The 72,089-nt window shown below is 35.5% G+C and overlaps 3 protein-coding genes and 4 non-coding genes across 7 annotated transcripts; 3 read left to right on the top strand and 4 right to left on the bottom strand.

Annotated features, from left to right (window-relative positions):
• Positions 1-8,041: 8,041 nt before the first annotated feature.
• On the top strand, positions 8,042-17,071 carry kcnj13 (potassium inwardly rectifying channel subfamily J member 13). The gene is made up of 3 exons (XM_059515058.1): positions 8,042-8,218; positions 13,229-13,742; positions 15,437-17,071. The coding sequence occupies exons 2-3, from the start codon at positions 13,259-13,261 to the stop codon at positions 16,033-16,035; spliced, it is 1,083 nt and encodes a 360-aa protein (XP_059371041.1). The 5' UTR covers positions 8,042-8,218; positions 13,229-13,258; the 3' UTR covers positions 16,036-17,071.
• A 1,407-nt stretch (positions 17,072-18,478) lies between these two features.
• On the bottom strand, positions 18,479-26,356 carry efhd1 (EF-hand domain family, member D1). The gene is made up of 4 exons (XM_059515059.1): positions 26,021-26,356; positions 21,286-21,433; positions 20,017-20,151; positions 18,479-19,098 (listed from the first exon to the last, which is right to left on the bottom strand). Exons 1-4 carry the CDS (start codon positions 26,317-26,319, stop codon positions 18,964-18,966), a joined length of 717 nt encoding a protein of 238 aa, XP_059371042.1. The 5' UTR covers positions 26,320-26,356; the 3' UTR covers positions 18,479-18,963.
• A 2,832-nt stretch (positions 26,357-29,188) lies between these two features.
• Positions 29,189-29,260, top strand: trnap-agg (transfer RNA proline (anticodon AGG)). The gene has a single exon. It is a non-coding gene; the product is annotated as a tRNA-Pro (tRNA).
• A 332-nt stretch (positions 29,261-29,592) lies between these two features.
• trnaw-cca (transfer RNA tryptophan (anticodon CCA)) lies at positions 29,593-29,664 on the bottom strand. The gene has a single exon. It is a non-coding gene; the product is annotated as a tRNA-Trp (tRNA).
• Positions 29,665-29,932: 268 nt separating this feature from the next.
• Positions 29,933-30,004, top strand: trnap-ugg (transfer RNA proline (anticodon UGG)). The gene has a single exon. It is a non-coding gene; the product is annotated as a tRNA-Pro (tRNA).
• Positions 30,005-30,248: 244 nt separating this feature from the next.
• On the bottom strand, positions 30,249-30,322 carry trnai-aau (transfer RNA isoleucine (anticodon AAU)). Its single transcript has one exon. It is a non-coding gene; the product is annotated as a tRNA-Ile (tRNA).
• Positions 30,323-35,690: 5,368 nt separating this feature from the next.
• Positions 35,691-57,019, bottom strand: ngef (neuronal guanine nucleotide exchange factor). Its single transcript, XM_059513920.1, has 15 exons — positions 56,484-57,019; positions 50,780-50,879; positions 49,562-49,765; positions 48,636-48,715; positions 46,011-46,237; positions 45,731-45,891; positions 44,043-44,195; positions 41,082-41,211; positions 40,923-40,997; positions 39,678-39,767; positions 38,487-38,650; positions 37,645-37,803; positions 37,482-37,561; positions 36,532-36,636; positions 35,691-36,238 (listed from the first exon to the last, which is right to left on the bottom strand). The coding sequence occupies exons 1-15, from the start codon at positions 56,695-56,697 to the stop codon at positions 36,021-36,023; spliced, it is 2,160 nt and encodes a 719-aa protein (XP_059369903.1). The 5' UTR covers positions 56,698-57,019; the 3' UTR covers positions 35,691-36,020.
• Positions 57,020-72,089: the final 15,070 nt, after the last annotated feature.

Consider the following 72,089-nt stretch of genomic DNA (forward strand, 5'->3'; position numbering starts at 1 on the left):
TTGCAGTCACACAGAAAATTAAATTAGTTGTGAAGCAGTTGATTCCCTTTGCTCAGTGAATGAATTATGAATATACCTACACAAAACAAATGGCTAGCTATATGTCTGAAAGAAAGACAATTATAACATATTTATTATGTTATAACATATTTTAACAATTATAAAGTATTTTTAAATAAACAAAAGAACAATTTTTTCCCCAAAATAATTATTTATAACCAACCATTTTAGAGAAATAGCGTATAAATAATAACCTTTAGTAGTTAAATGGTAATTGTCATGCTTTTCTCCTAAAAAGTGGTGTTTTGATCTGAAAACATCACCGTTGTGGATTATTTATGGATTATTGTGATGTTTAAATCAGCTGTTTGAAAGAAAAACAATGTCATTTTTAAGGCTAACACAAATAATTGCTTAACAATTATAACATTTGTATTTTGAAAATAATAAAAAAAGTTTTGCACACTGTTTTGATGTGAATACATCATACATTGTTTGTTTAATAAAGTCTGAATATTTTAATGCATCCAGAGTTCAAATCAGATCTAAAACATTTTTATACTCCATTAACTCCATTAAATTCCATTAACCTTCATAGAAATGGATGACGTCTGGTCTGCCGTTTATCAGAGATAGTGAGGAGTAAAGATAAACCTGAGATCTATCTAGAGGCCAGAATACCATAGATGCTCTTGACTTAAGCAACCATCCATGGCACCCTGAGCAACCACAAAGGAACGCACTAAAAACCCATCACACATCAACAACCACATACCAACACTCTTGCATTGTGGCCGTTTTACATGAAAGCAGTGCTCACATTTTCTTGAGAAATGTAAAAAAAAAATATATATATAATATATATATATATATATATATATATATATTGTTTACTTTATAAATTTCTATTGGTTTACATTCCAGTTCTCATCTCTGATCTCTCTTTTGCTATCAGACCATTCGTCGTTTTTTCTTCTTTCCCATTCCTTGCTTCTCTCGCATTCTGTTTTTCCCCCCTCCGTCTCAGTCTTTTCTCGAACTCAGTTGGACAGTGATCCTTCTGTGTTGTGACCTGGATTCACAGTAACAGTAGAACGGAGCTAAGACAAAACCAGCCTCTGTGTGTGTGTGTGTGTGTGTGTGTGTGTGTGTGTGTGTGTGTGTGTGTTTAAACATGTCAACTGACTAGATTTATGTTTTCACTGACTTCGGGAATTTGTAATTGTTCTTGTCAGGCATGTGCATATTGTACATCAGGAAGCAGGCAAATGTTATTCAAATAACATTCACATGTTATACCAATACTTGTATGCAATGTTATTACTGCTCTGCAATGTGTTTTTACACTATTGCACGCTGACCCAGTGTCTGACCACGTTCATAAATCAGATCTCTTGGCTATCTCAACTGTTTCTCCAAGACAGCTATGCAATTAAATTTATTTTAAATAATTGTATTTTAATTTATTCAATTAATTAAATGATATTTTCTCTATAGAAACAGATTACAAGACATCTCAATGTCTCAAACTGTGCTCAGATGTTCTCAGATGAAGTCTGCAGTCAGATAAATATAAAAACAAAAGACACAAAATTTTTCACATTTAATTCTTCCAAGGCTGAACAATCTGAGCTGGTATCTACATTAAGTTTATATCTCTGTATTCTTTCTGTATGTCAACAATTGTCTCATTTGTGGCTGTTTTTATTTCTCCAGAGGAATTTTAATAGAAACATCTGTTAACATAAATAAAATAACCAAAATCTCCATTAAGTCTCCTGAGCTTTGAAAAGCCACTGAGTAAGACTTACACAAGTCCTGCGATGTTTGAAGAGTAATGTGATGAGGAAATGAGTTTGATAAGCCTTATACCTAGTTGCAAACACAGGCTTGTCAAGTCAAGTCAAGTCACCTTCTCTGGGGCTCATTTAGTTGTCCTGGTCTCCACTGATATTCAGGGCTGTAGAGGTCATCTCTAAGTGCTGATCCACCATCTGGACTGGATACGGACTGGATCTGGTGGCTACGGTGACCTTGGAATAATAAAAAAACAGACTAATATTAGTGTAGATGCCATTCTTCTTATGATGTAGCAAGTGCATCGTCTGTTATTGGAAGTGTTCCCAGTTTTGGTTGACCTAATTAATGCAGCCTAACAATCCTTCAATGGATCTGAGCAATAGAAATGTGTAAGTGTGTTATGTGTAAGTCAGGTTAAAGAGATGGGTCTTTAATCTAGATTTATACTGACAGAGTGTGTCTGCCTCCCGAACAGTGTTAGGTAGATTATTCCAGAATTTGTGCACAACTGCCCGCAGTTGATTTTGATATTCCAGGTCTTATCAAATTGCCAGAGTTTTGAGAGCGCAGCGGACATGGAGGACAATAAGAGCTTGCTCAAGTACTGAGGTGCTAAACCATTCAGGGCTTCATAAGTAATTAGTAGGATTTTAAAATCTATACAATGCAGGGAGCCAGTGCAGTGTTGACAGAACCGGGATACTGTGATCATACTTCCTGGTTCTAGTAAGAACTATAGATGCTGCATTTTGGACCAGTTGGAGTTTGTTTATTAAGCGTGCAGAACAACCACCTAATAAAGCATTACAATAATCTAACCTTGAGGTGTGAACGCATAAATGAACATTTCTGGATTTGACATTGAGTGTATAGGTCGCAATTTAGATATATATTTGAGATGGAAAAATGCAGTTTTACAAATGCTAGAAATGTGGCTTTCGAGGGAAAAGTAGAAAAATCGAGTTTACTTTATACATTTCTATTGGTTTACATTACATGTGGCCTAATGGGAGGTTGTGGCCTAGTTGTTAGAGAGTTGGACTTGGACTTGTAACCAAAAGGTTGCAGGTTTGAGTCTTGTACTGGTAGGGTAGGTTGGGGGAGTATATGTACAGCACTTGCTCCCACCTTCAATACCATGACTGAGGTGGCATTGATTGAGCAAGACACTTAACCCCCAACTTCTCCCTGGGTGCTGCAGCAAAAATGGCTGCCCACTTGCTCCAGGTGTGTGTTCATGGTGTCTGTGTGTGCACTTTGAATGGGAAAAGGCAGAGCACTAATTCTGAGTATGGGTCATCATACTTGGCCACATGTCACTTTCACTTACATTTCTCATCTCTGTCTCTCTTTTGCTCTCAGACCACCTGTTGTTTTTTCTAATTCTTTCCCATTCCTTGCTTCACTCGCATTCTGTTATTTTTTTTTTCATTTGTCTCAGTCTTTCTCTATCTCAGTCGGACAGTGATCCTTCTGTGTTGTGACCTGGATTCACAGTAACAGTAGAACTGAGCTAAAACAAAACCAGCCTCTGTGTGTGCGTGCGTTTGTGTGTGTGTGTTTAGACACGTCAACTGACTAGATTTATGTTTTCACTGGCTTCAGGAATTTGTAATTGTTCTTGTCAGGCATATGCATTTTGTAAATCAGAAAGCAGGCAAATATTATTCAAATAACATACACATGTTATACCAATACTTGTCTGCAATGTTATTACTACACTGCAATGCGTTTTCATACTATTGCACGCTGACCCAGTGTCTGACCACAGAAGAGTTCACAAATCAGATCTCTTGGATATCTCAACTGTTTCTCCAAGACAGCTATGCAATTACATTTTTTTTAAGTTTATTTAATTATTTTAATATTTTCATTAATTAAATTATATTTTCTCTAGAAATGAATATGAAGAATATAAAAACAAAAGACACAAAACCTTTCTCATTTTATTCTTCCAAGGCCAAACAATCTGAGCTGTTATCTACATTAAGTTTATATCTTTGTATTCGTTCTGTATGTCAACAATTATCTCATTTGACTGCTATCAAATAGCACACCTAAGTTCCTAACTGATGACGAAGAATTGGCAAAGCAGCCATCAAGTGTTAGTCAGTGTTCTAGGTTATTACATGCAGAGGTTTTAGGTCCGATAATTAACACCTCTGTTATTCAGAATTTAGCAGTAAGAAATTCCTTGTCATCCAGCTTTTTATTTTGACTATGGATTCTGTTAGTTATTCAAATTGGTATGTTTGGAAATATAGAGCTGAGTGTTATCAGCATAACAGTGAAAGTTAACACCATGTTTCCTGATGATAACTCCCAAGGTTATTATGTAAAGCGTGAAAAGTTACGACCCTAGTATTGAGCCTTGAGGTACTCCATACTTAACCTATGATCTATATGATACCTCATCATTCACTGCTACGAATTGACGCCAATCAGATAAGTACAATTTGAACCATGCTAATGCACTTCCATTAATGCAAACAAAGTTTTCTTGTCTATTCAAAAGAATGTTGTGGTCGATAGTGTCGAACGCAACACTAAGATCCAATAGCACTAATACAGAGATAGAACCACGATCAGATGATAAGAGCAGGTCATTTTTAACTCTACTGAGAGCAGTCTCTGTACTATGATAGAATCTAAATCTTGACTGGAAATCCTCACAGATACCATTTTTCTCTAAATAGGAATATATTTGTGAGCATACTACCTTTTCTAGAATCTTGGACAGAAAAGGAAATTTTGAGATTGTTCTGTAATTAACTAGATTTTTGGGGTCAAGTTGTGTTTTTTTTAGTGAGAGGCTTAATAACAGACAGTTTGAAGGTTTTGGGGACATATCCTAATGACAATGACAAATTAATAATAGTCGAGGATCTATGACTTCTGGAAGCACCTCTTTTAGGAGCTTAGATGGAATAGGGTCTAGCATACATGTTGTTGATTTAGATGATTTAATACAATTCTTTATACAATTCTTCCTCTCATATAGTAGAGAATGAATAGAATTGTTCCTCAGGGGATCTATAGTGCACTGTCTGACGCAATACTAGGCTGCATGGTTACAATTTTATCTCTAATAAAACTGTACAGAGGATTAAGTTTTACAACTGTAATCAGGAGATTTAGGTACCTGGTTAATCAAATTTTCCAAAGAGAACTGAATACAGGAAAGGTTTGGAGTTTATGTGGTTCCATCAGCAAAACAGAGCATTAAGAAGGTAGACAACAGGGAATATGTTAAAACTAGTCCCAAATGTATTTGTTGTGGCAAGAAGTGAAGCCGTGCACATTAAGTGTGAGGTATTGATCAAACTGCTGTGAATAAACATGAAAGTCCATTTACTATTTTCAAATCAGTTTCTGAATGAAAATTAGTATTTCTGAGTCCCTGTTTACATGTCGAATGCAATTGTATACTTATAATTTGCAGTTATCAGACACCAGGCGCAGAGACACCCATTTTCTCATACTCTGACAGTCTTTTCATAGGTATGTGTGTGTGTATTCTCACATTTGTCTCTGCTAAAGTGTGCAATATGTGCTTTGGAGCTTCTGTGAAACATTTGTTGTGTGGAGGCGATAAGTGACAGTGAAGAGAGAGTGTTTCTTAACCAAAGACCTTCCAGCACAGACTGAATTATGGTTAGGTTTTGTACATAACCACAGTGCGCCATCTGCTGGTGTTCAGTGTAAATAAAACAAATCGCTCTAATTTATGCTGAATATTATATTATAATATAAAGCTTTCGGTGTGGAACTGTAATGACTGATTTGAATCAAAGTCTTTCATCTAGTTCTAATTATTATTATTATTATTATTATTAATATTATGTCAATAGATCATCATTTAAATTATGTTTTGGGTTGCTTTTTTCACCTAATAAATTTTTTCCTCACATTTCCTTACTTTCCATAATGTTTTTGGAAGTGTTTTTGTTAGTTTGTTTAAATTTTTTATTGTTATTTCCAGTGATCATGATTATCATTATTATTTAGGTTGATTATGATAATTAAAGGTTGGTAGATTTATTATTACTCTAACAAAATAATATAACTCCAGACAGATTTTCTTTTAAAGATGAAACCCAGTATAAATTAAATTGAGTAATAATAAATATTTTTATTTATAAATGTTATTATATTGGCAGAGAGAAGCACAATAATAAAGTTTGATTAGTTACATTACTTTAATAAAAATAAAATATGTAAAAAAATAATAATAATAAAATATTGTTAAAATATGATGCTAAATTGTCTTATATATACCTGAAATTACTTAAATAGCTCAAAACTATAGATACTTTTTTCCCTACTGTTTTAGACTTTATCTACCAGGCTTGGCTGTTCTGACTTCCCATACCTGATAATCAAATATCCCAAAACCCTTCAGACATCCATTTACATTTTCTGACTACATGATTGTGGCGTAAAGCTCATAAATTACTGCTGCTGACAACAAACCTCCAGGTTGTGTAAGTTCTTTGGTGCCTTGCATGCTCTGCACGTCTGAATTCTCCTCACAGTGCTCAAAGATGTGGAGGCCCTGCTTCGCCTCAGGACAACTGAGAGACTGCACAACTATCACAAAGGATGAGAACGATCGTTGATGCTCGAGGAGGCAACACACAGGGTGTGAACTTTAAACAAGATCTTTTTATACAATTTCAGTTTGATTGTGTATTTATCGTTCAGTTGCTATGGTGTATTTTGTATGACCGACACATTCAAGACACCAGGTTGGACAATCTATCAAGTTTTGTTCTACAGAAGAAAGTTTGAAACAACATGAGGGTGAGTAAACAATGACAGAGTAAAACATAAATATATCATTGGTATATTTCCAGCAAAGGGGTTGTAAATGGACAGCATTGTTTGCTCTGTGTGTTATAGCTGCAGCATTTAGCTAGTTAACTAATCTAATTAATTTATCTAATTAACTTATCTAATTAACAGTGATGACCTTCAGATTTCTTATCATTGCAATGAACTGAGGCCATCAGATGTAAGACGCAACCATTCTGTATTCAAATGGCAACTCAAAATGATTAACCTGCCTTGGCCTGCAGGAAGCTGTTCATAAACCACCATAAAATATCTGTACTTGTTGATATTTTTATGCTTATGTTTGTGTGGTGTTCTCATTTAGATAAGCTGGCCCTATTACGACACTAAAGTTTGCCACAGGCAGCTATTTTTATTTGGAAATTTTACAATTAGCTTCACATAATTACCAAAAATTTATTGGCATTTTATTTCCAAGTAAAGTGGAATGCTGATAGTATGTACTTACCAGTGTGGTCTTGCACAAATCTTTAATATGTCAATTGTTTCTTCCAGATGGCAACCAGATTAAAGTGAGACTTGAACTTCTCATATTTTACTTGTGAGGAAAAGACCCCAGTAAAGTCACATTTAGAGTTTCAGAAGAGATCTCAACAATGTCTCACATTGTGCTCAAGTCTGTCTCTGTAGTCAAATATAAACTCATACATTTCTCGTCAAACCTTTCTAACAAAACCAAATGATCTGAGCTGTGCAAGCAATGCAATTAGGAAGAAGTTAAAGTTGATAAATAAAAGTATTTTAATTATGAGAAAGCAATAACAATCAATTTGTTGCTCCGTATTTTAGTCTTGTTTTTCAATACAAATATCGCAAAATCAAAAATCAAGGCATAGCTATTATGTATATATATTTTTTTACTGTTTTAAGTATAAACTCACTCAAACTTGCAGAAAACAAGACTTTGTATCTTATGTCATTCTATGTCTATAAATGTCTACATATTTTTACTTGTTAAACAAGAAAGTCACCATTTTTGCAGTGAACAATTACATGGGATCACAAGGCCATCCAACTGTCATCTGCAATGTGAAAAGTGTGACCCTTTCCTGTAAATGAGAGACATTATGTAAGCATCAACACAAGCAGTCATGCAGAAAGACTCACGCTCAACACTCACCAACAAAAACAGGACCAAATCTCTTATCACCTCTTAGCTGAAAGAAAGGTTTAGGGTAAGAGAATTTTATCAGTTAAGGCAGCTTCAGAAAGATGGGTTCGGAAGACAAACTACTGTACTGTTCCTTTCATCACGCACACACAAACACACACACAGAAGTGACTCTAGGTGTTCTCCTCCTCTCTCAAGCACTCCTAATTGGCCACATGCTGAGTAATGTGACCAATGAGTTTCAGGGCCGGCTCTCTTCATTTGGATGTGTGTGTTTGTTGCAGTTCATCAGTGTGTCTGACTCTTTTGGTGTCTCCTACAGAAGGATCTAGATTGGTTTTACACTCTGGCCAAGGATCTACAGTTCCTCACATTCTAGATCTCACTTGAAAGTTTAACTCTTCATCAAAAACCACTGAGGAATCCCTAATAAACCCCAAAGAGAGAAAATTGGTGAGTAAAATTCTGTTTGTGTCAGTTTTATGCTCTGTTTGAGAAATGATTAGATAAGATTTATACCTGGAAGGGAGAAATAGAAGATGTTTTTCCGTGACTAATCAGTCTCAGCAGACAAACTCTGTATTGAAAACAAATCAGCATCTTCATCTTCACAGGGCAGTGTTTGTGTTTGTGAATAATTGTTTATTCATAAAGGATGCATTTCATAACATTTACTTTTTTTTTTCTCTTAATGGAAAAGTTCACCCAAAATAAAAATTGTCCTCATTTACTATCCTTAACATCAGTCAAATGACTTTTCTTCTTCAACAGAATACAAAAGGTGATATATAAAAAAAAATGGGTCCGTCAAGATCCAAAATAACAAAAATAGCACCGTAAAATTAGATTCTTACATTTAATAAAGACTGAAATGTAGGTCTTCCCATCTGCCAAATATATGGCATTCATGTCATTTGTCACCAAGCGTCATTGTTCTTTAGCCAAAAACAAAAAAAACTTACATTTTGCTAAAGCTATCATATAACAAAGCTATCATATGACAATGCATATAGTATTCATAATATTAAGTAAGTTTATAGTATATAGTAGTATTGACTACTTTTATAGTAATTTTATGGTGCTTTTAGTCACTTTGGAGCAGATAGAGACCCTTTTTTCACAAAAAAACACTTACAACACTTACAAATTTATTTACAAAAAAAATATATATATATATATATATATATTTTTTTTTTTTTTTTTTTTTTTTTTTTTTTGCAAGGTATATTTTAGCGTTATGGTCTTTCAAATATCCATATCTCCCTGTATTCTCTTCTCTCTCTTTCTGACTCTCACACACACCTGATATAATAATTTACCCATGAGCACACCAGACTCATTTGCACTCTGACACATTGAACTGTGTGCAGTGGAGAGTCACTCAGTTTTAATCAGACCAAAATCTCTGGTTAAACTCGTAACTAAAGTCACCGAAACAAGACACATTTTTTCCATTCTAATTTAGCTTGAAGTACACATAAGTAAACCATGCACAACATGTGCTAAAGTTCAGATACAGTGCTTACAGTAACTGACAACACCATCTCAAACTCTCTCCCTCCCTCTGTCTCTCTCTCTCTCTCACACACACACACACACACACACACACACAAAGGTCCAGGTTAATCGTATATCCAGGAAAAAGCTACTCATTGTTTTGCTATTGTTTCTCATGTAACAAAGTAAGAATTCACAAGGTGAGGTGTGTCATTGAGGCAGTTTAATAATTGTAAGATTTCAATCAAAGATATGACTGATCAAAGGGAAAAAATAAAATAAAGAACTGCTTGAAAAAAAAAAAGAATCCTGAAATGCAAAGAAAATGATGTTATCAAATCTTGGCTAGATGTAACTTTAACTGCATTCTTTATTTTTTTTTAAATGAAAAAAATGTAACCCAGACATTACAGTAAAACAGAAATATATTGACCAAGTCTTGACATGAATATATGTGTGTGAAAAGCCCTATTTGCTAATATGTATCATGATTCTGTGTAAAATCATGTAGTATCATCTAAAATATGCCTGAATATTTAACTTCTATGAATATTTAACTTCTAAAAAATCTATTTCTTATTCAGTATCTTTGTCTTGTTTTCCAGTACAAATATCTAATCACTCATAAATCAATAAGGCACATTTATTTGAGAAGCAAAATGGCTTAAGATACTTAGTTTAATAAGTCTGAAAATGTAAAATTTAGGCCTAAAACAATAAAGAAATATCTGCCAGTGGTGTCAGGTTATTTTTTTAACCACATTATCAGATTTTTTTATTATTTTAGGAATAAACTCAATGCTGATACATTTTGCAAGACTCTCTATTCTATAGCATTTTGCTTCTTAAGTAAATATGTTGGACAAAATAATTTTTTTGCAGTGTATAGAAGAAAAAAGCATGCATTCCATCTGTAAATATGACCAGTGTCACGCTGTCAACTGAAAGCCCATCATTCATAAGTTAATAAAATCTCGTATGAAGACGAGCAACATGGTTATGTGGCAATGACTCTGTCTGCAAAGAATCTGTGTAAATGAATGACATTCATACATGAGGAGCCATAGTGTAGCATCAGATGTCCACAGACTGTGGTAAGATAAAGGTAGCACTGACATTATCAGCCTGGGATTAATCCGTGGAACAGGACACATAAAGAGAAATGTGTTTTTATCGCCCTGTGGCCAGATCCGATCACATGAATAACATGCGCCGCAAACACGCACACGCTACTGTCTACTGTGATTTATCATGGGATGAATTCCCCATGAAGTTTAGATTAAGATATACAGAAAATCTTCATGGCCTTGTCTAATCGACTGCGTACTTCATGGACAGGGAGCAGGGGTTATCTTGAATGAAATTAAAAACTTAATCTATGAAAGACTTAATCTTGAAATCTTAAAAACGTAACCAAAAATTCTAAATAAAAAACTGAAATAAATGTTTAAAGTATTAAAATTATATATATATATATATATATATATATATATATATATATATGCTTTAAACTTACAAAAGTCTTTCTAATAAATGCTGTTCTTTTGCACTTTCTATCAATTAAATAATCACAAGAAATGTTTATGGGGCACCAAATCAGCATATTAAAATGATTTCTGGAGGATCATATGACACTGAAGGCTTTAAATTAGAAATTTGCTAAATTGCCATCACAGAAATAAATTACTTTTTTAAATACATTAAAATAGAAAACAGTTTCAATAATAGTTAAAAAAAGAATAGTTTCTACATAATATGTGACCTTTTTTTATTGTATTGTGATCAAGTATCATTTTATTTAATCATTTATTTTATCATTATCCTTTCCCCTAGCTTTTTTCTTTTTTTATTTCCAGTAAATAAATTAATATTTCAAAATTCCACATTGAAACTGTCATGTCTTAAGTTCATCAGAAGCACCACAAATTTGTTTTAGGATTTCCTAACCCCGAAATCCCATTTTTACCCCTGGAGGGAATCTAGGTCAGGTCATAATATGCTAGAATTTGTAAAGATTCAAAGAAACTTCACTCATCTTCAGCCAGCAATTTTCCCCCATTAGGAAAACATCCAGAAGTGGAACATTCCCTCTCCTCACCGGGAGAGAAGCCAGAGGGCAAGTTAACATTTGTTAAATGAAAATGTGACACTCTTATTTACATTAACCTGAAGCCTTGGCATCTAAACAGCCTCACGCTAAGCCACTTTTATTTAGTGCGCCTGCATAATATTTACAGACACATTTAACTTGTTTTATAAGTGACTGGTACACTAGTCTTTGTCACTATTCATCTAATATCATTAAGCAGTGTGACACCTTGAAAAAACATTTTTCATTCTTTTTTTTCTGTGCTTTGCTTTTTAGTGTCAGACTAACTACTTGCAGTCGTCTGTTAGAGAGAGAGACAGCGGAAAAAAAAAGAAGAGCGGATTAAACACACATTCCTGCTGTCCTTTCCACACACACACCCCACTGAGAAACCTCACCAATTAAATCACCTGGCAGCCACATCAGTGCAGAAGCACACACACTACACATCATCTCTGCCTTCTCGTCCTCAGTAATAACACAGGTGACTAATGTTCATACGGCTGGTTAAAATGTCAAAGGAATAGTTCACCCAAAAATCTGTTGATGCATCCTTAATGTAGTTCCAAAGCCAAAAGGGGAAACTTTCTAAATTATGACAGCTGTCAAGTGCCAAAAAATAAAAAAAATGTACCATAATATGCCAGGCTTATTTCAGTTAGTCTGATTTATTTTTAACCAAATCAACTGACAATAAGTCAGACTAACTGAAATAAACCTGGCTTATTTGGTAAACATGTTCTATGAAACAGGCCCCTGATAGCTTTGTGTGATTTTAATATTATTTATATACTATCATTAGATTTAGTCATATTTTATAGCTTTTTTCTATATGCAGTTTTCTTATAATTTTGTTATGTGCTTTTGGCATTTATTAATTTTAGGACTTAAATTTTCATCATTTTAATGTGCATTTTTCAACTTTTAATTTCAGTTTCAGTTTTTGTAATTTTAGTTATTAAAACTTAATTGGCAACAGTTCTAATTTTCATTGAGGTTTTTAAGGTTTAAATTTTAAGATTATGAATTTCATCTTTTATTTCTATTTCATTTTATTTCAGTTTTATTTCAATTACTGAAAATGATTTTTAATGGTTTTAGCTTTTCTTCACAATAACAACACTGGAACAGACAGAAATTTAGTAAGATATTCATATAAATAATAATAAAGAAAAACATCTCATCAAACCTCTTCCTGTATATTTAATCTGACTTATTGAGGACCAACACAGTTTTCTTAATTATCTCAAATTTAGCACCATTTTTAATATGAAAAATAAATGCAAAATAATTTACTTTCACAAAAAGAGAATTAAATTAGCATTTCACCCAAAATCTGCTTAACATTTATTCACCTTCAGGTCATCCAAGATGTAGATGAGTTTGTTTCTTCATGGAAACAGATTTGGAGACATTTGGCATTACATCACTTGCTCAACAATGGATGCTCTGCAGTGAATGGGTGCCATCAGAATGAGTCCAAACAGCTGATAAAAACATCACAATAATCCTCCAGTCCATCAGTTAACGTCTTATTTAATGAGAAGCTGCACGTTTGTAAGAAACAAATCAAATTTATTTCTATCCAAAATCTTTCAAATCCAAATCTAATGATTACATTTAGGCCTGTTTCCTTACAGTTTGCTTAAGTTTGGAGCATAATACACCTGCATACTAATTCTTCAAAATGTCTCCTTTTGTGTTTCACAGAATTAACCATCAGGTAAACATACTGATTTTGAATGACGTGTGTTTGAAATTTCATTTTAATTTTTAGAGGTGAACTTTCCCTTCACGAACATCAGATTTTCTTATGTAAAAGTGCAGAAATGCAGCATGAGGAGCTGATATCAGGTGCTCTTTGCTCACCTTTCCAGGTGCCAGCCACTCGCCAACTTTAAATCACCATGACAAGCACCACCAGCGACCAAAAGGACACCTCCTGCCCCCTGATGGCCAAACCTCACTGTCAGCGGCTGGTCAGCAAGGACGGCCGGAGCCTGATGCGAGGCAGTGCCCCGGGCTCCAGAGAGACGTGGTCCGGGGCCCTGCGGGACATGTGGGGGACGTGGCTGGCGCTGCGCTGGCGTTGGGTGGTGCTGGCGTTCTGCGGTTCATTCCTCCTTCACTGGCTGCTGTTTGCCGTGTTGTGGTATCTGCTCGCCCGTGTCAACGGAGACCTGAAGGTGCCTGATCATGACTCTCCACCGCCTGGTCATGTGCTGTGTGTCAAACACGTGACGGGCTTCACCGCCGCCTTCTCTTTTGCCCTCGAGACACAGCTGACCATCGGGTACGGCACTATGTACCCCAACGCTGACTGTCCGACCGCCATAGCCCTGCTCGCCCTGCAGATGCTGCTGGGACTCATGCTGGAGGCCTTCATCACCGGTATACCCCAGTCTTCTACTTCACTGTAGAGATATGCATGAAGTCTATGTAAAAGATATAACTTTCCTTGGAAATATAGGTTTTAATTAGTTTAGAGGAATTTACAAGAATATTACAGATTCAAAACAAGTAAGGCTTAATCAACACCTGGCATCTTACTATCAGGTGTCAGATATATCAGATATACTCGTTGCACCATGTTTATGTAAAATTTTACCAACTAATGTGTGTGTATGGGTTTTAACACGTAAAAAAGAATAAGCAAATAAGTCTCATTTCTATTAATGCTTAAACCAGATATCATCATACTGTATATCTGTTGACTTTTTTAGCACGTTGCCCTGTTTATAGGTAAGCCAAACACATATTCTGCAAGATTTTATTATTATTATTTTTTTTTTATTATCTACCTCAGAAATCTCACAATGACATATAGAGATGAAGGCCTCAGATATATGTAGAGACAGTCATGGGACTGAGTTCACATGCTTTAAGCAAAGTACTAGTGAAAGACTCTTTGATGAGTATATTTTTAATAAAACTTATCACGAGTACTTTGCTTCTGAACTATAGGGTAAATGTAAACACATCACAATTCAGGCTTTGAAAAGCAGACAGTCCTGATACTGAAGCCCTCAGAGGAAAGGATGTAGATGCCCTGCGATTGAACTAGAAAATATAAATGGATGTAACAGTATACACTGATATCAGGGATAGTTGATCCGACTTTAGAATTTAAGTTTATTAAGCCACCCATAAACACAAATACTGTAAGTGAACTTACAGATGCAGCCAGAAACAAGCAGCATAAACTTTCCAAAATGGCAAAGTTATCAAGGGGCTCTGTAATACCCTTAGAAAGACATCCGTTAACATTCCCATTCATCTTTATGGCAGTTTCTGTACTGCTGGCCCAGGAGTGAAGTACACAATCCGCATGCTGCCATCTTGGCTCAAATGCATGTTCTGCAGACAGGTTTTATGAGCCAATCAGTTGAGCTACAGATGTCATGTGACTAATCACCGACTAATCACCCTTTGATACCAAAGACAGCAGACAGGAAAAAATCAATGTATACTTTTTAAAAACATTTACTAGAATATACTGAAACTTTCGCTTACACAAATGTATTGGCTGTCAATTGGAGAATTGTTTTGTTAGAAAAGCGTGTAATTACAGAATCTACCAGTAGGGGCTGAAGTCAAACCTAACACTTCAGGAGTTTTGAACAGGATTGCGCAAAATTCTGAATTTAAGAATTATGAGCATGAACAGGAAGTTGAATTGGAATGACAGGAAGTGGAATTCACTAATCACAATTCAGATAGTGGCAACAGATAATTGCATTATGGGAAATTAAGCGTTTTTCCATTTTTGGTAGTTAAAATAAATTAACGTGGTGACATTTCAAACTAATCTATCTGTGTTTAAACAATATATATATATATTATTATTATTATTTATTAATTTTTTATTTTTTTTCCTCTTCTCAGTACATGTGTGGCAAGGTTTGTCTTGAAAAATGTACTTTCTCTAAAAATAAACTATTATTTGTTTGGAGATTTTTAGTTTAAAGGTTTTATGATTAATATAAATACTTATTCAATTATTTATTTTGCTGATTTATTTAGAGCATTTTGTTTTTATTTCAATTCCTTTTCGTTCAAATTCAATTTTTTCTGTCACTGCTCAGGTGCATTCGTTGCTAAATTCTCCCGCTCTCAAAAGCGCTGTGGTGGGATCCTGTTCAGTCCTCAGGCCGTAGTATGTGAGGTCAGAGGTCAGCATTGCCTGATGTTCCGCGTCTGTAACCTGCTTCCACGGCCGCTGGTGGACGTGTGCGTGAGCGCCGTTCTCTATGAAGAACGTGACAATCACGAACTCCACCAAACAGCGATAGAATTCAGTGTCGATAACCTGGGGTCACGACCTTGCCCTCTTTTCCTGTCACCTCTGACCTTTTATCACCCTCTAACTCCAACCAGCCCTCTAAACAGCGCCACAAGCAGCAAACACTTCGAGCTGGTGGTGTTCCTCACCGCTTCTCAGGAGAGCACAGGCTCCGGATACCAGAAGAGGACGTCCTACCTGCCCGACGAGATCCAGTACGGAAGCTGCTTCGCCAAGGTGACGTCTCGGTACGGCAAAGGCCGGGGCAAAGCCGAAAGCATGCGCTATTTTGACACGCATCCCTGTCATCTCACACTCCCAAACACACACACCGGCGACGCACTGGAGAAAGAGCACATGGTGGTCCAGATCAACGGAGAAGGCAGTGACCGGCTGGAGTAGCAGTGCTTTATTCTTCTCTGCTCATGAGGAGGGCATTTCATTTCACAACACAACCTCAAGTTTATGACTTTTTATCCCAAAAGACAACCTCAGTTATTTAGGATCTGATATGTCAACCCATCCCATTAGAAACACATCAAAACCATTTTTGCTGCTACGGACACATTTTTGTTTTCCAGAGCAACACAGATGAGTGACGGCTGCTTAAGATCTTGTCGGTAATAAGAGGAATCTCCAATAATTGTAAGTTGAAATTCTTCACCCTGAAAACCACCCGTTTGAGCCCTTATTTATTTGGTGACTGGACAATGTCACTGTGGTAACTGTAATGTACATAACTGAGTAGAAAGGCCTGTTTTCAAAAAGCGCTACACACAGAGCTGGGTAGGTTACTTACAAACTGTAGTCCGTTACTGATTACAAATTACATGATGGAAATTAAAGTTTGTAATGTAATCTGCTGGATTACACATATCAGATCATGTATTCAGATTACTTTTAGACTACTTTTTGACCTCTTTGAATATATTCCCTTCTTTTTTGTCAACATCATGAAATGTTTTAAACATTACATTAAGCCAGGGATTTGTTCATGAACTACAGGGGCTTTGAGGATTGAAGAAAAGCTGGAAGACTTTCCAAAAGTATAAACGCAGTAGAAATAGAAATAGATTTAAGAGAGAGAGAAAAACAAAATGATGAATTATGAATAATTCACTGCCATTGTGTAATTATGTAATCTATAAAAAAGTAACTGTAATCCAATTATGAGCATTTTAAAAAGTACTCAATTTTAGGAATCCGATTACATTGTGCAGTAACTCTGTTACTATCCAGCACTGGCTACACAGACATGAGTGATCCTTGTCCAGAAAGTATTTTTATCATATGTTATGGATAGTTCAACCAAAAATGAAAATTCTGTCATCATGTACTCTACAGAAGTGGATGATCATTCATTAACATAGAGCGTTGCAGTGAAAATGAATTTTTTTGTAGGCAAACCCGGAAGTTCACTCTGGTTTGCTCGAAAAAACCCAATCGTATTTTCCCCCATGTTTTTTTATTGAGGTTGGTGGCTAACAAAAGTTTATTATTCTTACACATTAAAAGTAAAAAGTAAACACGGCTATAAATAAACTACACCATGGTCGCATGACTTTAAAGTCACCACAATTCAGCTACAACAACTCTTTAATTGTAACATTTTCCCTGAAAGGCTGTGTTAAAATAGTTTAACTATAAACACAAAGGCTGTAAATGCAGACCAGAAGTGAGAAGATAAGATAACCCAATCAAAAAACAAAACAAAAAAAACACTTGCTTTAGTCAACCAAATGCTTGTTTCTGGGTTTTGGCCTACAAAAATATGTCATCCCTGCAGCACTTATTATTATTATTAAATACTCAGTGGAAATAAAATGACCTTTTTTATAATTGGTTGAACTATTTCTTTAAAGTGTTCATTAACACTCCTATTAAGTGCCTTCTGACAAACTTTAATTTTTTCCACCAAAGTCATGAAATGGACTTTTGGATGAAGACATTGAAAACTGAAGTGAACATTAACAGTGATGTAAATAATAAAGTATATAGATAAATATATAGATTATTTACTAGATTATTTTGGGAAAGAAAATCTCAGTATTATCAGTGCAATGCAATCTATGCCATTAAAAAAATAGCACAATCCTATCGGTGGCACAACACTGTATGATTTTTTTTCTCTAGATGACTATATAGCACATGCATTGTCTGTCTGTCAATCAGGAAAGACTGACTGCTTTCACTTTATTATTATATGTATAAAGCATGATTGTAAAACTCTGGAAGGCTGGATAAGCTTTGTATTAATTCAGTTTTTGATCTGTGGAACACATAACTGGAGTAAAATATCTGTGAACATGTTGTGGTTTTTGTTGTTTATTCCTTATATAACACTTTATGCATTATTAGCAGTAAATATTACATAGTTAACACAACTTATGTCATCAAACCACTTCTTTTGCATGTGTTGTTGACCGAATCCTGTGCTGCCATCTAAAGGCTCTTTAGAGAAAAGAAATGCCACGGATACAACAATTATTACATTTTGCACATATGGAATTATATATATATATTTATATAGGGAGGGCCTATAATAGTATATAGTATGGTTAGACATACAAATTAATACAATTATAATATATATTATAATAATATCCTGATAAATATATTGCAATATAATGTAGGTATAATGTAAATATAATATAGGTTCACTGAAATGTCATTTTAAAGTTATTTAAAAAAAACATGCAATTTTTTTTTTTTTTTTTTTGAAAAATACAGTAATTTAATGGGCTTTACGTAATTGGCAAAACACTAGAGTTAAAGGTAGATTTTATGAACATATGCTCAAATACAATTAATCAAAAATTAACAGCAATAATTAGCTGACAAATATGTAGAAAGCAGTTAACACCAAAAAAAAAAGAAAACAGAACAAAGTGCATGATTAAAATCTATAAAAAATAAACATATTTCTTGACCCTTTATTTCCATGGTTTCTTTTTTTCTCAATTGGTCATAATCAGTATTTAGTCCACGACACCATCTTCTCATGTATTTAAAATTATGATTAGCACTTAATAACTTTACTATAAACTTTTTTGTTTCTAAAAATATATAGTTGCTTAGATTAAATCTAGTCTATTAGAGTTTAAGTCCTACATTAGAAGTCTCCTGAAATTTCACTCGCGTCATCTCGTCTTTTCCGCAGCCATCACCCATGACACAAATTCCTCATGCATATTTGATAGCGCTAATGCTACTTGTTCAGTGTTCAGCTGTGGTTTTGATTACACATAGGTGTGAGGTATGAGAAGCAGTGTGTGCATGCGTGTATGTGCTGGTGTGCAAGTATACTGTGCTCTCTAAAAAACTACAGTTTTAGGAGCAGAATGTGGACTGCAGCTCTTTAAATGCAGCACGCCGTTGTTGTCTTTCCAGTTCCATCCTCTTCTTCTCTTCTTGTTCCTCTCGTATCTCTGCTTCAAACTTACTGCGCACAGACAGAGCCTGAACCTACCAAACACACACAAAATACATATCATATGCCTACAACATAAAAAAATAAATAAATGCATTACTATTGCTGTTGCCCATCTAAAACAATGCATAAATTAATATTAATATTAATAAAAATTAATATAATATTATTTAAACTAAAAGTACTAGAAACTGTTTTCATAAACTGAAATAAAGTTAAAATTTAATTAAAATAAATTAAAATAAATTTTACATGAAAATGTAAACTTAAAAAACGTTTAAACGTTGCCCTTGCAATTAATTAAAATAAATTATCACAAAAATGTATCCAACCACAGCTGAAAACAATAAAAATAAATCAATGACATTTTTTTATTAAAATGTATAAAAAAAATCAAAATAAAAAATGAACAAAATTAAGAAAATGACAAAAGCATATAAAAAAAGTTACTAAAACGTAAACTATAATTCAAATACAACTCAAATATAAAAATACAGAACTATTTGTATTATATATTAATAAATCAATTGCAAAATATTAATAAAATATTATAAATGTGTATAAAATATTATTATCATACATAATGTATTCATAATAATATATGCATAATAATACTGAAATACATATTTTTTTCTAAATGTAACTAAAATAATAGCCCTAACCTGAACATGCAAAAATTGTTGCAAAGATTTTACTTTAATACAATAGATCATTTTTATCATTTCAAGTTAACATTATTAAAAGAAGATTTAGAATGTACTTTAAATAATTAAGGACATTGAATTTCAGCTAAAAAAAAAAATTATGTAATATGTAATATTTTGTATGTTGTCTTTGTAGATGTCAGCCTTTCATGTACTTACACTGTATGACCACAAGGGGGAACCTAAGAACATCTGAGTAGTGTACTGTAAGCCCATGCATCAAAACACATAAACAGAAAACCCACAAACCTTTGCCTCAAAGAAATCCCTGGCTCCAAGAACGCCTTCGGTCGAGACATCGATCTCTGAAAGTCGAGCGAGAGCCATCAGACCACTCTCCTCCTGCAGCTCACCTGCTGCGGCCCTCCGGAAGATCAGCAGGAACTGACACACAGATGGACAGATTACAATTATAGGGAAATTTCAATGGCTTAAAGGTTATCAGCATTTCTATGCAATTCTAAAAATAAACACAAAAGAATATGATATCGGTTGCCATGTCAGCATAAACCATCAACTCAGCTTTGTTTTTATTTCCCAACCTGAAAGATGCAGCAGATCATTCCTTTTAACAGCTACAGTAGATTCTTTAAAGTGTCGTTTTGGTTGTTAAAATTGAAGTCCAAATTTATTTTAATTATTTTTTTTTATTATCATGTCCAAACAGAACTGATTTCACAGAGGTGATGGGAGAGGTCAAAAGAGTGACCTTATATCGGGTTTCCCCCTTTTCTCAGCACAATGTGCACGTGTGTGTGTGTGTGTGTGTGTGTGTGTGTGTGTGTGTGTGTGTGTGTGTGTGTGTGTGTGTGTGTGTGTGTGTGTGTGTGTTTGTGTTTGTGTGTGTGTGTGGGTGTGTAATCTTATCCATGTAGAATGTCTGTCCAATCTGAAGAATGAGAGCAGCATCTGACACACAACAGATTGACTGTACTGAACACACAGCTGCACTGACATCTGTTTGTGTGTGTGTGTGTGTGTTGGGGGGGGGGGTCACATTTAAAACTAAAAACTTTTTTATGTTGAATGATATTTAACTGGGTGTCTTTTGTGAATCATAGTAATGTTTAATAATCTTTATTTTTTGCTCAGAAATAAAGTCAAACTAATATAAATAAATCAAATAAAACAAAACTTGAATTGTTTTGTGGCTTGAAAACCCATTTCATCTTTGACCCATATACAGTATACTTTAGAATTTGTATATTTTTGTATAATACTTGTATAATTGTATAATATATTATTATTATTTTCATGTAAATCTGTAGAATTTTGCATTTGTCAGGAGAAAACCATCTTGTGTGTCTAAATGTGATTTGCCATTTAAATGTGAAGCCACATCAGAGCTGTAATCAGAGACGTTATCTCTCACAAACGTGCTCTGTTTGGATCATCTGTTTGGAGTCTAAAGTGTTTCACTCAAAAGATTCAATCACTATTAAATCAGTCATCAGGGATGATAGACTTAAAAAAACTGTAACTATACCGTGAAAGACACACGCATATATACACACACACCTCTCTGTAACTGAGTTTGCCGTCATAATCTTCATCCACCTCCTTGATCATGTTCTTCAAGCCCAGATGTGTCTGTGGAGCTCCGAGTTTCTCCATCATCAGCTTCAGCTCCATCAGATCAATGAAGCCGTCTTTACCAGAGTCAAATCTACACACAAACACATGTAAACATTTCTTCTTCTGTTATTGTTAATACTCTTTTTGTGCCCTTTTTCATTTTAATGACAATTTCATCACAATCAATAAATGCGTATTTAAATTGAATATTTAAATTTGATCATGTGACACTGAAGACTAGAGTAATAATACTGAAAATGTAGCTTTGAATCACAATAAATGTGACCCTGGAGCACAAAACCAGTCTTACATTGCTGGGGTATATTTTTAGCAATAGTCAAAAAAAATAAAAAACATATGAGTCAAAATTATCGATTTTTGTTTTATGCAAAAAATCATTAGGATATTAAGTGAAGATCATGAAGATATTTTGTATTGTAAATATCTCAGAACGTAATTTTTGATTAGTAATATGCATTGGTAAGAACTTCATTTGGACAACTTTAAAGGTGATTTTTCAGTATTTTGATTTTTTTGCACCCTCAGATTCCAGATTTTCAAATAGCCGTATCTCAGCCAAATATGGTCAGATCCTAATAAACCATACATCAATGGAAAGCTTATTATATTAACCTTTCAGGTCATGTATGAATCTCAGTTTCCAAAAATTCACTGGTTTTGTGGTCCAGGGTCACAAATGACAATTTACAAAATATTACAATAGAAAATTGTTCTTTTAAAATGTAATCATATTTCACAATATTACTGTTTTCACTGTATTTTTGATCAAATGAATGCAGCCTTGGTTGGCAAGAGACTTTTGATCATTACAAAATCTAACCAACCCTTAAACTTTTGAACGCTGTATGCTGCTTCAGACCATTTTATCAATGCAAATTGCATCTAGCATATGTATTACATCCTCCTAATCTAGCCAAACCCAGAAGTGAGTGTTGACATGAAGATTTATCCAGTCTCAGCAGAGGATGGAAAGTGACGGCAGAAACAGCAGGAAAAAGAGATTCTAACAGAGGAGAGTATTTATATAGAGTCTCACCCAGCTGTTGCCACACCAACCATTTTAAAAAAGAGAGAGAAGTGTTTGCCTTGAACATTGTGTGAAAGAGAGGAAGCTGAGATTGAAGGAGTGAGCACGTGTTTCTATTCTGGTTCGAGTGATGCTTTTAGAAAGAACTTGCTCATTGCGGCAGAAGAGTACAGATGAATGTCACCCCATCTCTACTTCTCTCCCGCTCCAAAAAAGAAAAGCATGAATGAGATCGCATTTCTATTCACCTACACAGCAAAATAGAGAAAGCCAGATTTTACTTCTGTTTTTACTTATTTTTTTAAGTCACAATAATCTCACATGGTTGTTAGAAGTGATCTCATTATGAAATTTAGCATTGTCTGACTTGTGCACCAATGGATCCTCTGCAGTGAATGGGTGCCGTCAGACTGAGAGTCCAAACAGCTGATAAAAACATCACAGTTATCCACAAGTAATCCACAGCACTACAGTCCATCAATTAATGTCTTGTGAACTGAAAATATGTTTGTAATAAACTTAAAACCATTTGTTCTGGCTAAAATATGACTCATCTATTCATATTACTTTCACCAGTGGAAAGGTCATCTAGTCTGAATCAGGAGAGAAATATACTGTACACAGATTAAGCACTGTTTGCAAGTGAAAACCGTCTAGTTTTAAACAAATACGCTGGTGGATCTTAATGTGAGAGACAACAGGAAATTGGACTTTTATGAATTATGGACGCATATTTTGACCTGAAACTGGTTGAAAGTAAAAGTAATGATGGATAATGATGGATTAGTTTCTTACAAACACACAGCTTTTCACTTCATTTTAGACATTAACTGATGGACTGGAGTGGTGTGGATTACTGCGGATTATTGAATGTTTTTATCAGCTGTTTGGACTCTCATTCTGATGGCACCCATTCACTGCAGAAGATCAATTGGTGAGCAATGATGTAATGCTACATTTATCCAAATGTGATGAAAAAACTAACTCATCTACATCTTGGATGGCCTGAGGGTGAGTACATTTTCCAGAAAACAAAAAAAATGTTACAAATTATCTAACCTGCAATCCACACTAAATGTATTAAATCAAATCTAACATTTTGGCAAATGTGCATGTTTTTATTTCTCATCAGGTATTTCAAAGAGAAACGTCTGAGACAATGTGAATGTTTATCAGGGTGTTTCATATCTTTGCTCTGAATGGCTGTCTAATCTCATCTCCTTAGCTCATTGTTTCTGAAAGGTCATAAATAGCTCAACCTTCTCTGTTAAAGTGCTGTATAAAAGCCAATTTATTATCCATTTCACACAACATCCTCTCTTTCTTTCTTTGTTCGATGCAGTTTTAACAGCCCCCACTAAGACATGCTCACACTTGCCTGCCCTGATTAAAAGACAACTGGGAATCTGCTGACCAGAACAGCAACTGCTTCAGCAACTGGCAACACACTCCTACACACACGGCCCTGAAATGTGCGTGGATGCATGAAAACACAAACTGCCCTGACGTAATTGCGAGTGCATTGCATGTGTTTGTGTGTGGATGCTCTCTTTGTCCTCTCTGGTTTCCTGCTGTGGTATTTATAGATGACAAGGCTCAGGGCAGAGATTCAGCCATAGAGCCTGGCATTCAGAGCACTGCAGTCCAGTAACAGATCCCAGATCTGCTTAGAACCGCAGATGTGTTAAGAACGGCTATTATGTACTACTTGAAGCGGAATGAAATAGGTCAGGGTTAACTAGACTGACCTGGTATGTGAGAGAAAGTGAAAGAGAGAGAGAAAGAGAGAATAACAAACAGAAAGAGGAGGATGAGGTTGGCATATTGGTCCTGCCCTCTGCATGCCGGACACATTCCAGGTCAACAGCCCTCCCTATGCTAAAGAGGCTTAAATGGAGAAAATAAAGAAATATGCACACTTATACTAAGAATAATTAGATTAAAAATATTGTGAAATGTTATTTCAATTTAAAACAACTGATTTCTGTTTGAATATATTTTAAAATCGAATTTATTCCTCTGATGCAAAGCTGAATTTTCAGCATCATTTCTCCGATCTTCAGTCACATGATCCTTCAGAAACCATTATAATATTCTATCTATCTATCTATCTATCTATCTATCTATTCAGGGTAGTGTGCTAATTCAGAAGTGTGTAGGTGTAAATTGTGTTTATGAACATGTTAACTCTGCTTTTGACCCATTTTCCTCTTATATATGACATCTTTTTTCATCTCTGATGAAACTGGGTTGAACTGATCTGAAGTGGGCCAGAGTATGTACTTCTATGACTTAAACAGACACACCTTTCAGTCCTGACGTAACCTAGTCTTTTGGGACATCCACACTTTCATATCCTATACAGTTTGGGTTATAGACAGTATAATCTAATAGACTTGACTAAGCATTACTGCTAATGAAGCAAATTATAAAATGTTAGAACTATTAGTTGCACAGTAGAAGAAAACATCTACTCATCATAAAGTCTCAGTAAGGAATAATTAACACTGGGATCCGCTAGAAACAAAGCTGTTAACATGCTTATATGTGCAGGAAAAATCATGACCTGGCAGGAGAGGATGACATGCAGAATCAAGTATGTGAGGTAAAACGGCATCAAACACGGGATTGTTTGCCATCTGTTATTATCTGGAGGGTTTTGATGCACTAGAGACCCAGATTTAAATTTGATGGGATTAAATGAATAAAAATATCCGATGATATAATAAAAATGATTGAAGGGATTTTATTTTTTCCCAACTCTGCATGTAACCAAAGAGACTCCCTCTCATCATAGACTCCTCCAAGTCCCGTGTAAACACACGCACAAACAGACAAAGATGGCATTGTTGCTCATGGAGTGGGTTCCATGGCGACGTTGAGTTTGTGAGTGGACCCTTGTACTGAAACAATGAGGGAAAGCAGGACAATGGCTGTTCAGAGAGAGACCCCAGAGCAAAACATTATTTTGGCACTGTACAAGGATGCTCAGAGAGAGTATTCATGTTCATTTAACACAAGCTTCAGAATACGGTTCATTTCTTGTTATTTTACACTCACTACATTTTTGGTAAATAATTGTCTGCGTGCGTAATCGTATATATATTTTTTATGTTTTTGCAATATAAACGCACCTGTCACTATAATTATTTTTAACTCAATGTTACTCGTTTTAATTTTCCTCATAGTGTTAGTTTTTTTTTTTTTTTTTTTGCACTGCATTGTTTTATTTTTTTATACCATCAACTACCTGTTTACTCCATTCACACTGTTTTACTTACACTTATATTTTAAACTCAATACACTTTTAATGTTAATAAAGCACAGTAAATTTTTACTTAATTTAGTAAAATAATTAAGATAATCAAGAAAATAAAAGACAAAAGATCAAAAATAATAAATGAGGGATTTCAATTAAAAGAAGCATCATTCATTCTGATCTAAGAACACAGTGATCCCAGAGCCCTCTGACGCACACAAGCACAAACTTCACTCTTAGTTGTTATGACCTAAAATAATTACCAAAAACCAGTTAGATGCTTCATTGACTTGGATAAATCGTAATTTAAATAAATATATTTGATAACGACATTGGTGGGTTTAAATGGTGTTGTTGATTAATGAACTAACCTCTTGAACATTTTCTCCATGTCTTTGATCTGTTTGCGCGAGAACTCTTTAAACTCGGTGTAGGGGTTGAAAACCTTCATCTGCTTGGGTTTCGCCGTGCCGTCGTGGATGTCCAGCCTGCGGCTGAGTTTCTCCGTCAGTTCAGAGCTGGCGTCGCCGTTCACGGCAGCAGTGCTGGGTCTCACCGGGTGCGACTGCTCCTCGTCCGCTCCAGTCTGCGCCGGTGAGCCGAGTTTGGGGTCATGCTGCTCCCCGTCCAGCCTGCGCTGCAGTTTCCGTGCGAGCTCCTCGGATGACATTGCGACTGTGATGCTGCACGATCAGCTGCTTCTGAACACTAGTCTCGAGTTTGGGAGAGAGGCGGGGCTGCAGAGCACTGAGTCTCTCAAGCCAAGTAAGATTAAGAATCCTGAACAGGTAATGTTAAAAGATATTTGTATAAGCGTTTATTAATAGAACACTGAAAGGCTTGGATGTTTTGCATTATAAATTAGTTTAGTGATTAAGGATTCGCTGGAGAGTTTTAAGATCAATTTATCACTTGCGTTGACTGGGATTCGAACCCGCGGGTCACAACGGATGCAATATACTGTTGGCCACACGTAGATTTCATGACGCTGTTTCGTCTTTTCCGTGGCGGTAATTTAAGAAGCCCAACGTCATCTGTCAATCATTCTCAGTGGCGAGGTAAGGTATATTTGTTCAATTCAGTTCAAGTTTATGTGTATAGTGCGTTTTACGTTACAAATCGTTGCAAAGCAACTTTACAGAAAATTAAGCTTCTACAATATTTAGTAGTAGCTTACCAGTGGTGACTGTCAGTTTAAGTACATATGGCAGAAATGTACGAAAAAATCTATTAAAGACGTAATCAAACAGACGACGAACACTATCAACAGCAATTATTATATGATGCAATCAAACTTAGAGCAAAATTTGGTAGTTCTGTATGTCAATCCCGTGGTAGAAACAGAAACAAATAGAGACATAATTAGCGTAGCTGCTTTTCCAATCAAGTAAAATTAATTTGTTTAACCCAAGCTAAAGAATAAGAATGCGCATTTGATCAGATACAACTGCACTCTCAAATTATAAGATACATTATTCGAATGCTTGGCAAAAGAGGTGTGTCTTTAATTTAGATTTAAACAGAAAGAGTGTGTCTGAACCCCGAACATTATCAGGAAGGCTGTTCCAGAGTTTGGGAGCCAAATTCGAAAAAGTTCTACCTCCTTATATGTAGGCTAAGTAATAAAAATTTTGTGACTGATACAGAACTTAACAGAACTTCATGACATACTCATAGATCGATTACAAAACTATACAGGTATTCAAGGGCAGGCTCTAAGATGGTTTAGATCCTACCTGTCCGATCACTACCATCTTGTTTACTTAAATGGATCCGTCCTATGTCCCCTTCTATTTTCAATATACATGTTGCCCCTTGGTAATATTATTAGAAAATACGGAATTAGCTTCCACTGTTATGCTGATGATCAGGGGCGCTGCTCAAGATCCCGGGCCCTATGCATAGGCAGTCCTAATGGGCCCCCCTCCCCTTGAAAATGTATATTCCAGACTTTTCAAGGGCCCTCTCTTCCTTTGGGGCCCTGGTAATCAGTACTGGTTTTACCCCCAGTCCAGCGCCCCTGCTGATGATACTCAGCTATAGGCTATATCTCAACGAGATGAAACTTCTAAATGATCTAAGCTAACAGAGTGTGTTAAAAATGTAAAAGATTGGATGACAAATAATTTTCTCCAATTAAATTCGGATAAGACAGAGATATTAATTATTGGACTAAAAAACACTACACAGAATCTTGTAGATTACAATCTGCAACTAGACGGATGTACTGTTACTTCCTCTACAGTCAGAAATCTGGGTGTTATATTAGACAGCAACTTGTCTTTTGAAAATCATATTTCCCATGTTACAAAAACTGCATTCTTCCATCTCAGAAACATTGCCAAGCTACGAAACATGTTATCTGTTTCTGATGCAGAAAAGCTAGTTCATGCATTCATGACCTCTAGACTGGACTATTGTAATGTACTTTTAGGTGGTTGTCCTGCTTCTTCAATAAACAAGCTACAGGTAGTCCAAAATGCAGCAGCTATAGAGTCCTTACCAGGTCAAGAAAATATGATCATATGACCCCAATTTTACAGTCTCTGCACTGGCTACCTATTAAGTTCCGTATCAGTTACAAATTATCATTACTTACCTATAAGGCCCTAAATGGTTTAGCTCCTGCGTACCCAACTAGCCTTCTACCACATTACAACCCATCACGCTCCCTAAGGTCACAAAACGCTGGACTTTTGGTAGTTCCTAGGATAGCAAAGTCCACTAAAGGAGCGTTTTGTAAGCTAAAGGAGTGGTTTGCAAATTGTAATACAAGATATTCTGTGTACTGTTTTTTGGTCCAACAAGGACCAAATCATTCACTCAGCTTTCATATGTATTTTATATTTAAATTATTTAATTAGTCACCTGCAATATTTTTGTTCATATTGTACATTGAATATTGAAGTGATAATTATTTGTGTCCCCACAGGTTTGACATTTATAACTTGAAGAGAGAAGCTGCTGTAAAGTTTTTACTGAAACGGATTGTTTCAGCATCAGAGTATGATACAAATAAAGGAGAAAATTACACTGAACTATTAACATCTGTGTGCAGCTACACATCTTTGCCTTTTGATGGGGATTATTTAGATGATCATTATGAGTTTGATCAGTGTGATTTCCTGCTGGATCTGTACTCACATGTGGAGGACTATGAGACTATGAACGGGCAGGAGTGTCCTTCCAGCATTACAGCCAATGTATCAGTTAGTATCTGCAGTCTGGAGAACAAAGCTCTCAGAGAGAAAGAGCTCAATCCTCCTAGAAGTGCTGAGTCTCCAAACAGAGAAGAAACCAGTAGAACTGATAGACTGGACAGATTAAGAGAGTGAAGTGAAGGCATTCGATAAATCGTTTATATTTTATTTGTTGTTGTGTTTATTCGGGACAGATTAAGAGAGTGAAGTGAAGGCATTCGATAAATCGTTTATATTTTATTTGTTGTTGTGTTTATTCGACAACGATTCTCAAAAGCTGTGAATCTATGTCGTAAGTGTAAGTGTAAGTTTAAGACTTTGGCGCACAGGCTTGTAACTGGCTCGTTGGTCTAGGGGTATGATTCTCGCTTAGGGTGCGAGAGGTCCCGGGTTCAAATCCCGGACGAGCCCTGACTTTCAATTTTCCTTCTCCAAATTGGTGAATTAAAACAATACAATTGTTAAAACTGATGGTCTACAATTTGGTTTATTTTATTTAAATTTGGATATCATTAAGCTATATTTCACCTCGAATCTATAGTTATGCGTGGATGGGGTAGTGTTAATTTAACTGAACGGCATTGCTGTCAGTTGTGTGTAACGTATTTCACCTCGAATCTATAGTTATGCGTGCATGGGGTAGTATTAATTTAACTGAACGGCATTGCTGTCAGTTGTGTGTAACGGAATGCACCTATGATTACTTGGATAAAACTCTTGGGAACAAAATTACCACCGCGCCATGACCCCGACGTGATTTGAACACGCAACCTTCTGATCTGGAGTCAGACGCGCTACCGTTGCGCCACGAGGTCCCATTTTAATAATATGTTAGATTGAACTATCGGTAAAATAAAATAAACAATTTGTGGAACTACAAGACTTTCAAAAGTGAAAGTTCGGCAGGCATTTGTTTAAGATACTGTTGAATTGCATTTATTTCCGAGTTTTTATTCGTAGCAATTATTTCTTACTTGATGTTCATAATACATAAATGTGAAAATTAAGTATAAAGTAAATTTATTTTAAGAGTTTCTTTATTGTTGTAATACTTCAGACATGCAGAAAGCGACCAAGACATGTGGCTCGTTGGTCTAGGGGTATGATTCTCGCTTTGGGTGCGAGAGGTCCCGGGTTCAAATCCCGGACGAGCCCGACATTTTCTTTATACTTTTTTTTATAAAAAATGTGCTTACGATATGAGGTAAACTAAATGTTTCACATCAACCGTTCAAAGTTAGAGCAGCATGCACGTTGAATAGTGAAGGTTAATAAATAGTTTCCTCATATTATTTCAAATGCCCCATATTATTTTACAAAACAAGAATATGTAAATCACTCAAATGAATTTACTGGCAAATCGCACTATTTGAATTAGTCCAGTTAAAAAAAACATAGCTGGCCAGTACGGGGATCGAACCCGCGACCTTGGCGTTATTAGCACCACGCTCTAACCAACTGAGCTAACCGGCCTTGATACGGTAAGCGAAAACATCGATTAAAAAATTTGCGCCATTATTATAGTAATCAAAATCAGGATTTATCTACCAATTTAACTCTTTAATCGTATTATCGTATAAATATAAACTCTATGCAGGTTAATTGGTAGCAAAAAACTTTATTTTTATGCAAACTGATAAATACATCAGAAAAGGTTAGTAACCCGACCATAAACGATTTTCTTAATAGGAATCATCTTTACACGGAGGCAAATGCGAGCTGTAAGTCATCTAAAATGTGTTATAGATTAATTCATTCGTTAATGGACTTTTGAGCCACTGACTGCACAATGTTCACAGCTGCACTTATATTATCTTACCACTAGATGTCAGTAAAGCATCTCAACTGAGCTACTTTTTCTCAGTATGAATATAAAGCTGATATATATATATATATATATATATATATATATATTTTTTTTTTTTTTTTACATCGGACTTTTGCAACTTACGTTTTTCAAATAAATAAATACATTTGTAAACTTGTAACTGTAATTATAACTTTTATATGTAATTTACACAGAGTAGCCTACAATAAAAAATCGTGCTTTTATTTTATCTCATAGCCTGATGACAAATCAAACAAGTACATAGTTTTAGGTAAACTTTATTTCTATCTAATAATATTCAAAAGTTTCTAACTAGCTGTGACACTTAGTGTCTCTGTGAGAAATTATTCATATCTTTCCAGCTAAAATAGCTTTGTATATAAGCTTCTCTTCTTATCTGGATTTTTCCAACTGACTAATATCTTTAGTACACACCACTTTCATTTTCATCTACAAAGGGAGCATCGTTTAAAACCTATATGGAACTTTATTTTAGTTCTATAAAATATCAATTTCTATATTGTTTATTAAAGAAGTGTATGCAATTCCAGGGGTTTCCTATACACGCTCCTGCATGCATATTGTCAACTGGTCTCAGTCACATGCTCACGTTTCAAGACCACACATCCTGAAAGCTCCTCTGATAATATTTGAACTCTGATCATGTTTTTGAGAGTAAAGAGCTCTGTGAAGAGCTGGAAAAGAGGAAGTGGCATGGTGTTTGTCTGCTCTGCAGCTGCAAAGCCTGAACTTCAGGAAACAGTTTGCTGGGTGAAACTACCAACAAAACAGCTTGTCATGTGCGGTTCTATTTAACATCATGTTCTTGGTCACAATTAATTGGTGCACAATGAATTAAAGAAATAAAAAGTTTCATAAGCATTTGCTAGAGTATTCAGTCTTGCTCTATCTACATATATACTAACTACAATAAAGTTTTTGAAATGACTTACTTTTTTGCCAAGAGCCTTTCCTCATCAGTCACACAGAGGCACTTTTTTCATCATTTCATCAAGAATTCCTGATGGATAAAATCAAGTTTTACCCTGCATTTTCCTCATTGAAAATCAATATGTCACATTAGAGACAGGAGGTCAAAACGTAAACTGGGCAGAAATTAATATTTCTTACAGAAAGCAGGGGTTTGTCATTAATTAGATGAGGTGAGATGGAGATGACAAGGTCTCAACATTCAAGATTTATTTTCATTAACAATAAATTATTTTTTTACAAAATGAAATCGGACAATTATTTGGCAACGACTCTTTACCATGTCTGAACATGAGAGGTCTTCATGTGAACATGCACACAACGATAAAAACACCAACTCCAGCAGAGCAGCAAGACTCAGCTCTCATAGATGTTACGTTCTCTCTTGGAAAAGATTGTTAAACTGTGTCCAAACCAGATTCAACTAATAGAATGACAAAAGCATCTATTCTTTGTAAGTGGATGTTTTTGAAAAATAATAATTAAAAAAATTATAATATCCTGTGGTTCACAAAAGAAAATATGGTATGTTTGGAACAACATTTATTGAAAAAAAAATCCCTTAAAGTCAGTTCACAGCAGCGATCCTGTTAGTAATGCAACTGCATCTCATATTTGCTATATTTATATATTTTACATATCCTTATGGACCAAAAAGAAGAAAAAAAAACACATGGTAAATTGTGCTTATTAAAACTTCTTAAATCATGCGAAGAAAAAGTGCATATACAACTAGAAAAAAAAGTTTGTTGAGACAAACTTTAAGTTGGCTTGAGAAAGCCTGACCAGAAAGTTTGAAGAAGTTTAAAGAAGTTAGAAGTTTATAGTTTAAAGTTAGATTGATAGATTAGTTGAAAGAAAGAAAGATATATTAGTTAGAAAGAATGACAGATAGATTAGTTAGAAAGGATTAGCTATATAGATTAGTTCAAAAGAAGAATGATAGATTAGTTTGACAGAAAGAATGCATGCGACTAATATGTTTCTAGCATGATTAACAAGTTACTAGCATGTTGTTAGCATGACTAGCATGTCGCTACCATGTTTCTAGCATGACTAGCATGTTGCTAGCATGTTTCTAGCATGATTAGCATTTGACTAGCACGTTGTTAACATGTTTCTAGCATGATTAGCATGTTGTTAGCATGTTTCTAGCATGATTAGCATGCGACTAGCATGTTGCTAACATGATTGTAGCATGATTAGCATGTCGCTAGCATGTCTCTAGCATGATTAGAATGTTGCTAGTGTGTTTCTAGCATGATTAGCATTCGACTAGCATGATTAGCATGTTGCTAGAATGTTTGTAGCATGATTAGCATGCGACTAGCATGTTGCTAGCATGATTTTAGCATGATTAGCATGTTGCTATCATGTTTCTAGCATGATTACCATTCAACTAGCATGATTAGCATGTTGCTAGAATGTTTATAGCATGATTAGCATGCGACTAGCATGTTGTTAGCATGATTTTAGCATGATTAGCATGTTGTTAACATGTTTCTAACATGACTAGCATGCGACTAGCATGATTTTAGCATGATTAACATGTTGCTAACATGTGACTAGCATGTGACTAGCATGTTGCTAGCATGATTTTAGCAAGATTAGCATGATGCTAGCATGTTTCTTGCATGATTAGCATGCGACTAGCATGTTGCTACCATGTTTCTAGCATAATAAGCATGTTGCTAGCATGTTTCTAGCATGATTAACATGTTGCTAGCATGTTTCTAACATGATTAACATGTTGCTAGCATGTTGCTAGCATGATTAGCATGCGACTAGCATGTTGCTAGCATGTTGCTAGCATGATTAGCATGCAACTAGCATGTTGTTAGCATGATTAGCATATTGTTATCATGTCGCTAGCATGTGTCTAGCATGATTAGCATATTGCTAGAATGTCGCTAGCATGTTTCTAGCATGATTAGCATGATTCGCATGTTGCTAGCATGACTAACATGCGACTAGCATGTTTCTAGCATTATTTTAGCATGAGTAACATGTTGTTAGCATGTTTTTAACATGATTAGCATGCGACTAGCATGTTGCTAGCTTGATTTTACCATGATTAGCATGTTGCTAGCATGTTTCTAGCATGATTAGCATATTGCTAGCATGTCGCTAGCATTTTTCTAGCATGATTAGCATGTTTGCTAGCATGACTTGCATGCGACTAGCATATTGCTAGCATGATTTTAGCATGATTAGCATGTTGTTAGCATGTTTCTAACATGATTAGCATGCGACTAGCATGTTGTTAGCATGATTTTACCATGATTAGCATGTTGCTAGCATGTTTCTAGCATGATTAGCATATTGCTAACATATCGTTAGCATGTTTCTAGTATGATTAGCATTTTGCTAGCATGACTAGCATGTTGCAAGCATGTTTCTAGCATGATTAGCATGTTGTTAGCATGCATAGCATGCGATTAGCATGTTTCTAGCATGATTTTAGCATGATTATCATGTTGTTAGCATGTTTCTAACATGATTAGCATGCGACTAACATGTTGCTAGCATGATTTTACCATGATAAGCATGTTGCTAGCATGTTTGTAGCATTATGAGCATATTGCTAGCATGTCGCTAGCATGTTTCTAGCATGATTAGCATGTTGCTAGCATGCGACTAGCATGTTGCTAGCATGATTTTAGCATGATTAGCATGTTGTTAGCATGTTTCTAACATGATTAGCATGCGACTAGCATGTTGCTAGCATGATTTTACCATGATTAGCATGTTGTTAGCATGTTTCTAGCATGATTAGCATGCGACTAGCATGTTGCTATCATGTTTCTAGCATGACTAGCATGCGACTAGCATGTTGCTAGCATGATTTTACCATGATTAGCATGTTGCTAGCATGTTGCTAGCATGACTAGCATGCGACTAGCATGTTGCTAGCATGTTTTAATATGATTAGCATGTTGTTAGCATGTTTCAAGCACAATTAGCATGTTGATAGCATGTTTCTAGCATGACTAGCATGCGACTAGCATGTTGCTAGCATGTTTCTAGCATGATTAGCATGTTGCTAGCATTTTCTAGCATGACTAGCATGCAACTAGCATGTTGCTAGCATGATTTTAGCATGATTAGCATATTAGGATAGATAGATAGATAGATAGATAGATAGATAGATAGATAGATAGATAGATAGATAGATAGATAGATAGATAGATTAGATGAGTTTGAATGAGTTTAAATTGACTAGCATCAAAGCTTGATTGTGTCTAATGGGATTTGGAGCTTGGTTCATCTGAACATCCTGTCAATGAAAGTCTATGGGCATTTTTATGGTTTTTAATATTAATTTTTAAGAAAACCGTAAGTCAAACCAGTCTGAAAAGATATAGCACACCGAGTCAGAACAGTATGAAGGTCTGACCCGAGTTTGGAGTATGGAGCTTGAACGGTCTAGGAGTTAGTGTCCAAAATTTTTGCGGCCAGAAAAATAAGAAGAATAATAATAAGTTAAAATAGGATTTCAGTAAGTTGGCTTTCTCAAGCCAACTTAATTATATAAACTGGATATCAATTGTTTGTGCATCCAAACAAACAGGTGATTCAAAAATGTGATTAGTTAATATTAAACTTCATCGTGGAGCATTTTCTCTTTCAGAATGGACAAATGGCTTGTTGCTGGAAAGTTACCATGTTGCATCTGGTTAGGACACAGTTGTTAGACTGGTTTAACAATATTACTCTCTTGTGTGTAGTGTGTTTGTGTAGGAAAACATAGTTTAATGTGTATGTGATTGTACACACACTTTCATGCAGCACGTGCAAAAAACGCCTCAGTGTTCTTCATCTGCAGTTTTTACCTCATTCAAATTACCGCATTCAAAATGCCATATATGTGCATTTGATTAACTTCGCTCTCTTATTTTCGGTTTGTTCTTCATGTGGATGGGAGGAGAATGAGCTGCATATGGTACAGTACATCCTCTTTGTCCTAAACCAGTAAGGTGTGACCATGCACATTAATACATTCCTTTTCCAGAGAGGCATTACGACTTTACAAAAGTCCTGATGTAGCGTTTATTTTCCTTCACCACAAATGTGTCCCCGTGTGTGATTGCGGAAGTTGAAATCCTTCATGCTGACAGCGTGTTAGGACTGTATGGAAGCAGCGATTCAGAAACACACGTGCTTATAGTGCAAGAGCTCTTCCACGACCCTGTTGAGTCCTCAGTGTGACGCCGGACATGTATTCAATAAAACACTGGACACAGAATGACTAGCGGTTCGCCACGACATCTAGGGGGCGCCGCTTCCAGGTCAGGAAATGGGAGAACGTAGGATGGTTGTGGTGGTTATGCGATGCCATTTCTTGCTCCTTATCTACAGGTCAGTCCAGGTGGGAGTGTATTGGGGGCTTTTGGCTTGGCGGCGCCCCCTGGAGGCAGCTCTGGCCCCCTGCGCTCCTTCCTGAGCCTGCTGGATCCGTTGACACTCTTTAAGATTCTGAGCCCGAACTTCTGCGCTCATGATCCTCTCCACCACACGGATGGGGAACCAGCCTCGCTCACCATCATGTAACCTTTCACCCAACATCCAGCCTGAGGGAGAGACACGGATATGGCATGAACGTTCAGAGAGAAAAAAAAAACAGGAAGGATGTGTCACAAAAATAGTAAAACAGAACAGGTGAAAGGAAGCAACACAGCAAGTGAGACAAGTGCATGCAAATGACAGCAGATGATGCAGAAGTGAAAGACAAAGTCACAAATCTGGCAATAAACAGTGAAGTCTGATGAAGTTGCATGGCTTATTGCAAGTCTTTCTTTTAAAGCAAACACTGACTGATTTTTAAGGATGTATAGTGTTTGTCGATGCGTTTGTGATCTCTTACCATCATCGGTGCACTCCAGAATGTGCAGCACATCAGCCATTTCTACACAGAGCTCATCAGGTTCCTGAGAGGAGTACGACTGGATGCACTGAACCTGTGGAGAATCTGACATGCACCAGAAAACAATAAATCATACTGCACACAGACACAAAGAAACTCACTCAAGTCAAAGTAAAATTAAATTAAATAAAACTACATTATTATTATTATTAAATTATATTATTAAAAAAATTAAATATTACAAATTGTAATATATCAATTCCAATAGTATTTGTAATATTTATTTTAATATGTAATATTTATAAAAAATGCGATATAATATTTAATTATTTTTACTTACAATATTAAAATAATCTAATATAACAAATGAACAGATTATTTTTACATTATTTTATATGTAAATTTAAATAAAAAATTATTTTATGATTACAAATTAAAATAAATATTTTTAATTACTCATCATATTTTGAATAAATATTATTTATATATATATATATATATATATATATACACTATTCGATTATTTTATATTGTTATAAATAAAATAAGCATTGTATGCTATATTACTGTATAATATTAGAAAAAATATTCATATTATTTATTATTATATTATTTATTCTATTTGAAATCAAATGAAAATAAAATACCCTTTCATGTCACTTATTTATTGGGAGAGGAAAAAATAAGACAGTAAAAGATGATAAAAAAGAACGGGACTGAGAAATGGGTTTTTTAATCAATTACAGAGCTAACTAGTATGATGACAGAAATGGAAACTGTGTTATTATGACAAATAGAGATGGGATCATCTTGTCTGATTCAGACACCAGACGTACCCCATTTTTACATTTAGCCGCTTGAGCTTTTATCCAAACCAATGTTCATTCAAGATATGTCTTTAATTCAAATCAAACGCATACATAGGGTGTGCATGCATGTATGTGATGTACCTGGTTGGTGAGTGCTGGTGGAGAGGAATCTCGTACGACGGTTTGGAGTCAAAGCATATATCCAGCGCAGTTTATCGCTTCTGTAAACATTCAGAGAGCCATTAGTGCACAAAGCAAACATGTACTGTAATCTCTGTGATATGGTTCAGGACTGCGCTCTCACATGCTTTCAGTCTTGAGCATGTAGCTGACTTCTCTGTCCTCCTGGTTCTCCAGCAGTTTCAGCACAAACACCGAGGCCAGCATCTGACCCTGATCCTCCAGGTCTTCAGTCCTCAGCATGGAGCGACTGCAGGAGTCCAGAACCTGGTACTTCTCTCCACTGAAACACACATTTAAAACACACCCAAAAACAATCAGGGGAGAGTGAGACTAGCGAGTAAACACCAGTCAAGTACATTACTCAGACAACATTTAGCCATTTTGACCCATTTCAGAATTCATTCGTTTCATTTCGTTTTTTTGTTTTTTTAATAAAGGCCTATTCACACTGAGAACAATAACAATAACTATTTTAGTGTCCACACTAATGGACAATATCATCGTTTTGTGTGGATTCTAAAATTAAATACACTTTATATCATAAAAAATTAAAACTAAACTAAATATCTAAATTATAATTTCGAACAATTCATTAAAATATTATAGGATTTTTTTTTATTTCCTTAAAATTATATATTTAATATGGCATTATGTGTTGTAGTTTTTATTTTACAATATTAATCAATACAATTTATTTTATTCATTATTATAATTATTTCATTTATAATAGTTACAACTACATTTATTATTATACTGAAATTCTTCATAATGATATAAATAAATATTTGTCATTATCTACTATTACATTACCTGGTATATAATATTACAAATTAAAAATATTATATAATATATTATTCTATCATTTATTTAACCATATTATTGTCCACATCAACAGACGACATCATTCCCTTTTCTTATCAGCGACCGATGACATCGTGTCGTGCAGCTGATGATGTCACAGACCTGGAGCTGCGTTTGGTGATGAGCAGCAGGTTATTGAACAGGAACAGGTAGATGGGGTGGTAGAGCTTGCGGCTGCGCATGGTCCTGGTGCTCTTGGGTCCAGACATCTGCTGCACCTCTCCCTTCTTCAGGAGCCAGCGAGAGTGAGAAATCACCGGCACTGACTGCAAACAAGAGAACACAACTGCACTTTACAAAGATGAGGGTTGGAAAAACTTCTTACCAAGAGCTCTTGTAACATCTAAAGGGATAGTTCACACAAAAACGTGTGAGTTACTGCACCTCATATTGATCCAAACCCTAATGACTATTTTACGTGGAACAAAACAGGAGATATTTAACAGAATGTTCACACTGCTCATTTTTATAGAATGAAAATGCATGGCAATGAATTCAAGATGTGTGTGTGTGTGTGTGTGTTTTTTTTTATGTCACTACGTTTGAAATTAATAAACCAAATGCCATTTATTCTCATTCAGTATGTATCATAACTGAATGAAATACATCAAGTTTGAGTCAACAAATGCAAATAACAGCTAGAAACTATTTTTAGCGCACAATGGCTTACATTTTATTTTGTTAATCACATATAGCTATTACCATATTTTCCACAAATATGTTGCATCTGAATAGTTAAACTGGGTCAAAATTTGCATTGTTAGGCATTGCTTAGAGAAAAAATGCATTGGTGTATGTGTCACATTTTATTATTACAATGCAAAATAGTGGTTAAAAATAAATAAATAAATAAATAAAACCCTTAACATTGAAATTAGAAACACTATACTGAAAAAAAATTGGTATAGGATTTGAAATAATTTTCACTTAATCGATACTAAATTTCACAAGTAATTAGAAACATCAAATAACACTGTGTTACTAAAGAAAAATTATTTTATTGTAAAACAGTCAAATCTTTGTTTTTTTTTTACACCTGTGAATGTTATTTGTTTTATTTCCAGTGAATTAACATGTTAAGGCTTTTTTGACACCAGTCTATTTAATCTCATTATATGGAAAAGAGCAGCTTTAACGGTCTGCTAAACATCTCATTTCATGTTCAACAGAAGAAAGTTAGTCATATGGTCTTGAATGACATGAATAAATGATATTTTTGAGTGAACTGTTCCTTTAAGTACAGTAGAAGAGTGTGTTCAGGGTTATGGCATGGCATCTTTAGTCTTTCAGTACCTTGGATTTGAATTCAAGCGTTTTCTCGATGCTGATCAGCTCCTCGGTGCGACTCATCTTTCTCACACCTTCATTGCACTCCTTCACAATCTGAGAGAGACCCACATGTACATTAATAACCTGACATGTGGGGATTTCCCATTCGCTTCCATTTTAAAAAGAGCTAATTATAAGCACTCTACACTAACCCAAATATACACCCTAACCTTGAAATACATTTGCATGCATCTTTAGATACAGATTAGACCATTATTAAACCCATTTTTAAACTGATTTCCTTGTGGGAACGTCTCCAGTTCATCAGGTTTTACTATTCCCTCAGAAATGTTGTCATCACAATTAGAAAAACATACTCCCACACACAGGAACAAATCTGACTAAATGATACTTTGAGTTTCACTTCAAGCTGGAGTTCAAGTATCAGCTGTTTGTTTATCAGACGTATCAAACTGCAGATGAACTCTGGGACATAAACTTTGCCTTGTGGTCTTCGGAGTCAGTTTTAAATGAGAACCACTGAAGTGTTTTGATTGTTTTAATAATCAGAATCATACGTTTGAGCATTAAAAACATTTTGCATCATTAGGGAATTCATAAAATAGAAAGTTTTATGAAGTCACATACAAAACAACCATACCATCTGACGCATGATATATATATGATAACATTAATTACATTTTATAACAGTTTAAATAAAATAAATATCATATATTCCATTATTTACAGTGTAATATTAGAAAAAAAAATAATTAGAAAAGTAATGGTAGCAGGCTTAATGGAAGGTAGTCAGATAAGTTTATATTTTATATTTTGAACCTATTCACAATTCATGCAGTTTTTGTTGTTAAAAATTTAGCAAAAGCATATGGTGGTTACTTAATGCAGCGATTATGTATTTCCTGTAAACAACCACAACAAATCTCAGCATGGCATTATGATTGTTGCCATAAAAGCAAATCATTTGAGTCCGAGGACTTGAATAGCAGTTGAATCATAATAACGTGAATGACATGAATGCTGCAATAATGGCTTTCAAATGTTTAAAGAAAATAATTAAGAACAAAAAGCAGCATTCCACATCACAGCTGTTAAAGTCAGAGAGAAGAGGTGTGGCTCGGTAACCTTGGTACCACGAACAATAGAGTGAGACGTGCTTGACAGGTGAAAGTACAGAGACAATGAGACTTACCATCAACAAGACTCATTACCACACCCTGGAATCAAAACACACACACACACACTTACCCTTTCCAGCTCTTGATGAGCTAATATTGCAGTCTTTTCTCTCTCTGAATTTTCCTCCACCTTCTTCAGAATATTCTGGAACAAAAAGAAGCAGTTTTGCTAAATTCAGACTAATTCTAAGACATCCGATTCCCTACACAAGTTCCTCAAGAACAGTACCTGAACAAGTAGTTTGAGTCGTGTGATCCGCTGGAAAGGGAGGATGAGGAAGGAGGTAAACGAGAGGCCCTTCACTTTTGGCTGATTCTCCAAAATGGATATATTCTCTCGGAAAAGAGTATTTTCTTGTCTGAAAAACAAATACAGGCATTTATGAACAAGTGTGTTAATGCAAATATAGTCTGTCATTTTAAAACAAAGAGGCAGCGATAGGCAAGCTACACAAAAAGTAGCTAAATAAAATACACACTACTCTCTTGCTCTCTCTCTATAAATAATATATATATATATATATATATATATATATATATATATATATATATATATATATATATAATATATATATACATCGTGATTAAACCACATTTACAGTCCACAACCAAAAGTAAAACCATAACGAAGTTGGAAATGGTTTTGGTTTATGGCAGTAACCAGGAGAAACTCAACACAGATCAGATATTCAAATGCAGATTGTGTACTTTATCTCTTCAAAATAATTTGCATAAATGCACATTTCAAATTCAGTCAGTGTCATGTTCAATGGCCTGAGGCGGATTGATATGAGCATACTACTTAAGTACTCTTTACTTTTTATTTTATTTTGAATAAAAGTGTCTAAACTTATGGCAGTCCAATCAAATTATAAGTAATTAAAGAGGTGTTTTAAAAACGGTTACTGATGATCACACATCTAATGGAAGGTCATGTAGGATGAACATTGCATTGTGGGAAACATTATTCTGTGTAGTGTGCTTCTAATCTGATTTTGCCAAAATTACTAGATTCATTTCTGCATACAGAAACTTTGGATAGTATGACTAGCATTTTAGTATGATATTACGAACATAAAAATTAACACGGATTTTGGACAAATATGTGAAGTTTAGCCTTTTTACCAGCAGGTGGCCTGAAGAAAGCGGCTTAAATTGAAGTTTGCAATGCACTTTGATTGCACAAGAGAAATGAGTTTGGATAGCATCCTAATCTTCATTTATGCTACTTAAAGATAAAAATAGTTTTAATTGTTATAAATATAATTATTATTCAGCAAGATATTGCCTCTAGGACTACACAATGAACTACTTGAAATGAACTTAACTAGGTCACAAAGCAGGAAGATGGTTTATGAGGTTAGAGTAGCTATATCTCAATGAACCTGTGTGGTTTAGAACAACAAAACATCATTGTTTCTGATGCACAACCCAGCTGCTGTTATGAACATAATGCACACTCAGAGTGGTTTTAACCCTAATCTTAACAGGAATGGAAAGCACTGAAACTCCTCTGGGCCGATGCGCAGAAAGCCCCAAGAGCTTTACCCGCTCACAAACACACACGAATGAAAGCACCTACACAAACCCTTACACAACACATCAGAGGCCAGCGAGGACTGAAGCCTCAGGCTAGAATCCAGCCAGACAGCTGGTCTGTGAGACACTGAATATACTGTACATGCAGAGACAGATTTACACAACAAACCCACACTACTGTCCAAAAAAATACCCCACCTTTATTGTGCACAGCCACAATCAATAACACTCATGACTTCAGAAGACATGGATCATGGTTTATGTTGCATTAAACACTTTCACGCTATCAGTAATCCAGCTTTTGAGCTCTTTAAAAAAATACAGGTTTGGGACAGCTTGAGGGCAAGTAAGTGGTCATATGATCACTTTAATAAATTTAAAATGTCATGGAATTTCACTAAGTGAAGGAAGCGTGGGAAGACTATAGGTGACACATTGATGCATTGTTGTTGTTGTTCCTTGTATAAGCCACACCCACCAGTCAAGTCAAGTCACTGTGTCACATTTAATTACAGGAATCATCACGTACAACGTCACGCGTTTCGGTTACGACGCAAACAAGGAAATACTCTTATGTTCTAAAGCTTATTACGCAGAGAGGCAAAGAAAGCATTTCAGACCAGAACTAATCTGCATGTTAGTTTAGTTGTTCACCAGCCAAATTCAGCATGATGAAGCAGGTTGACCAAGTAACTCTTTATAACTAAAGATTAACTGGTAATGTTTTGCATTACGATCTTGTTTGTTAACACTAGTTAATGCATTAGCATGAACAAACAATGCAACTAACAATTTACCTAACAATGCTTTTTTACAACACTTATTAAACTTTGTGAATATGAGTTAATAAAAAATGTTGATGTTAGTTCCTAGAAGGTTAACTTTTCATTTAAATAATATATTAGTAAATGTTGAACTTAACATCACATATTGTTCATGTTAACTAATATACATAACTAATGTTAACAAATGAAACCTTACTGTAAAATGTTACGGACTAACTCAATTTTAACTAACAGTTATAACCAAACTTTCACCTTTAAAAAATTAAAAGCTTTTTGCATTAAAAGCTTTTTGAAATGTTTTCTAAAATGTTTCTGAATTATGCAAATGAGACGATGTCTAATTAAATATGCACTAATTGGCAGAAAATTCCGGAATAAGAATTTAAATATTGAATGAATTCATTTCAAAATTCTTGTTTCATTACAATTACAGAGAGAACAAAAAATACTGTCAACAGCTAGGGGGAAAAAAAGCTTTTTACCAACTTTTTGGGGAATAAATTGTTCTAGAAATCAGTTGAATTACATATAAACAAACCCCTCCTGTAAAAACATTGCAATAAAATGTAGTGTAAGTGCAAATGAAAACTTAATAAAACGGCCTTTAAATATATGTATTGTAACTGAAATCTACAGACACAAATAGATAAAGTGCATTAAAATAAACGCCTCAGTTTTTGTTGGATGTTTCCTATACACTATTCTGAAAGATGACACATTATGTAAGCAAAATAACCCAAAACTGCTAAATCGATCACCTATACTGCATTCACAAAACTTTCGTAGTATGTATTTTGTGACCGTAAGGTAACAAACTGACAAATAGACATATCTGAATTCAATATATCTCATTTCAGTTCTCTTACAGTATCCGTCGGTAGTTCTTCTCCTGGTACGCCTGGTTGATGACGTAGCTGATGAAGACTTGGAAGTGTTTAACAGCGTGAAAATGAACGATGTCGCACACGTCTGAGATCAGGATGGACTCTTCGATCCTGTGCTCCAGATCCATGAGGAACCTGCGGAAATATGAGGTCATCGTCGTTATACAACAATATTATGGCTGCGGGACATTTTGGATATACAATCAAGATATGTAGTTAAGTGGCACTGGGGAAAGTACATTCTGTTTACATGTGTATGTAAGTATTAGCATAGTTAAATATATGCAAACAAACATAACTGAAAAGTTTTGCATGGGCAATTACTTCAGAAATCCACTAGCATTAGTATACATCTGGCCAATTTAGTTTAGAGCCTCTAGTGATGCAGAAATTAAACATTTCTCTTAGCTTAGATGTGCACCAACAATCCAAACACATCTTATGTAAGAAAGAAACTCAAATCAATCTTGTAATCCAATGTTCTTCACTGTTAGAGAGCAGGTTTGGAAGGGCGAGCTCCTCCTGACTCATGCGCATGAATCATCGCATTAGTGGGCGGATTTGCATGCTACAAAGCTACTGACTGGAATCAAATCACACCAACACTTTAATTTTAGCCTGTGGGCAATAATTGGTATCAGGGTGAATGGGAGGAATTTTCACTTCTGAAATATGTCTGAAGCAAGATTTTGTGAAGTTTATTAATATTGACCGTTACGTGAACAAGTTTAAACTACATAAAATTTGAAGGCTATTTATTGGATTAGTAAAGGCAGATGACATAATATGTGACTTTACATAAAAAAAGCAACTATTTTTATAAAAATGAATAAAACATTTCTTTATAATAATAATAATAATAATTATTATTATATTTTTATTTACAGTAAACTAATAAATAATAATAAATACATTACTTATATTTATTATATTTTATGAAAATATTATAAATACATTTTCGCCTGGCATATTTTTTATATGTAAATTGTATTTTTTTTAAATGCATCTTGGATATATTTGTTTTATTTGAAATACATCAATTACAAAATATTTTCAAAATATATTAACAAATATTATGAATATTTTTTTTATATGATATATGTTGATTATTTATATAAATGTATCTTTACAAATATATATAAATTGATAGATAAATTTTTAGCGCATTCTCATTTCTACTGATATTTGTATATTTATATAAAATGTATTTAAAAATATATATTTTGGACAAATTTTGATTTTCATTATTTCATATATTCAAAACATATTTAACATTTACGTGTTTTAACAAATATGTCTTAAGCGGTTTTGTACTTTTTTTGTATATTTATATAAAATGTATATTTGGACAGATATTTTGATTTAAAATGAAGCACAAACATATATTAACATATATGACTGTATATTCTTGATTCCTCCTGATATTTGTTTGACAGCATTTGGTATATTTTAACATAAAATACATTGTTTTTTGCTTAACTGGAACTAATAATACTAATGCTGCCACTCAAACTTTAATGATGAGAAAAGTCACTGTGGTCTAGGCAAATGTGGTTTTACATTTTTGCCCCGTTAGCCACCTACTAAAAATAGAAACATAGATTGGCATTGGGAAACCACAAGTGTAGCAAACTGATTGCTGACCACATAGGTTGCCCCAAAACACATACCTCTCGCTTGCCTTCATGATGTCCTTAATGTTGGAGAACAGGAAGTGCATGTCAGACTGACTCAAGGTGTTAACAAGCAGAGGGTTTCGTAGAAAGTCAGTTTCCAGCAGCTCCAGGCTTTTGTAGTACGATGCCTCAGAGGTCACCAGTTCAAACATGGCCTACAGAAAGAGACCGAGACACATTCAGTTAACATGCACTGCTATTGCTGAGTGTATTTGCTGTTAGCACATACAGTTCAAAAGTTTATACTCCAGTCAATTCACAGCATGCGTCTCACCTCCTGCACTATGATCTCCTTTGGCTCTAGGGTCTTCAGTAGTCCACTGTCTTTCACAACCTCCAGGTTTTGCCAGAGGCTCAGTGAATGCATGCCGTTCCTCAGCTGTAGCTGCAATGCGGGTGCAGCCGTGACCCCTGACCCTGCAGCTGGAAGCCCATCTCTCTGTCGACGCTGCTCGATCTCCTGCTGCTTAGAGGTGTCTCTGTACTCTTGATACAAAACATCTGGACACAAACACATTTAACAGCACAGAATGATGATTCGGAAGGACACCATTTTCACACATTTCGATATTTTAGCACATATATAGACGTTAAAAGCGCACTATAGTAAATGCATGTTTCTCCTTCACGCTTCTAAACATCCAATATGTCAACATGTGCCTCTTACGAAATGACTGAGTTCGATGTAAGCTTGTGTGAAGCTTTTGTTTGTTCATTTGCAAAGCATCTAAACTGAAGCCACTTCAAGGCTACTCGCCAGGGAAGCTATTTTCTATGCAAGTCTAACATAAATATTATTTTAGTAGAAGCGTAGATATACACACATGCATACATTCATGCGTGTATACATTTGTGCTCAGAAGTTTACACACCCTCTGCAGAATGTGCATAATTGAAACTAAATAAGGGGGATCATGAAAATTGCATGTTATATTTTTTTATTTAGTACTGTCCTGAATAAGCTATTTCACATAAAAGATGTTTAAATATACTCCACAAGACAAAATAATAACTGAATTCATAAAAATGATCCCATTCAAAAGTTTAAATACCTTTGCATCTTAATACTATCTGTCATTTCCTGTATATACAGGAATATATTAAATGCACTATATATATATATATATATATATATATATAAGAGTTTTTTTAATTTCAGCATTCGAAGATAACTGTCAGCAGAAACGGATGTCACAACAAAGTTGTGCAAGTTTACTGCAGGCTCCTTGAGCGCTGAAAACATCAACTATATGAGCTGATTGACCTCACATTCACTCATTCTTTACCTTTCTGTGCATCTACATTATAACAGCATGTGCATACTGCCTATATGTGTGTATGTGTGTGTGTGTGTGTGTGTGTCGGTTTCTCAAATGGGTGACTTTGTACAGAGGAAAGCAGTGGCATAATGTCCTGGACATTCAACAAGAACTTCAGGTGGGTGTTCAGCACAGTCGGTTACATAACAGAGTGAGAGAAGAGAAGAGAAGAGAAGAGAAGAGAAGAGAAGAGAAGAGAAGAGAAGAGAAGAGAAGAGAAGAGAAGAGAAGAGAAGAGAAGAGAAGAGAAGAGAAGAGAAGAGAAGAGAAGAGAAGCTGATCGTCTAGAACAGGAGATGATAAATGTCAAATAACAATAGAAAAATGATAGAAATTATAAATAGGTAATAGCTAAATTTCCATTTTTATACATATTATGAATGTGCATTCCTGATTTCTTATTAAAATGTTTTGCGTTTTGTATAATTAAATGGAATATATTTTTTAAATATATTTTAGACATAAATTTAATTTTAAAATTTATTACTGTATTTTCAAAACAGATATATTTAACAAATATATTCATAATAACATACACTTTAATATAAGATACATAAATTCATAAATATATTAAAAACGAATATATTGAATTTATGAGGGTTATATATATATATATATATATATATATATATATATAACCCTCATAAATTCAATATATTCGTTTTTAATATATATATATATATATATATATTATGATGTACTTTTTAAATTAAAATACATGACTAAATATATGCATTTAACAAATATTATAAAAATACATTTCTGATTCCTCAATTTATTTTTTTTATATATTTACATAAAAATTATTTTTAAAATATGCAATGTCAAATGTATATAAATTATTACATATATTAAAAGGAGATACATTTTAAAATATTTCTCTCTCTCTCTCTGGTAATTTTTAAATAAAATAAATAGTTTTGCTATACAGGAACTGATCCAGCCGCTCAAATGATGATAAATCAAGGTGATGAAGAAAAAATGATAATAGACAAGACATGACAACAGATGAGATGAGACAAATAAAATAGATGAGAAGAGAAAAGAAGAGATGAGACGTGAGAAGAGATGAGAAATGAGAAAATGGACCAATACATGAGAAAAATAAATGCAGCAAAATGATGAGCAAAGAAATGAATAGAGCATACAATGGAGAAACAGAAGAAGAAATAAGATGTTACCAGAAGAAGCTACAAAAGAAAGAGGAGGAGAACCGAGGAAGTGGAAATAAGTGAAGAAAAGAGAGACTTGGATGCAGATACAGGAGAGAGAAATAGACGAATGATGAGGGAAATAGAGATGATATAAAATGATGTTGTGTTGGTGAAGAAAGCAGATAACTCTCTCTTGCTGTAATTCCAGAATATATTTAAAAAGACATCACCCACACACTCCACCTTCCTTCATCCTACACACACTAACACACACTCGCGTCTCGTACACATCTAGCACATCCATGCTGAAAATTCAACTGCAAATAAAGTTGCCTACACAGTTCAACTTGAGGCACATAAATTAGCATGCATCGTTACAGCACATCGGTCTCTTTCCCTTCCTGCATGTGTGTTTTGTTCACTCACCAACGCTCTTCACAATGTTGAAATTGCGGCAGGAATTCTCTACTGCCATCTTCTGCGGACTTTCACCATTCCTCACCAGCCTGAAAGAGAGAAAAACCCAATATTCAGTGACTAGCAGAGATAAGAGGAAGCGTGTGTGTGTGTGTGTGTGTGAGTATCAAAATGAGAACACGTCAGCCCGCTCTCAAAACACCCTACAGCTGTTTTAAGTCCTACTTATGTTTCTAAATGAGGGGAATATTGTTTCCTCACACTTTAATTCCCATTTAGCTTTATTACATTTGAACCCGTATAGACCTAAATAAGTCAAATCCATCAGCAGAGTCGTGCGAGTACTATTTGAGTCATACAGCACATGTGCCCACATGCAAACATCAAAAATGAACATACTGTGCAAGCTAATATACGTGCATAAATAAGCTCTATACATGCAACTATGCAAATATAAAAAAATATTGCATGCATACAAATATACGTACTGTATACTGAAGCATGGTTGGATAAATGACATTTTAAGCAGTAACAGCAGATTTATGCATAATTATTGTACAATTATTGACAATTTTATGAGATCATATTAATTAAAAAAACTTGTGTCACACAGGACAATAAACTGGAAAAAGGGATTCTTAAATTATGAAAAATGTGCTTATTCCCTTATATATATCCATATTTATTTTAACCTAAAAATGCATAAATGTATAAATATTTAATTTTGATAGATAGATAGATAGATAGATAGATAGATAGATAGATAGATAGATAGATAGATAGATAGATAGATAGATAGATAGATAGATAGATAGATAGATAGATAGATAGATAGATAGATAGATAACATTGTTTATAAATATATAAATGCACACAGTCTATGAAGTTATTTAAGTTACACACTAAAAAACTTCTATTCTGTCTGTCTCTCTTACCGGAGTGTGATGCTGTCAGGGTCGACAGTGGTGTGAATGTCATTGTCCTGCATAGTGCAGGCACTTGTCGTCCGTTCACTCAGCTCTTCCATTTCTTGTCTACGCGTCCAACCTCCCGGCGTCGCCAAAGGAGACCGAGAGCGAACTCCTCCCAGCACAGTAATCCCGTTGCTCGGCAACGAGATTCCAGAACGAGAAGGTGGACTGATAAAGACACATGAATATTGTTAATATTTAAATAATGAAAGGTTTGAAGAAATTCTTAGCCTTCTTGAAAGATCGAGTCCCCACTGATAGATATGGTGTCCTCTACAAACATGACCACATGAACACAAAGAGAAACAGCCAAGCCCAAACACAAAGTCTCCCACACACCTTCAGTTTTCAACTCTAAACTCTCCAACCCACACACACAGACAGACAAACATCTCTCATCCTGAGAAGATCATACCATACAGAGCTGAATCATAGATCACACCACACAATAACTCACAAACACTATCACAGACAGATAGACAGAAAGACAGACAGAGAGAGAGAGAGAGAGAGAGACAGACAGACAGAAAGACAGACAGAGAGAGACAGACAGAGACAAAGAGACAGAAAGACAGAGACAGACAGACAGAAAGACAGAGACAGACAGACAGACAGAGAGAGAGAGAGACAGACAAAGAGACAGAAAGACAGACAGACAGAGACAAAGAGACAGAAAGACAGAGACAGACAGACAGAGAGAGAGAGACAGACAAACAGACAGACAGAGAGAGAGACAGAGACAAAGAGACAGAAAGACAGACAGACAGACAGACAGGGACAAAGAGACAGAAAGACAGAGACAGACAGACAGAGAGAGAGAGACAGACAAAGAGACGGACAGAGAGAGAGACAGAGCGAAAGACAGACAGAGACAAAGAGACAGAAAGACAGAGACAGACAGACAGACAAAAGACAGACAGACAGAGAGAGAGAGAGAGAGAGAGACAGACAGACAGACAAAGAGACAGACAGACAGACAGAGAGAGAGAGACAGAGCGAAAGACAGACAGATAGAGAGAGACAGACAGAGACAAAGAGACAGAAAGACAGAGAAAGACAGACAGACAGAGAGAGAGAGACAGACAGACAGACAGACAAAGAGAAAGACAGACAGAAAGACAAAGACAGACAGAAAGACAAAGACAGACAGACAGACAGATAGATGTGTTAGTGTGCACTCACTGATGCGTTCTGGGAGAGGGTAGAAGTCGATTCGCTGCAGAGGGGCTGAGTCTATTGTAGGAGGTGGGGTCCACTGCTGGTTTAGGAGAGGAAGTGGGGCCTGATGGAGAGAATGGCAGGGGCTTAGATTAATGAAAAATAATTGAACAGCATTAATGCGCTTGGACACATTTGGAAAAGACCAACACTGAATTGACCTAAATCACTCCTTGCATGACAGGCCTAGACTACAAAAATGTTTTTATAAGAAGGAAAAAAAAAACCATCAGAAGTACATGGTATCAGAGACAAGTAAAACCAATTGATTGGCTAAATTGATTGGCTTGAAATTGATTGATTGAAATTTAAATTGATTGATTGGCTACCAATTGAATCTGACTGCCAGAGAAAGGACTTCATTACAGGGAAAAAAACATACTGGTTATTCACTACTATTTACCACACACACATTCACACACAAATACACACCGACAAATCAAACACACACTCATATATAAACACAGAGGGCCCATTGTGAATGCTGACTGAGCTGCCTGAAACTTTGTGGGCACAGGAATGTGTAACTGGGGCCTCAACTGGGACTTTCAGTAACTGTGTCTATGTGTGTGTATGTGTGTGTCTATGTGTGTGTGGCTGCCGAGAAAGTCTGTTCAGTTTCCCCCTGAATTTGTCTCCTCTGCAAATTTTGAAGTCTCATGGACAAAGAAAGCATCCGAAATGCTTCATTACCTCCTTACACTGTTTCCCTTAGCGGCTCTCTTGACCAAGCGGCTTTCTGCTCGCTCAGTCACATGCAATTATACTGTAGTGTGCTATTTGTTTTCCTGGATTGTGAGTTGACTAGGTGTGATCAGGAAGACTGCACAGCATGTTTGTCAAACTCCTTAAATAAATATTGATCCATGCGTCAATAAAACTCTGTTGAGCACTTGACAGACTTGTCTAGGAATGCTAAACTTTAACTGCTATGAATTCCACTGGTGCTTTATAATATGTTCTGGCCTAATTTTGAACAAAATGTAAAAATTTATACATTTTTTCTAATGTTCATAAAAATATATTGAAAGATATCATTTAAAATTTACTATAAAGTCTAACTAGCTTTTTTTCTAATTAAACCAGGTGACCATTTTTTTTAATGAATAAATGCAATAGATTGTGTCTTGTGTCATGGGCATCTACTTCTTCATCCAGCAGATTCCAGTTCCTACATTTAGTCTATGAGAGAATGTGCACTTGATCTGAGGTTTAAACCACACCTGACTGACTAACCAACATCACGGCTGTGAGTACAAACTGAGGTCAGCTAAAAGAAGAACTCCTAAAATACAGATAAAAAAAAAAAAAACAAGGACAGACTAGATCGGGGTCAATTTGTTACACCACAATGTGACACTAAAGTTATTTTATGGTCACACTGTGCATCTGTTAATAATTGGCTTTAAACCCAGTTTCCAATAGTGTCACCAGATCTGGAGCAGCAATCAGCAGTGAATGGGGCTATTTTCCCAGAAGGCACTGCAATTTGAAAGAAAACTGTAATGATGCATGCCGAGTTCAAAAAGTGTGTGTGCTTTGCATTGTTTGAACAAATCAGCAAAACATATGGTACACTGACTAACTATAGTACTAGCTATTGCTGGACCGAGAAGTCTAGACCGTTTAGAAAAAATAGTCATGTTACGTGACATTCAATACTTCAAATGTGATGCATTACTCCCCTTTTTATAATACAGTCATATTTTATATAATATACACTACCAGTAAAAAGTTGAACACGCCTACTCAGTCTTTATTATGACTATTTTCCACATTTTAGAATAACACCAGGTTTCAAAATAAAATTATACAAATGGAATAATGTCATGACCAAAAAATCTAAACTGTCTTTTATTTGACCTTTTTGCACATTCTGGGCATTTACTAAACTTTATGAGGTGCATCCTGAGATACCTTTAAACCAATATTGAAGAAGTGTATTGTGGACTATCTGTATACATAATAAACATTATTAAGGTCAAATGTTTCAAATTATATTTTTATATATTCTCAAACATTTTAGATTGACTGGTAGTTTTATTATTATTATTTTCTTTTAATTTTTCTGCATGTAGAATATAAAACCCAACTTGATTTGGTTCACTTTCCATATAAATAAACAACAACAATATAGGTATTTTAAATATTAACCTTTTTCCCCAGAGAGACTTGTTTCCTGGTTAAGGGTAACAACACCGCACAGACTTTGTACATTAAGACTGGGGGATTACCGTACAGAGTGTGTGCATTGCACTTATAACTTATGAAGCATTACAAAACAAACAGATTTACATTTAACATTAGCAGTGGAGTAAATTCTCACACACACCCTCTGACTCTTCATATTCACACCAAACCGTCAGTGAATAAAAAAGAAGTGACAAATTCCAGAACAGCACATATTCACACAGTCATATTCTCTCACAAACACACACACACAACAGTAACAGACAACTGCAAAAATCAAACACCACACCAAAGCGGAGAGCATGACTTATACTAAAAGATGCTGATCAGCGCACTGTATTCTGGGTAATCAAGTCACCCATGCACTTAAAAATTTAGCAGTGTCTCAGACATGATGAACATGGATAATAATCAGTGGAGCGACCTGTACCTGTACAGGCACAATTAAATGGTGTTGCAATAAATGCCCGTGTATTGCAAAATAATATTAAAACATTTATTTTATTGAGTTGTTTTCGCAGGCTGCACGCAACCTGACATCATATTTTGCATTCTATCTTCCCTAAATTGTATATCGAGATTAGAAAACATTCAAATGCATTAGAATCTAATTGATGAAAAATATATACAGTATATCAAAAACATACCTACAACTATAATGCAGTCAGATTTGCGAGTATGAACTCTGATGAACTGGATATTTTTAGTGACTCTAAAACATACTTCGCAATCACGAGTGACTCTCATGAACTGGATATTTTTGGTTCATAATTTTTTTTTAAAAAGGTGCATTCAGGGTCCAATTCAAGAACAAATTAACAATATATCACACAATTAATGTACTGTAGTTGGATTGGGAGTATGAAGTCTTATGATATTTTCCATTATTATTATTTTTTAATTAATCTAAACATATGGTGCAAGTGACCCCTGTGAGCCGGATATTTTAAAGAATGTTTACTAAAGATTCTGGTTTAACAAATCCTTAAATAAATGAACACACTAAGAGTGGTTCTTGAATTGTATTCACTTAACAAACATCATATTATTACTTTTTATCCATGTTAATATGTTATGAGAAGCATTCAGAACTTCTCTTCTATAAACAATTTAATGTCTTCCTATAAACAGAAAACAGTTTTCTCCTTTTATCTACTCAAAATTAACTCCAATTAACATATTGCAAATCCACCATTTAAGAGGGTGTATATAACATCTAACATATAAAACATCTTTCTCTGGAAAAGCAGGTGAGGGCCTATGCATAATACAATCATTAACTGTGTCACATAAAATGCAAAAGATGCTGATTGCCTACCTCATGCCAAGGACTTCACACAGCATTGGGTTTAATGTGTTAATGGGTGATGAAGAAACCAGTGTATGATCTATACACCAAGGATGTATTTTGCCGGCCTAACTAATAAAATATCATGCTGTGTTGTTTTGCTGGTCAGCTTCAGCAGTTGCTGATTACATAAATAGGCCTAGAACATGTGGGCAAAAAACCTCAACTGACAGCCATTCAATAGCAGCATATTCTGATAAAATCATTTTTTGAAAGACAGAAAGTCACAGAGATTTCATCAGTGACACATTTTAGATCAGTTAGAATTGTGAAACTGACTTGAGGTATCTGTTTACGGTCTGATAGTGTAATGTGGGTTCAAAAATGGTCTCAAAATGGAAAAATTGAAATTTAAAAAAAAAAAAAAATATTGAAGCAAAGACTTCCAAGTTTGTGCACTTTCAGGGTTTTGCGTGCTAGCAGAGCAACTAGAAATGCTAACATATAGCTCTCTTCAGTGGTCTCTTGGACTTTATACTGACAACTACTGATATGGAGGTACCATCACACAAAAGCAAAGGTCTTCAGTTAAAAAATACCTTATATTCATCAATTATTAAATTCTGCAACTGAAAGTGACTGATAATTAGATGGCTACCAAGATAAAGTGAACAATATTCATGTGATCTCAATGGCAGCAACCATAAAGGAGCTTTTATAGACCACAGATATGACTTATCCAACACATCACCATGAACACTTGCCCAACATTACTATTAATATAGCTTCAAAAACTATTTTTTGCACCATATGTAGAGATTATGTAAGATTCATTGTTTACGGAGGTGTGCTGATGAAAGGGATGTCAGTTTCATTGTTTATGGGTTTAAGTTGGACTGTCATGACAATAATAGAGCAGGTCTTTCTAATGCTTTCAAGAGGAACATCACAGTGTCATCTTTGATCCTGACATCTACAGAGATTAATCTCAACAACAGAGACACACCTAAGAATATTGGGTTATTTTATCATTCAAATTCTCCACAATGTTTGATTTGGTCTAAGTAATGCATCTATATAGACGCTCGTGCTCATAGAAACAATTAAACTAGTTTCTCGAGTTTCGGGCACTTTGCAATTTCACCGCGGGGCAGAATCACGTGCTTTCATTCGCTCTCTCAGAAAATCTCTATGACTGCTGTCACTCTTCAGTGGCATCAAATCAAAAGAATCCATTTAATGCATCAAACTCAGCAAACATGCCTTAACTTCTTAAAGAAGTAGCACTTAACTTTTGATACTTGTGTAAAACTGCATTGATTTCAGTTGTGGATTCACCTCCACTATTAAAAATAAAGGGGTTTTCACAGCGAAGTCATAGTAGAAAAGAACCCTTCTGGGATGGTTCTTAAAAGAAGTTAGTGTGAAGAACATTTGATTAATCTAAAGAACCTTGAATGGAAAGGTCACTGCATGTTCTTCATTTAACCTTTATAGATACTATAAAGAGGGTTGCACAGTAAAGGTCACACAAGTAAAACCAAGAGGGTTAATTTTTCAGTTAAGCTAGTCTATACAAACCTTAGAAAACTGTTTTACAACATACAGTGAACAATAGGGCATAGACCCCACCACGTTTGCTAGGTAACGCTAATACAACCAACATATCAGTTTCAGAAGCATAGGCTACATTGTGTCTCATAAAAAGTTGTGCTCAAAGCTTCACCTATTATAACATCAATAATCATTTACCTATTATAATATAATTAAACAATAAAGCTGATATTATCTGTATACTATTTAGGGGTGCACGATATATCGGCGACGATTAGTTCGCATCTAGTCAGTAAAGCCGGTTATTTAATCAGTGGTAAATTCAATCAGTTGCGTGATTTCACACGGAGCATTTGTTAACTGACAAACTGCGCAAATCCACTTTATTATCAGCTTGGATTCACGCACCTTATGGGATTTAGCCTACTGCTGATTAGATAATCTCTTTACTGAGTAGCTGGGCATTAATCATCAGCCGATATATATCGTGCACCCCTTATACTATTAGACCTAATTTATTGTTTTTTCTCCAAGAGTTTTTAATTTTTAAATGTTTAAGTTGTAGAAATTTTGTTGTGGTTTATTATGTATTCTAGAGTTCAAATAATAATATAAATAAATAAATCGAATGCTCACTTTCTTGTTGTTCTGAAGATGAAGACAACTTTTTCTTTCTCATTGAACGGTAAAACCGTGAATTCCTGCGTATCGGAGCTCTCATGGACAATGTCTCGTCGTCGTCATCCTCATCATCCTCGCTGGGCAGATGGGGCACTGGCGCCTGAGGTTTAGGCTGGACCACTTGAGGTTTATGTCCCCACTTCATTCTGAACAGGGCTGTCATCGCCATCAGCTATCAGTAACGAGAGCCAGCAATTCATGGAATAATCCCCATCGGACAAGCACAGCAGGAATTCCCATCCATACTGAATCCAAATGTTCAGGCTCCCAAACATACAATCCCACCACAGTCACAGAGAAGCTATGCACCCTTTCTAGATAATCAACTCTCTCATTCTTTCGCCTCTTTCTTTTTCCTCTGCCTGAGGGACAGGCGTGTTGTTACTGACTAGTTCAGAAGTCTAAAGTCTGTCTTTCTCTCTCTGAATCCTCTCCTGTCTGGTAAACCTGTCCTTTGGCCCTCAGTGTCAAAGTTCTCCCCCTCCTCCTCCCTCTCATTCATTCTCGCCGGCCCAGCCTCCCTGTCTCTCCCGCCCTCTTGTCCTCCTCTATTTCACTTGCCTTACCCTGTTCTCACATGAGCGCATACCTTTCAGCTCCACGTGTGAATCAAACAGGTAGAGTCAGTCATCTAAAACAGCAGATCTTGTATTTTTAGTTGTCACTTTGCTAATATGACGTTGACACCTCAGCCATGATGTCTCATCAAACATCACTGTGACTTCTCCCACACTCTTTACAAAGGCTGCACTGTCAAAAAAGATTTTTGAGATTCTGAGTTGTAAATACAACAAGATTACTGGAGTATGTTTTACACAATATGCTATTTTAATATTTTCTACTTCAGAAATTTGTGGTGAATTCATTGTGTTGCTTGCTGTTTCTTTGGTTGTGAAATTTGGTCTTCATGTTTGTGTTTTTTGTCTTTTTAATTTAATATATTTTTTAGTTACAATTGTAGTTAAAGGCAACATTTCATTTTTTTTAAGTGTTTTTCATCTAATATTTATATTTTATTTCATTTAAAGTGATTTTTAATAGTTTTAGTCACAAAAATAACAACACCCTGCTTCTCTACAGTCAGCTGAGTACTCAGTTAAAAAAATTCTCTCTCTCCTGCTTGGCCAAAAGCTCTCGGTCTAATCCCATTGTGCCTCTGTTGATTAACACACATTGACAAGCACACAAAAGCACAGACACACACACACAGATCAGAATGTGCATGCAACCACAAACATTTACCGAAAAATAATCCTAAAATTTCCATTGAAGCACGAACTTCAAGCACACGCACATGGTGTAACATGCATCAAGCAAAGACGTAGATAAGGCACACCTGAGTTAGGCAATTTCTTTCACAAAAAAGGGGTTAGATGTCTCTTACCATTACCTAGTCAAGCCAAAGATCACTATTATACAAGGAGAAAGAGCATGCATACATGAGAGAGAAATAAGGATATCATACTTTGGGGCCAGAATTGCTGGATAATGTAAGTTAAGTAAATCAGAGAAAACCAAATTTACAGTCTTCTTTTGAGTTTGCATGTTGCCATATATTTTCGATTTGGTACGTCCCCACATAGACAGCTAGGTGAATGTGTGTGACTCTGAGTATTAAGAGTTAAGGAGTGTATAAACAAAGCCTGCTGTCTTTATTGAGTTTTGGGATGGAATATGGATTTACTGAGTCCTCGGATTTCTGAGATTATGTAATGCCAATGGAAAGAGCCCTGCGTCATGTGACGGGCACACCTCACTCTAATAAACTTCACCTGTGATGAAAAGGTGTGCCCCAGTTCTACAGGCTACATGAGAAACTGCCCAGCCTTGTCTAAACGATCATCAGCAGTGAGATCAAAGTCCCTGTGATAGCAGTTTTACCTCTATAATGCTTATTCATTAACCGTGTGAACAAATATTGTTTGTGATGTTGCTTCATATTAGCCTATAAAAGTTGCTAATATTTTTATGTTTTAAACATATGCAAATAAATAATCGTTTTAATTATAGTTGTCATTAATAAGTAAATAAATAAAGTTGAATCAGAGGGGAAAAGGGCATTTCAATTGAAGTATTCCTGGAAAACCAGCTGAAGAGCAGTTTAGAAAGGCTAGGAGAATGGCTAAAACCAACACAGGCTGTTTTCTTTAGCATTTTGGTGGTTTTTTGAGTCATTAACAGTGGAACTTGAGGTTTGTCATCATCTAGTGGTGAGGTTTGCTTCTTATGCAGGAGGACCAATGGTTGGATACTACTGTACATGTGTTCACTTAAAAAAAAAAAAAAAAAAATTAGATGTCTTGTTTCCAGCCAAAATATCAAAAAATTCTTAAATCAAGAAGGATTTTCTAATTTTCTAAGTTAAAATTAAGTGACATTTTGCTTAGAAAAAGCAATTTAATCTGCCAGTATATATAGCGTAAGCAAAATAATCTTATTTCAAACAGAAAACATGATTATTTAGCAAAAACACTTAATTATGACTTTTTTTTTTTTTTTTTGAAAACAAGACAATAATTTTTATTTGTCTAGAAAATCCTTTTAAGAATTTTTAGATATTCTGGCTGAAAACAAGACAAAAAAACTAAACTTTTTGCAGATATGTTGCTGTGAGAAAAAGATGAATGTTGCTGAAAAAAAGGAAGTCAAAATGATTATTTGGCTTTTAAATTTGCCATTTCACACACACACACCCTGTCTAAACCCCAGCAGCTATCAAACAAATATGTTAAGTTATGAAAACATTATTTCCAAAATGTTTTAAAACTTTTTTTTTTTTTTTTTGGTTATACCATACGCACGTTAAAGGGATACTGTCTCTCCATATCACCGTATGCTCTTCTGTATCAGCCGTGCCACAAGGATGCACTGTTTTCTTTCAAATCAAAGCTAAATACATGTAGAAACAGCACATCCTTGTGGTGTATATGCAGCATACGTTGATTTGGAGAGACACAGAGGAGACTGTTGACAAAGGAATTGTTGAATAAAGTCATTATTTTAGTTTTCTTCTCTTACAAATAGTATTCTCGTCGCTTCATAATGTTACGATTGAACAACTGATGGCATATGGACTATTCTGACGTTGTCTTTCATACTTTTCTGGACCTTGACAGTGTAACTTACTTGGCAGTCTATGGGACAGTCACAGGCCTCCCGGTTTTCATCCAAAATATCTTAAATTGTGTTCCAAAGACAGACAAAGCTTTTACGGTTTTGGACCGACATAGGGCTAAGTGATTAATGATAAAATTTTCATTTTGAGGTGGAGTATCCCTTTAAGGAAACGTTATGGGAATGTTATTTTGTATGCTCTCTGGACGCTGTGAAGCAAGTGGGCTAACATTTAGAAAACTGTTAGATGTGAGTCCAAATAAACCTTGGCCTACCATAAATATAAATATAGCTAACATCAGAAAAGACAATAATAAACCTTCTATTATTATCACTGGAAGAACGTTTGTTCATGACATTCATAACATTAGCCAAAGTTCTGAGAACGTTACTCAGGGATCTTTCTGTCTAGTATTATGACGGTAAAGGCCGGGACACACCAAGCCGAATTCAAAGAACTAGGGGCGACGAAAGCCAATGGTGTTGTCGCCTTGCGTCAGCAGCGTCGGACCAAAAAGCTGCGCTGGAACACACTGCACTACAGAGCCCCGCACATGCCATGCAGGAAAAAAAATATTAGGCTAAATCGTGTGCACGATTTACTAATTCAGTCCCTAAATATACTAAAACGTGCACACGATTACTATAGCGTTCACTCGATTTATAAATTGTGCGAATGATTTACTAATTCATTCCCTCTATTTGCTAAATCGTGCGCACGATTTAGCAAATCGGAACACAATAGTAAATCGAGGGAACGCAATAGTAATCGTGTGCACGTTTTAGTAACTTGAGGGAACAAATTAGTAAATCGTGCGCACAATTTATTTATTTTTCTTGCATTGCATCTGCGGGGCTCCGTACTGCACAGACTACAGCCGAAGGCAAACTAACACGTGCGTCCTGCGCATGCATGAGAGGAACAAGCAGCTATTAATAGTCTATATATTCGTCATTCAAAAGGAGAAACTGAAACCAAGATATACTAGATAAACGCAGGTATTCGAAATGTAAAAAAAAAAAAAAAAAAAAAAACGTTTGCTTACCGTTTTGAGTATCAATAACTTTAATCATTTTAAGTGGCTCATGTTGTTATGAAAACATTTGCATATTAGAATGATTAGGAAAGATCACGTAACAATTTAAACAGCTTCTGTCTCTACCCCCTTCATTCACATGCTTGTTTTCATCAATTTTGCTTTAATTCTCGGCACTGACTCATTCACTAAACTGAACATCCAATCAGAGCTCTCACTCTCGCCGAAGGCCCTGATGCAAACTGCCACTGATGTGAGCCACACGAGAGCCGAAGAGTGTAACACACCAAATAAACTAGCCCGACTGTTGCTCGCCATCGGCCTGATGACAGCAAACGGCCAGTTGTCAGCTTGGTTTGTCCCGGGCTTAAAGCGGTAATATACTGAGGCCCCTTACATCATACACGTCACGATCCATCTGAACCATGCTACGTGTAGAGATTTTACACACTGATGATAGTGACTGTGTTTCTGCCACGGCCACCACTGTATAAACTCTGGCCACCCCTAGGATTATTTGCAGTAGGTACTATTAAATTAAATCCAGAATGTAAATTCACAATAGTTTGAAAAAGAGGTGAAAAATAATAATAATTGCAGAATTGTTTAATGTCCCACAGAGCTGCATTAAACAATGTGTAAAAACATCTAAATGGCTCTTCAGATGCAGTTTATGTTTTCTCTGCATTGCAAAGATAAATTTTGTTGTTACTGATACCAAACCATTACGCCACAGGGGGTGCTGGCAGGAGTTGTAGGTGGGTTAGGGAGTTAATGAACAGTGCTCTCTTCCACCCTCATGGGTGCCCTTGAGCAAGGCACTGAACCCCCAGTTGCTCCCCGCCTGGGCACTGGATATATAACTGCCCACTGCTCTGGGTTTGTGTGTGCACTTGGATGGGTTAGGCCTAAATGCAGCGCACCATTTCCGAGTATGGGTTTACCATACTTTGCAAATGTCACAACTTTTACTTTCATTTGCTTGGCAAATGCAGATTTTTGACCTAAAAGATGGTGCACACTTTAAGAAAAAATGGTGTAAAGGTAAAAATTCATGAGTCAGCTGTCAGCACAATTAGAAATAAGATATCAGCACAATAGCACACAGCAAAATATTGTCTAATTATCGTAATCGCTAAAATCCCAGAAATCACAGAGATATATTTTTTTGTCAATATTGCAAACCCTTAATTTTTTTTTCTTTATTTTGATGTGCCACAGCTATACAAGAGAACACAATAAAACCCACACTAAAGTGCTTTATGTGTCATATTTGTTGGTCAGATTTCATAAGTTTCATAATTATTTTACCGTTAACATTTAAGCATGTCTAAGAGAAGATTGAGGTTCTTAGCCTCATATAGTGTGAAAGCAAGTCTTTGTGTGTGAAAAGGTAACTAGCATACTTGGCTTCTAATTTGAATGGATAAAGCCCACAAACACCGCGCGAGAGGCTGACGCGTGAGCGAGTGCAGCTGTAGTTTCTCTTTTGGCAGATAAACCCCTCCACCAGTTTCTGTCTGACTGCAGAGTTCAGCTTGTCTTCAACGGAAACATAAGTATACAGCACCCACTCGACCAACAACAGACACAGCACGTGATGCTTCAGCAACTTTTTTCACAATTCTGTGAGGACCTAAAACTTGCCTTAAAGTGTAGATAGCGGCAGAAGACAGCAAAAATTTCAATTTATTTGCTGTGGGAATGAACTCCAACGTACCATGTGAGTATCCGCATGTCTATTCATTATAACGATCTACTAGGTACCAGTTTGCGCCAAACGCAGCAATATCCATGTGATCGTGACAAAGTCAATTCCAATAATCCAAGATCAGTAGCTATCTTTTGGCTATATAGGCTATTTTTTGTTTTATTTTTTTAAATATTTAGATATAACGTTGTTGTCATCATAACAGCTTGTCATATTTCTTGATTTAGGCTACTAAATTAATTCAGTGGTTTAAAATAAAATAAAAAGGCAGCAATTAAAATGTTCAAATTTCGGTGTTGTTACAATAGAATAAATGAAGAAAAGAAGACCATAACAAAAATAAAAATTCCAAGGAGACCACATTTTCATTTGCCGCCTTTAACCCTGATATCGTCAGAGAATTTTCATTTGATGGCGTTTGATCTCAAGTCTACATTTGACCTCCTGTTCGGATGGAAAATCATTCATCTTGAATCGTATCTAGAAGATATAGGTCTATTTATCTGTTTGATCCACAATTGTTTCTAAGTAACATGTATCCTGACCATGTTTCTCAAATACAGAAATTCAGTATTTTAATGATGATACACGGATGTGGTTCGTTCCAGTAAACGTTATTTGCAATGTAGATTTTCATATATTGTTTGTTTTAGATGACACATAGGATATAGGAGCCTCATCTCTACAACTCAGGGCTGGTACTCGGAGCACCTGTTCACAACAAAAATGATAAAAGTAACTGTTAGCTTTTACTCTACACCAAGGCATAATAAAGCTTTGTTTATTATAAGCATTGGCTGCTTATGTCAGTTTTAAATGCTAGAGTGTTTTTTTTTCAGTTGGATGGATTCTGATTGGCTGTCAGTGTTTTTATTATTCAACAGCTGAAAAACTAAATCGTCTTTAAAGTTACTCCAATGATATCGATTATTCAGGAGAGACAATGCAGGGAAAATGGAAACAATGTGTTTAGTTTCATAGTTCAGAAAATATAATCTCTATTTAAAACCATTTTGGCACATAGAGTAAGACCTAAGCGATGCCAGCTTGATAAATTAAAAACAAAAAAGCAAGTAGCACATTTCATCAGGCAGGATGTGTTTTCAGCATGAAGCTAGAAAAACCTCAAACCTTTCCCCTATATTTTAGACCGTCCTGAGAGGTTGCTCAGGACAGTTCCAGCAAACTGGAGTAAACTAGAACTATGATGTCACAAATGGAGAAGGGTCTGGCTGCAGACTTGCACTTGCACTCTCAGACTTGCATTCTCAGACTTGCACTCTCAGACACTTGTACTTCCGCTAGTGACATCACTTGCAGTCTTTATTTTAGTATTTTTTTTTATATATATTGATACCTGTGACGTCACTTGCAATCAACATAAATCGTGCATGTTGCCAATGGAGACAAGACGCTGTGGTGATGATTAAACGATTAAAACCAAATTAGTAGGCCTACTAATATAACGTACAGGGTCCTGCAAGAAAAAGACAAGACCAGCAGAATATGAACGCAATGCACAAAGTCTTTCGTTAAGCGTTTCCTCCTGTAGAAAAAACAAACACTTAATATGGCATAATGCATTAAGATACATTAAGTTCAATTAAAAGACCAAATTCAAAATATAGTTATTATGTAGGCTAATGTACTACAAGGCAAGCAGATGGCTATGAACACAATGCGCAAACTTTGTCCTCCCATACAGCAAAACGCTTAATGTGGCCTAATAACAGACTAAGATGATAAAGACAATTCAGTAGGTCTTGTTGTTGACTCAAAATATATACAGACCAGCAAATATGAACGTGCATTATGAATTGCATTAAGTGATTTTAAAAGGATCAACTCCGTACATTCAAGCAGACGAGTACAGAACGCAGTGCGTTAAATTATACATTAAACGTTTCCTCCTATAAAAAATCATTATAAATATTATAAATAAAACACATAATGTAGCTTAATGGACAAAGACAGTGATATAAACGAGTTGTAGACAGTTTATATCTATATCAGTTTAGTTCTATATGGAAAAATGCTTAACGCGAAACTTTGCGTGTTGCGTTTATTCTGGCCTCACCTGATTGCCTGTACATATTAGTATTTTAATAATATAGAAAAGCATATTGGGTTTGGCCTTAATCATTTTAGTCATTAATCATTATGCCACATTTTGCGGTATGTGAGGAAAATACTATATAGCCTACATATTCATTAAAATAATGAACTGTAAATTTAATTTGATATTTTAATATCATCTTAATACATTAAGCCATGTTAAGTGTAAAAAATGTTTTTCTACGGGAGGAAAACGCTTAGTGAAAGACTTTGCGCAAGCGTTCATATTCTGCTGTTCTGGCCACGGATTTGCCAGTCTTGTCTTTTTCTTGCAGGACACTGTACGTTATAGTACTAAATTAGGTTTAATCGTTTAATCACCACCACAGCGTCTTGTCTCCATTGGCAACACGCAGGATTTGTGTTGATTGCAAGTGACGTCACAGGTAGCGGAGAGTGTAAGTAGCGATAGCAAGTGACATTGTAATTTAGTTTCTTTTTTCTTGTCTTCGCCACCTGGCAACTGTTACAAAATGTTGGGAAATTCAAACAAAAAGTAATCAAAAATTCAACAAAATAAAAAAATAAAGACTGCAAGTGATGTCACTAGCGGAAGTGCAAGTGTCTGAGAGTGCAAGTCTAAAAGTGCAAGTCTGAGAATGCAAGAGCAAGTCTGCAGCCAGACCCTCTTGCACAAATGTGCATACAGTACTATGTATACTTTGTTCTTTTTAACACCCCAAAAAAACTGGTTTCCGTCTCGGTTTCTTTAACATATCTAAATATTAAAGACAGACACTTGTGTTTCAAACCCAAAGAAGTTTGATTATCATGAGAACAATAAAATATGGTTAAAATATAAAACATCATCTTACAGTCATCTTTGTTCTTGAAAGCCTTTATAATGCTCACTGTCATGAGTACAATGTGGGTCTATAATTAATTCATAATGTCTGCTCTATAATAATAGATCTTACAACCCGCTATATAACCATGTACCATATTAGCTCATATTTAGACGGAATGGGCTGATTCTGGATTAATTTTTAGTGCATGTTTGTTTTAATATAAATATGTCAAACTTTTATAATAAATGTCACCAACCATTTACAGCACCTATCTACATTCTCACCTTTTACAAATTTATACTGTTTGCACCAAGTGAAAGTGAAGTGACATTCAGCCAAGTATGGTGACCCATACTCAGAATTTGTGCTCTGCATTTAACCCATCCAAAATGCACACACACAGAGCAGTGAACACACACACACACACACACACACTGTGAGCACACACCCAGAGCAGTGGGCAGCCATTTATGCTGCGGCGCCCGGGGAGCAGTTGGGGGTTCGATGCCTTGCTCAAGGGCACCTAAGTCATGGTATTGAAGGTGGAGAGAGAACTGTACATGCACTCCCCCCACCCACAATTCCTGCCGGCCCGGGACTCGAACTCACAACCTTTCGATTGGGAGTCCGACTCTCTAACCATTAGGCCACGACTTCCCCCAAAAAATAGCAACAAGTAACATCATAACATGTTTTTACACTTTTACACAATAGAAGTACTTTAGCATGATGCAAATGGTTGTCCCGCAGGCCTGCCATTCTTCCTCTGAAAAAAGATGAAAATTCCATCATCAGATTACTCACCTGTTCCAAACCTGTAAGACATTATTCCTGGAACACAAAGGCAAATGTTAGGCAGAATGTTTTGTTTGTGCTTCTTTGCATTACAATGGCCATTATTTAGAGGATTTAAAAGTAGTTATTTTGTATTTTATTAATTTAAATGAAGTCATTTTTTTAATTTTTGAAAACTCTTCTGTTAAAATGTGTAATTTAACCCATGTAGTTGTATAAATCATAAACACTTAAAAACAAGGGGTGCGTAATTTAGGACACAACACATTTTGGGTTAATTTTACCCAGAATATTGGGTTGTTTATTTAAATCCTTTAAACTTTTGTATACTTCACACAACCAATGGTTTGCATGAAAACTTCCTTTATTAGCGGATAGCTTTATTAGCTAATATTTTTATATTTTAACCATACATATTGACTACATTTAAACTTATTTAACAAACATTAGAAGTAAAAATTAAACATTAGACAAAAGTAATTCGCGTATAATTGGCCAGTCTCTGTTTGGTGGGGAACAGAACTTCATCAGTGTAGTATTTGAAAGTGAAAGTCGTGACATTTGCCAAGTATGGTAACCCATACTCGGAATCGGTGCGCTGCATTTAACCCATTCAAGTGCACACACACCCGTGTGAGAAGTGAACACACCGTGAACACACACTCTGAGCAGTGGGCAGCTATATATCCAGCGCCCGATGAGCAACTGGGGGTTCAGTGCCTTGCTCAAGGGCACTTCAACCATGGGTATTGAGGGTGGAAGAGAGCATTCTTCGTTCACTCCCCCCCCCCACCCACAACTCCTGCCAGCACCAAGACTCGAACCTGCGGGTTACAAGTCCAACTCTAACCATTAGGCCACAGCTACCAATCAGACACACAACTATTTGTTATATTTAACAAATAATATCTAATGATATATCTAACCAAATGGCCAACTTTGAGGGTCTATGGACCCTTCCCCCAAATGCAACAAACACCTCAAAAGGGCAGAACAGGTCTCTTGTTCCATGACAACCAAAGACAAATCTGATAAGGCCTAAAAATAAAAAAAGTTTGGTTCCGGTTGGTTGTCAGTTGAGGTCATTGGTCGGTAGGGATTTTTTTTTATTTTTTATTTATTTTATTTTTTCTCCAGTGGCAGTTTTACACACACACGCGCGCTGATTTTAAATGTGTGTACCAGTACTTTTACGACAGTGATTCTGTATTCCCGTTTAAAGTCTGTTGTTGCCATAGACACGCAAAACGCACACACACACACAAAAAGCCTTCGCGGGAGTTTGACAGGCGATCTCATAGTAGATTAACATGGAGGATTTGAACTTGAAAAACGGAGTGTACAGACATCTTTTTGTAGTCAAACAACATTCTTTGTTATGCTCATTTATGTGGTTTATTTGATTTTGATGCTATACATTAACTAGAAGCAAGAGACGATCAGTTAGTTTTAACTGATGATCTAACTTACAGCGATCTGTTCGACACATTCAGGAGCCACAAAACGGTATTTATTGTTTACATTTCTTTAAAAAATGATCACATTTGAAAGGTGAAATAACCAAATGAGACTTTGTTTCATATTAAAAGTAAGCTGGTAATGTTAATGTCCTGTCTGTCAGCATGTTGTCAGTGCCCTCTCTGTTCCGCGATATATTGTTGACCCCCCCCCCCCCCATGTTTCTCTTAATGTTACGATTTCCAAACCTTAAGTTATAGCTCACTTTAGGAATTGACAGTTAAAGGGTTTTTATGCAATACTTAATGGTTTTTAACGGATTACTTAAGTGTAAAACAGCATTTAAAGGAAACTGTAATTTAATTAACGATGTGTGAAAGACCGTTCTTCCCCAGTCTCATAAAATAAATTTGGGTCGCACATAAATTGACAGGGTCGGTCGGAAACCGGAACCAAACAATTTTTTTTTTTTAGGCCTAACACTAGTTTTACTGCTCAAAGGAAAACAGGCAGCTCTTACTCAAGTCTCTCTAAAACAGACACGTAATGCCCATAAAAATGGAATCCTCTCTAATTAATTAATAGGAAAATCCTTCTTTGAATGAACACTCATATCCTTTGGGTCATTGTGTAGATTATTGCTGTTCTTGTATATTGTCTTTTGTATTGTATACTGTTTTATGCATGCCTATGATAGAACCACTCATTCACGTAACCTTACATATACCATGTTTGGTCTTTATGAATTCGTCTTCAGATGATCTAATCGAGAGTGTATATAATATGTTTATACACTGTAAAAAGTTTAACTATTATTTACTCAATTTTATTGGTGAAACATTTTTACACTCAAAAAAATTGAGTAAATTTTAAAGCTGTGAAATCAATGAAATATACTGTATGAATTGAGTAAATGCAAGTAAAAAAATTAAGTAAATCTGAGTAACTGCATCTGGTACATTAACAAATAAAATTGAGTAGAAATAATTGAACATTTAAACATTTAAAAACAATATTTATGAGTAATATTAACTGTTTTTATTAATGAGTAATATTAACTTTTTATTTTCTCTAAACCTTTGTAAAATAGTACTCCACACAACCACCAGTATACATGACATTCACCAGTATACATGACATTCATTGGCCTTTATTGTCAATGAGTACAGCAATACAGCACATTTTACACTGTATACAATATTGCCTACATTTAAACTCATTTAACAAACATTTTATAAGTAAAAATTAAATATTTAAAAATTCAGGTAGCCTAATTCAAGTGTAATCAAATCAACCCAATATCCACCGGATCAGCGCTGGTCCTCGTGCCGGAGACGGACTCGCCTCTGCGGGTGAACTTTGAACTTCATACCGCCGTCCTGCGTTTCACTCACAGCCGATAGATACTGCGAGTGAATGACATAACCTGCCAATAAACAAACAGTGACAGTTCTGAGGACATTTTATCATCCAAATGATAATAATTATATTTATTATCATTAGGAATGAAGTCATGTGTTTATGCAAAGCGTTTCAATGATGCAAAAAGACAGGCGCGACTCTCGTTTAGGTGTCGAATTACGCCTCTGTATGTTGTTTTGCATTAAATATGATTTAAAGCACAGTAAAGATTTTATAGAGGAAAAATAGAGGAAATGCACCAAATCTGCGATGCTGAGAAGAGAGCTGTTGTCTGGAGACTGGAGAGTTCAAACTGCCCGCGCTCACTGACTCAACCAACCGTCGAGTTGTCGTCACGTCAGAGGGTGGGGGAGGGGTGCATTGTTTTAATTAAGTAAACTTACTCAAATTTTAAGAGTGTGTTAAATATATTAATAATATTGATTTGAATTAAGTAATATTTTTGTTTCTTGAAACAGATCAGTTTAATTCAACATTCTCAAATATTTTGATAGAAATTTCACAAATATATTAAGTATATTATAAAGAAATAATTGGTTAGTCAAATACTAAATAATTTTATTGAAAACAACTTAAATATATCTGTAAATTTTAGATAAAATGAACTGTTGGATTTTTACTCAATTATTTTGGTATGTTTAACTCAAACAATCAAGTACACGATATTCAGAGATTTTATTAAGTTAATAAAGTTAAAAATTTCTGTAATATTTACTAAGCCACATAATTATTTTTTACAGTGTACCTATGCAACATATTAGTACTGTTCTAAGAACCTTTAGTAGTTTTTGCATTCAACAACCAGTCAAATTACATATGCAAAATACCATGCTCTAAGACAAAGAGTCGTAAACCTTCCCTCTAAAAGTGTAAGTCACCACTGGCTCTGTGACCTCCCTGAACTGTGAGTGCAATAGGAGATAAAGCTCAGTCAGTCTGCGGCTCAGTTAGATTCTGAGAAGATGAGGATGTGAGCTAGAATGCTTCTGCAACACTTAAGTCTGCAGCAGGCTTCGGCCTTGATTTTACATTCACCAACGATCCTTGGATCTCAGCTTACGTGTCTCTTAGCTCTTCTCCATCTGGGAGAAAACTCTCCCGACCGCCACTGAGTCAGAATAACATCTTTTTGGAGTTCATTAAGAAGGTGATCGTGACTCCTACACCACCGAACCTCCAAACCATCAAGACTTTCATACATTTAACTAAACGAAACAGAGGTTTAGTATAAGCTGTAGAACCTGTTCTAAAATTGCGCTGATGGTTTTACCAACTGACTCTTTTCATAGCTTCATTCTCTGGTTTTCCTGATGGTTTCAACCAACAAGTCTTATTTGGACTTTGCTATGTATGAGTGATTGTTTGTTTGTTTGTTTGTTAGTGTTATTAACTAAAACTCTTGGTCACAAATTACCAGAATCAGAATCAGAATTATCAGAATCACGAGTTTCTGACTCTGCAAATTAATTGTCCCTTTACGATTCTGATCCTTGCTATATGCTCTAATGCATTTTTAGGCTACTGTTTTTTTTGTGGCCACAAAAATATCCTTTCTTATAGTTTATATGAAATTATGCTAAATGTTCGATGGATGAACAGATTTTAAAGCATTGTAATTAATCATAATTGATTGTAATTATTTATATACATTTCCCTTTTGAGCTAATTTACTAAACAGCTTTGAGGACATATTTTAACATTCCAAATCTTTATACTCTGAATAAAACCATTTATTTTATACAAAGCATTAGGCTTTTTTTTCAGATTTTTGCCATAATTGACACAAAACACAAAATGCACTGATTGTGTAATGGCGATATCATGAGGTCAATATGAGCTGAATGTGATTGACTGGAATTCACAGAGGTTTGAAGTGGGACATTTCAACTCGAATGTTCCCACTTCTGATCTAGACTGGAAGACAAGACATTAGGTTGCTGTGTCTGACCCATGAGCCTGGTAACAAATAATATACCCAAACACTGGGTTGTTAAATTCTGACCCAGGAGCTGGCCCAGATAGCACATGTACGTCAACAAGATGTCTGTTAAAGATCGCTTCATCTGGTAAGCATCTGCTGTGTACAAACATCTGATAGACATCTTTAAGATGTCAGATTTACATACATTCTAAATCACGAACATCTTAAAAATATTTTCTGAATATCTATTTGATATCTAATAGGAATGTCCTATAGACGTATTGCAAATGAGCAAACACTCTAAAAAATACATCTTGCAGATGTAATGCAGACGTCAAATAGACATCTCTGTTATGTACTTGTGCAATCAGGGGGGTAACTAAAATAAAACTACCCAAACACACACAAAAATAATAATAAAAATAAAAAAGGACCCAATAAGCTCAACCCAGCATTTGGATTGAAAAAAATAACCCTGAATTTTTTTTTTTAAAGAAGCTATTATCAGGGAGAATCCGATACATTTCAAAACTTTGGTCTCCATACCCCATAATCCTCCTCAACTCACAGCTGTTCACAGTCACCACTCTCACCAGATCACACTCATCTGGATTTTGATCACCTGCACCTGCCACCTCCAATCAAGCCACCCTCAAAAGCATGCTCCTTTCAGTCACCCACCGGCCGGTCTACTGTTCATGTACTATCCGGAACATTGGACTGGTCTGGACAGCCAAGAAAGACTTACCTGTTGAATCTCCTGCGATCCTCCAACAACTCCGCTGTGCCACATAGGGAGCAGTCGGGGGGGTTCGGTGCCTTGCTCAAGGGCACCTCAGTTGTGGTATTGCAAACCTGTTAATAAACATCCTGTTTGGCACTTACCTCATGTCTCTGCCTTGTGTACTGCGACAGAAGATCGGCCCATAACAGTTGCCTCTAAGGATCCCCTCGAACCACTTTGTTCAGTTTATAATGATGCTGCCCCCTAGATGAGTACATCCAGGAGTTCTTCACCTGCTCCGAGTGGATTTCCCTCGACAGGTGGACTCCGGTAGACTGCTTTTGAATGAGGAGATTGCTCCGCAGATGCTGCTGGCAAGATCCAGGTGGACCCTGAACAGTTGCATCAACCTGGCACAGTTTGTCAGCGGATCCTGTGGCAAGCACTCCAGCGCCCGCTCCTTGTAAGCACTCTCA

The sequence above is a fragment of the Carassius carassius genome, chromosome 28 (assembly GCF_963082965.1).
Source record: "Carassius carassius chromosome 28, fCarCar2.1, whole genome shotgun sequence".
NCBI classification, from domain to species: domain Eukaryota; kingdom Metazoa; phylum Chordata; class Actinopteri; order Cypriniformes; family Cyprinidae; genus Carassius; species Carassius carassius.

Bases quoted from the DNA above. Each gene is read 5' to 3' on its own strand.
- efhd1 (XM_059515059.1), bottom strand. From the start codon at position 26,319: ATGTCATCCGAGGAGCTCGCACGGAAACTGCAGCGCAGGCTGGACGGG. The intron at 20,152-21,285 runs GTGTGTGTGTAT...TCTGTGTGTCAG, and splicing joins GCAAACTCAGTTACAGAGAG to TTCCTGCTGATCTTCCGGAG. The intron at 19,099-20,016 runs GTTTGTGGGTTT...TGTGTTTGGTAG, and splicing joins GGGATTTCTTTGAGGCAAAG to GTTCAGGCTCTGTCTGTGCG.
- kcnj13 (XM_059515058.1), top strand. From the start codon at position 13,259: ATGACAAGCACCACCAGCGACCAAAAGGACACCTCCTGCCCCCTGATG. The intron at 13,743-15,436 runs GTATACCCCAGT...GTCACTGCTCAG, and splicing joins GCTGGAGGCCTTCATCACCG to GTGCATTCGTTGCTAAATTC.
- ngef (XM_059513920.1), bottom strand. From the start codon at position 56,697: ATGGCGATGACAGCCCTGTTCAGAATGAAGTGGGGACATAAACCTCAA. The intron at 49,766-50,779 runs GTGAGTGCACAC...TGTCTTTATCAG, and splicing joins CCCTCTCCCAGAACGCATCA to TCCACCTTCTCGTTCTGGAA. The intron at 36,637-37,481 runs GTACATCACATA...GGTGCATGTCAG, and splicing joins CACCAGCACTCACCAACCAG to ATTCTCCACAGGTTCAGTGC.